This window comes from Thermobia domestica, chromosome 2 (genome assembly GCF_964235325.1).
Source record: "Thermobia domestica chromosome 2, izTheDome1.hap1.1, whole genome shotgun sequence".
NCBI lineage: Eukaryota > Metazoa > Arthropoda > Insecta > Zygentoma > Lepismatidae > Thermobia > Thermobia domestica.
The window spans coordinates 303,553,251-303,625,339 of NC_137455.1; positions in this window are offsets into that span (position 1 = coordinate 303,553,251).

The following is a 72,089-nucleotide window of genomic DNA, read 5'->3' on the forward strand; positions in this document are numbered from 1 at the left end:
TAACAATAACCCAGTAAAGTTAAATTTTGATTAAAAATAATTTACAAAAGGAAAACTTTTACTATGAACGTCAGTAAATGAAACAACAAACTACAAAATAGGCATATGTTCAAATGCAACAAATATGAAAATTTCATACTTACCAAGAAAGTTTAAGGAGCGCTAAAATACCATGTAAGATTTCAGTAACACATTAATGCTACTGCCGTCTACCTCAGTGTTCCCAACTCAGTAAAACATTTTGTCTCTGCCCTGGACACTTTAGCCGTATAAGACTATGTTAAGAAATTTCAGTTTTCTTGGTTAATTTATCGTCCAGATAAATCCAAAACTAATCTGGGAGTTTTGTTTCTATTCACCCCCATGTTTCTATTCACCCCATTTGACGGTACTCTAGCTTCTAGCACATAATTAATCTTACGTTTTTCAATATATCCATCAGAGCGTACTTCCACATTTCCGTTATACTGTAGCTGTGCAATGATTTAACAATAATCTTGTAGATACAACCTTCAATACCATTTGATAGAAACAATCAGTATCGGATTTAGAAAAATATTTGGGAGGGTTTTTTTTTCTGAATAATGTTTGGTTTTTCTAAAAATTTCTAACTTTTATTTAAGAGCAGCTTAAGTTTATGAGTAGAGGCATAACAAATATTACGTTTCGTTTGTATATTCAGCTATAATCTTCCAGATACAACCTTGAAGACCATTTTATACTGATAATCAGTGGCGGATTTAGAAGAGTATTTTCGGAGGGGCTTTTCTTATTAATGCTTAGTTTTTCTAAAAAATCCTAATTTTTTATTTGAAGACAGCTTGAAGTTTATGAGTAAAGGCAAAACAAATATTTAGTTTGTTTTAGAAATTCCGTAATTTCGGGGTAGAGGCTTCAATCCGGAAGACATCCCCACCCTAACCTTCTTCGCAAATCCGTCACTGCTGGTAATTAATAATAACAAAGATTTAAAAACGAAAAGAAAGGAAGTCGGCAGAATATAAGTTGTACGACCAGCACACTCCAACACCTAGCTCTGAAGATGTTGCCGCTGTATGGTAACGAAAGCTCAGCACAGCAACACTCACTCCGGCAGGAATCCCGAGAACATTGGATTAATGAAAAGAAAGGAAGTCGGCCAGGACTCACAGTACACGCACTATCTCTATATTCACAGAAGGATTTAAGAAAAACTTCTGTCAAATTGGTCGAACGCGTGATTAACTCCCGGACTTCACGATAGAAGCGCAAAAGCTAACCACTTACTCATGTCTGTTGTTCAGTTGGGCTTAACTTAAATGTATTCTCTGTCTCTCTTTCTCTATGGCCACAAAAGCTCTTTATTGACTTATGTCCTTATCCAATTCAATCCAGTTTCTACTCTGTATTCCTATTTCTGCTAGATCCATCTTAATATTGTCCTCCCATCTGGGCCTAGATTTTCCTAATGAACGTTTCCCGATTGGATTTCCAGTGAAAGCGTTCCTACTTTCTTCCATTCTGGTTACATGACCTGCTCACCTGAGCCTCCTAGACTTGATGACTCTTAACGATGTTTAGTAAACCGTATAAATTATGTAGTTCCTCCTTATGAAGTTTCCGACATTCCCCATTTCCCTTCCTCTTGGGTCCAGATATTCGTCTCAAAATTTTATTCTCAAATAATTTCAGTCTGCGTTCTTCCCTGAGCAAAAGCGACCATGTTTCATAACCATAAAGTATAACAGGCATGATTATCATTTTATATATTTTAAACTTTAAATTCCTTGACAGAATTCGCGACGACAAAATATTTTGAACTGAATAATAACAAGAATTCCCTTATTTTAGTCGACATTTAATTTCTTTGTGGGTATGATTTTGGTCTGGTAATATTGATCCAAGATATTTGAAAGTATCCACTGTGTCGAAAGTATTAATTGACATTTTAACGCATACATGATTTGCCGTAACTTCCTTGTGATCTTCCTTCTATTTAGATTTCTCTGCATTTACTCATGTCCCTACAAGCGTTTGATAAGACCTCTGCATTTCTTTCGATCGTTTTATCAGATTTACATCATAAGCATACACCATAACCTGGTGAATACCATTCAACTCTAGGCCCTGGTTCCTATCTTTGGTTTTTTGGGAAGCGTACTCCGGAACAAAGCCGAATAATAACGGCGATAACGCATATCCTTGTTTCAGGCCAATCTCGACGTGGAAGCTCGCATTTTTCTACTCGGACTTTACTCTGGAATTCATTTAAACACTTAATAAATCTAGCTTTTTCGGTATTCCAAATTCTGTAAGAATGTTGTACAATGTTTCCCTCCAGACCGAGTTGTAAGCCAGTCTAAAATCAATAAACAGTTGATGTACTGGGTAATATATGCCCATTTCTTTTCGAGTATTTGTCGAATGGTAAATATCTGGTCGATTTCGACTAAATTCACACTCATAATCTTCAATAATTTCATCTGCGTATGGGGTCAATCTTATTAATAGAATGTTAAGAGAAATGCCTCGATAATTATTACAATCAATTTTGTCGTCTTTCTTGTGAATTGGAACAGTGATTGATTCTTCCACTCTTTTTAAGCGACCATGTTTTTCTTTTTGTGTAAAAAAAATTTCGTAACTATATGTTGAATTTTCTTGTTAAAAATTTAGAAACCTTCAGCATTGGGTAAACTGTGATGGTGGTTATATATTCTACAGCCTAGGAAACCATACGCTCAGATGAACCGTCTATTACGTATATGATCCATGAACAGAAAATTCGATACTTTCCCGATTCTGAACAAGCTTAACTAGCAGTCAGTGCATTGCAGAATTTGGGAGCTTTACCGATTTTGCAGATCCGAAGCACCTGATAGGTGGTAACAGATTATTATGCATGTGATCAATCAGTGAAAAACTTGTTCGAAATATTCATTCAATGTATATGAAAATTAAAACTTAACTGAAAAATTTCAAGAATGTACAGAACCACCCGAAACGAAGCTCTTGATGTGCAGATTTCTCTCATGTTTTTCTTTACTTTGCTTCAAAACGAGGGTGTGTGATATTTTGAAGTAAAAATACTACATACAATTTTGCTAGTTATTTGTGTATCATTTTTAAAGTACTTGTTGTATATAAGAGGTTAAAATATTATTACATACATTAGTTAATCCTTTGGAATTCATAATGTAAATATGTTAAGAATTTTAAAAAATCTTTTTGAAATTCATGGTTTATTTTCGAGGTTTCATATTATTATCTGCATCAACCAGTATTTAAATGAGTTCTTTTTGTTGTAGAGAAGCGAAACAAAGTATGCTTTATCAGTTTAAAGCAAAATTTTCAAAAAAGCCGAAAATTTCCCAAGCAAAAAAGCGAAGCAGAAAAAAACGAGTTTTTTTTCAAAAAAGCCGTTTTTTTCCGAGCCCTTGCATCTCTAGTCCATTTACATTTTAGATATAAAGACTATTCTCCACTGTGACAATAGAACAGCTACCCATGTCTTTACTTTAAAAAAATAGAAGGGGGGCGCGGTGGCTCAGTGGTAGAGCGTTCACCTCTGGTGCTTGGGGTCCCGGGTTCGATCCCAGCCCCCGCCAAGTGAACTTTGTGGTGGACAATCACCGTGCTCGTGGGTTTTCTCGGGGTTCTCCCGTTTCCTCCCACTTTCTTCATTCCACCATTTCACTCATCTCTCATCACCACCGTCTCCTTTAGCCTAACCGGCATAACCGTGGGACGTAAAACTTAAAGATTTCATTTTTTAAAAAAAATTAGATTCATGGATCACAAAATTGACACTTAAGTTACAGCGCTATCCTCCATTCTTCAAACATATATCTCGGAAAAATTTCGTTTGCGTTAAGTCTGAAGTTTTGTCAGAAGATAATAACTTTGATGAATTCTGGAACTCGTTCAAATGAAGTAACTATGATGGAAGAACTGATTCTGGTCAAGAATAAATTTTTAAAAAGTGACGGCTGTTAGTAATTTCTAAGTCTCTGCCTGAATTTATACAAAAGATCTATAGAAAGGTAAAATTTGGCGTCACAAAGTGTACGTTATTCACTTGAACCTTGTTTTACTGGCGTGGACAGAAGAAGGGTTTCACGCAACATATATGGGAATATTTAAAATGCGCACATAAGGAATTTAGGAGAAAGCCATCGATTTAGAGAGTTGGGACTTCAAAGCTCGTTATCCGCAACCGAATATATATATCTCTGTTCATTGAGAATGTTGCTGCAGAGTAAAGTGTACAGATATATATTATCATTAATTGATATATTTTCAGGATCGTAAGAGTTTATTCTTTTTGGACGGCTCACACCAAAGAAATTATAATAATGCTTCACTCTCTACGTTCCTACAAATTTCCAATAACTAGCCAGATTTTTAGATACCAATAACTTGTATTCATGTGTAAAGGATGTAAGAAGTTTTCTGAACACAATGAAATCTGATAATTTGCTTTCTCTATATACTCCGCAAGGTAACGCAATAATCGAGCGTCAAAATCGAGTGTTTGACACGGTTCTATACCTGAAGCGTAATCATACCATGCCCATTGAATCAAATCCATAAAACAAATGCTGTATCGTTTGAATAATTCCACCATCAGTAACATGGGTAAATGTGATGCCGAAATGTTTTTATGTTTCTCTGAAACAAATATTTTTAAACGTCGTTATACTTGGCCTCTTAAGCTATGATTCATGGTACTCCAGGATCACCAATTACTACACTACTCGACTAACACCGAATAGTTCAAGGGTATGTAGGGTATTTTAGGAAACCAACCGCTATTTCAGGAAGACAACCTTTTGTAAAAACACATCCGATGTTCATAGCCGCTAAGTTTTAAATTCATAAATACATGGTAACACATACTGGTACCTATATTATTATTTCACCTTTAAAAAATTGTTTGATTTTAGTACCTTAAAGGGGACATTAAATGAAACAATAACTTTTGCTACTTAAAATAATTCAAATTTTCAGCACATTTTAGGTTAGTGTTGCATATTAAAGATTCAAAAATATAGATTTGTATTAATTATAAATTATTTAATGTATAACAACCTGGTTTCGTTACATGTTCATTTCATTAATTGTGATTATTAATTTTTATCAACTGCTGCTTGACTTAGTCACATGGAGATATATTTTACAATTTTGCATCATTTCATGATGCTCAGACTGTTTGTAGTGTAACAGTACTTTCTGTGTCTATGTCATAATAAAAATTGCACGCTTCAGAGTCTGAATTGTGTGCCAATTTTGTTCTTCATCTTTTAATTATGATTTTGTATGTAAGGCGTACACCACCTTTATCAAAAAGTAACATTCCCCAAAATGATTTAGGGTCGTTAACATGAACAATTCAAGCTGAATTTCATCTGTCTGTTTTCTGTTATAAACTATTATTGTTAACTCCTTTAACAGATCGGGTCTAGGTCAAAACCCCCACAGCCAAAAAGACGACACTCAAGAAGTGTCAAAACGCCCACACGATCGGTCATAGCTCCCACACAAATGGACAAATCCCCCAAACGCATGAACGGTCAAAACCCCCACAGCCAAAACCACCACACTCAAAAAATGTCAAAACGCCCACACGATCGGTCATAATAATTCAGGAAGACTCTATAGTCTGCAGAATACAAGCTTGAGAGATTATTGAAACTGTTTCGATATCATAAGAAAATGATATAATGACTTTTAATACTTTATGTAGGTATTCGGGGGCTAAACAAATGTCATAGATTACTGTTAGTTATTGTTTCAACATCTCTCTTTCATTTATGCAGTAATATAAAATAATTATCATCTTAACAGCTGTGTTCTTGATAGGAAAATCTTGTTTTACTGAATGTATCCACACACTAAGGAATATTTCCTCAACGAAAATAAAATATTTTCCTTGGTTTGCAAAAGGTTTTCCTTCTCTGGAAATTTCCATGCTGGTTTTCCCAATGTATTAAGAATAACTTCCGAAACTATTTTCAAAATATGTTTAGAAAATATTTTAGAAATTACTGACAGCACATTTTAAGAAAGCTCGCCGGAAACTAATCGAAAGACAATATTCACAAAATGTATTAGAAACATTCTATTAGATGTAAAGTAATATCTTTTCACTGTTGAGAAGGAAAATATTTTCGAAGTGATACTAATATATATGATATGGAAAACAATGAAACGAAATACATTCCATATATATTCAAAAAAATTCCAATACTATATTTGCAATATTTTCTATTTTTACGATAAGACATATTAAATATATATTTAGAAAACGTTTAGAATATTTTAAAAAATTCCTAGGTAAATTATTTCGTACTATAACAAATATTTTTCAGAAATGTTTGAAAAAAGTTTACTTAATTTTTACAAAAGTATCTTAGTAATCTTCTCTTATAACTTAAATGACATTTTTTAATATTATTTCCATAATATTTTATTGAATTTTGAATATCAAACTTTAAAACAAAAAAACTAACATATTAAAAATGAATAGAAAGTGTTTTCAGTTGTGTTTTGGAAAATAATTTGTGATTTTAGTGAATATCATTTACTGTTATATTATAGATTATTTTTACATTGTTTTCAGAGTATACTATTCCGTTACTGGAAAAGACACACTCCTTGTTCTATCTGAGAAGGATCCCAAATATTTACCGGAAATATTTTTTAAAAATATGTATGGAAACCTTTTTATTAAGTAGAGGGAGTTCATATTGAGAAGGTTAACAGGACAATACTGTAACGAAAATTTTCACAAATTGTACTAGAAAAATTGGGCGTTATGCAGAGTCGTTCTGCCACGTGATTAGTGCTATAGTAAAGAGTTCGCCTAACATATGATTCCTACCGTAGTCAGGCTTTTAGTATGACGCTAATCATACGACTAAGCGACTCTGCATAAGGACTATTGTGTTGAATGCAAGTTAATATGTTTTCAATCTTGAGAGAAGAAATGTTATGGAAGTGATACTAAAAATATTTTAAGTACATGATAAAGAAAACTCAATAGGAAATATATTCCATACTTTATACGACTTCCAACATGTTATTTGAAATGCTTTTTATTGTTACGGGAAATCATATGAAATTTATTTTTTAAAATGTTTCGAATATTTTACAAATAAATTCGTTCTTAATAAAATAAACATTTTTTCAAAAATATTTTTAAAATGTCTATTCATTATGTATGGAAATATTTTTGTTACTTTCTCCAATAACTTAAATGAAATATTTTCAACATTTTTTGGAATTATTTCTAGAATATTTTAATGAATGTTGAATAAAAAAATTAAAAAATATTAAAAATGAATAGAAAGTGTTTATCATTGTTTTTATGAAATATAGCTTTTAGCTAATAATATTTTCGGAAATAATAAAGACTACAGACTGCATTAAATCTAGCTGAATTGAACTATTGTGAAAAAACGATTAGCTCAAATTTCTCATTAGTTACTTGTAGACATTCTTTGGGATCACTGAAAAATGAATGTTTTTAGACCTTTGGTAATATTGAACTAACTGAAGTGTCCGTCGTTGTACGAGAATAATAATAATATGGAAAATATTTCAAAGGTATATTTGAGCACCGGTTCTCGCGTTATATGATATAATATATATTTACTTTGAAATTAAATTGTAAAAAATCAATTTCGGTCCAAAAGCTGACGTTTTCGGCGTTGCGCTTCTCAAATGATCTTATCTAACAACGATTCCGTTGAACTGTTTTCAGGAATCGGAACGATTACGGGATTCGAAACCAGAACTGTTTTCGGAATCAATACTGTTCGAAGATTCGGAACTATTTTTATTCCGAAATGAGTTAGAAATTATAAATGTTAATGGAATACGAACTGTGTTAGAAATACGAACTCTTTACGGGATCGGAAAGGTTTGCGGATTTGGGACAGGAACCGTTTTGGGAATCGGAACTGCTTAATTAATGGAGTAGTTGGAAACTGCTCCAGTTTCTCTACATCATGCCAATGAGGGTTGAACTTGGATTAAAATGCTAATTTATCTCAGCAACTCGGATGGACACGACGCAAATATTTGTCATATAAAGTGTCGCTGATTTCAGTATAACTTTGGAGGCCCTTGTTCAGGTACTTAAAAACCATTCAGATATGTGTTTAGCATTGAAATGGGAGAGCATTGTCAGATAACCAAGTAGATATCCAAGGAATTGTAATAAATTATAGCGCCGGTCATGCAAACTTTTCGGAGGACTCTGGCCCATCGAAACACCTAGAATCGAAGGCCATGGTCAACTTTGCTAAATTTATTTTTAGACCCTTAAACCTCATACCAATAGGTCTGAATGTAGAAATAAGCGCCATCGGGAGTGCAACCGTTTATTTTAGAGACTCGGAAAAGTATGGATTTGACCGAAATTGTGTTATTTTTGATTATTTTTATATGTCCCTGTGACACCCCAACGGGTTATACTGTGTCCGATGCCTGGTTCAGCTCGTGTCCCCATGAGCTACTGCCGCGGATGTTCGCCTCCGCAATTCAATTGCCGCTGGCGACTCTCCAACTCGCGGACAATATGCTACGAAAGTAGGCTTACAGAGCACCGCCAAAAGGAAGACGCAAAAATGTAAACCTGTTGACTAAAGAAAAGAAAGCGAAGTCGAATCTTGATTGTTGCTTTAAAATATGAATATTATAGAATCTCTATTGATCACGTAGATTTTCTGAAGTAGAGGTGAAGAAAGCGTAACGCAAGTCCAAATACCTCTCTCAACGGTAAAACGTCGGATACGATAAAAAGTAATGACTGTATAACCTTTGAAAATTATGTGAAATTTCAAACTATCAGGAAAAATCATCTGCTTTATAGTGGCAATTTTGTTAACAGTACATATAAAATTACAGTCGTAGAAAGGCATTTCATGGCAAGTGGGATGGTGGCGGAAACAAGGAGTAGATCCATACGGGGTTTATAATCTCCTCTGCTAGTAACCAGTCCAGAAATAAGTTACAATGTCTTCTCCAACAAACGAACTTTTGTTGAAACAAACGTACTGAAATAGAATTTATATGAAATAAAAAAGTGAGTAAACAGGCGGTCCATATGAGCGCATTTTTTAACTCGGGAGAATGGCGGCGGAATAAAGATAAAGCATTTAGCCAACCGCGACGCTCTTAGGATGTCCCACCATAGCCCATTTACATCTCAATGGAACACATCCTCGTGATATGTTACTTGTACATTACTGAGAAATCTTAATGTTGTATTTTCTTCAAAATAAGAAATGGTACATATTTAAGACGTCTTTACGATATCCTCAAGAGCGCATCATATATTTTCTCACGAGAGAATAGTAGTAGCATTATTAACAATCTCTGTACTAATTGTAGCAGCATCAAACAAATATATTTGTTAAAAAATCTAAAAATTGTCATCCTGACATGGCATAGACATCTATATGAGGTTGACAATTAGCATCGCTGCAACAGCCATCATTTGTTCATCAAAACTACCGCATTCCCTGCTGGCTACTTGTATTGGAGGTAACTAAAAGGAAGGATTCGATGCAAAATGGAGTCTTTATAGGACACCCCATTTCGAACTCCAAATTATATATCCTTATTTTTCTACTAAGATTATTTTTTTAGTTTTTTTTTTGGTGTGATACAAATTGTACAGAGTGTGGACATTCAGGTGCTATTAATCTTATTATTTATAACGTTTATACTGACTGACAATTAATTTTAACACCAACGAAAGCGGTCTACACAGACCGGAATTTTTCGCCAGGTCCAGGCAAGGCCCGTAAATTTACAATGTTAGGCCCCACCCGAATACCAAATATGTTTAACATTTATAACCGAGCACAGCCCGAGCTCGTGTCATAATCAAATGAGCCCGATATTAGCAAGAATTATGGAAACTTAGTAATTCACGCAAAATTGTATTTTTATTTACAGCAATTACAGCAATTTATTTACAAAGATTTAATTTTGCAGTAGAGCTATAAAACTTCTCTAGAAAAAACAGTGCTATATATATTGTTGGGGTTAAGTTCCAAAGTTGGGCGTCCGTTTTCAGCAAAATTTTTAAAATTTACAGGAAAGATATGAATAATTTGATCGTTCGAGTACTTGATGATATATAGGAGTCTCAAAAATCTGTTTATTTGTTATATATAAGCGGTTATAAACATGGGACTATATGGCGAGCGGAGGGAACTACTTGGCGCAAGGTAACCGTACAGTTGCATTGTGGGAAAGAAACGAGCAATTATGTTATCAACATGGCGACTGTACAAGGGCAATGAACTAACAATTTTAACATTTGAGAAGTAATACGTTGATAACGAGCAAAAGCTTTTAAAAGTTTGTGAAGAGCACGGATTAATGAACCTAATAACAAATTGTAGAAAGTGTGGAAAGGAGATTACAGAAATAAACGTGGCGAAAGCGGACGCCCAACTTCGGAATAAATGCCTATTGTTGTAATATATATTTACCCCATTAGGGCAAAAAGATACGAGAAATATGGTTGTATATATTAAAATCTACGGCCAAAGATCTACCCGGGTCAGAAGTTATATATGCTTTCTAACCCCCTTGAAGTTAGCGACAAAAAAGTTTAAAAAATCGATAAATTTTTAGAGTTCTGAGTAGCACTACAAATGTTCTAGAGTTCCTGATAGGTTAGAGAATTTAATCAGACTCATTGAGTTGTGATCTGGAAATGTTTGTACATCCTAACATAACACAATACACTAACGCACCACATTTTATGATTGAAAATACAATGAATCTAAACCTTACTCGTCTTGTGTTTACTTTTGGAATTAGTAATAGAATTTCCCTGACATTATAGAAAATCTTAGGAGGTAGACCTTCCTGTCATTTTGAGCTACCTTCATGCTTTTAAAGGCACGACAAGGGGAGTTGATATGGCAGAGGCAGCCGTTGGTTCGATTCCCGGAGGATTCCATTAGTTAAATATATTTAGCTTGGTTATATTATTAAAATTACCCACCAAATGACATGGTGGAGGCGACCTTAGGTTCGATTCCCGGGACGGTCAGTGTTGTCTAGTGTTAAAATAGACACATTTGATATGGTGAAAGCGACCCTTGGTTTGATTCCCGGAAGAATTAGAAGTGAGGGATATAGAACTATATTAGTGATATTTTGTTTTATTTTATTTTATTAGACGAGGTGAAGGTTAATTAGTATTATCTTGTGTTAGTTATATAGAGAAATAAGACATTAATAGTTATAGTTATTTACGGAAAACAGATATAATAAATGAATACAGGAATTATTAAGACTCGCGCACAAAAAGCTGATAAAGGAATATCGTTACAAATAGATAATATATTTGAGGTTAGAACTTCGGAAAGAAGGAATCACGAGAAACCTATAATACAAAGCATAGAAACTCCGAAAGGAGTATTTCAAGAAGGTCCAGTTAGCAATTTTCCTCCGAGTCCGGTGCCACAATCATTTACGGAAGACTTTCCGTCTATTTTACAACTAGATGCAGAGTTAGTTAACAGACAGAAAACTTGTTTTAATAAAAGAGTAGAATCTGTAGAAGTTAATAATACTAATGATAAAGAAAAAGAATCAGAAGTTGAAAATAAGACAGAAATGGCTTCGAACGTGACGGTGTACGCGGACATTAATAAAGTACCGAAGTTCGATTTACGATCAGACAATGACATCATCGGATTTTTTGACGAATTCGATGATGCATGTCATATGGCAAGCGTGAGTGAAGAGAAGAGAAAAGAGCTATTGCCTAGTGTATTTCGTGGAACGGGCAGACAATGGCTTAAGTTATTCCTTAAGCGGAAAAATTTAGCAGAGATGACCTATAAAGAGTTACAGGCTCAAATAATTACCGAATATACAAAGACAAATGTCACTTTGGACATTGAAGAGAACGTTTACACCAAGAGGACGAACCGATAATTAATTACGTGTATGACATGCTCGTAATATGCGAACGATTGGATTCTAAAATGTCAGATGCGAAAAAGATAGGTATTATAGTTGGTGGTCTAAAACCCCATTATATGGAGAAAGTCGGCACTAATGACTATTCTACAATAGATAAGTTTGTACAGGACTTACAGAGAATAGAGAAGAACAAATGTAAAACAGATAAGAGGTTAAAAAGAAAGACAGGTAAAATTACTATAAAAGATTTAGTAAAGAAAATCAAGGAAGAGGCGGATAGTGAGGATAGCGATTCAGATGAAAGTAAACTGACTCTTAGAAGAGAAATGCGAGGCAAGTTAGATACAAACGTAAAACAGGAACCACCGAGTTTGACTCAGTTATCACAATTAGAAAAGAAAATCTTGGAATTACAGTTAACTTTATCCACAAAAGTTAAGGATGAGGAAAAGCAAATGAGTAAAAATAATGGAGATAGGAGTCAACGATATGAAAATAGCAGAGGTTTTCGAAATCGTGGTAGGAATGAATATCGTGGAAATAACAACAGAAATTGGAATAATCAAAATAGAACTCAAAATGGAAATAGATGGAATAGCTATAGAGGAAATGGTAATTATCGGAGTACTTACCGCGGAAATAGAGGTAATAATTGGAGAAACAACCGGGGCAGACCGAATAACAGTTGGCATAACAGTCACTTTTCTCGACAGATGTGTTGTCATAATTCAGGACAGGGTGAACAACAACCACGATACGTACAGGTTATTCCAACCCAGGTAAATGGGACAACATTTTACCAACCTCTCGGCAATCAAAATTTAAACTAAATATATCTGTACATGAGAGAGGCACACTTACAGAGTATAAAAACGGGAAAATTAGAGAAGTAATAGCCTCAATCAGTCAAGAAAATAACATGGTGTATTTAGCAGTAGATATTGAAAATAGAGAAGTGAAAGCGTTAATAGATAGCGGTAAGCAAATATCGATTATAGACGAGTAATTGATTCCACCTACAGCAAGAGGAATACCACAAGACACTAAAATTAAGGAAGTCACTTAAAATGTATTGGTTATTAGTAAGATAGCAATAGTAAAATTTAGAGTGTCGAATCAGACTTTTCACTTACCATTTCGGGTAATTAAGAATTTCCCGTATCAAATTTTGATCGGAAATGATTTTTTGAGAGCGCAAAATTGCAAAATTGACTATGAGAATAGTAAATTATTGGTTCAAAGATTTGGTAAACCTCAAGTACGAAAGGAAAGTACTGCTTACATAGTTTCAGTTTCGGACATTGCAGCGTTTGGTGTGAAATTTTGCATGAAACCTCAATGGATGTTAGCTCATAAAGTAAAATTAAGCCCAAGGAGCCGAACCGTTGTTGAACTAAACTTAGTAAATTCGTGGAATGGAAACGAATATTTATTAGAGCCCGACCGAGATTTAGAGAAACAGTTTAATATTTTTATACCACGAGTTTTGGTGTCTAAAGAAAATTTCAAATTAGAAATTGTTAACCCAGCCAATAAACCAGTTATGTTGATACGCAATTTAAGACTAGGATATGCTGAGGTGTGCAAAAGTGATTAGGATTTGCGAGAAGAAGGGTTATCACAGGAAGATATTGACAAAATATTAGAAGCACGATAAAATTTTGATAAATCTCGAATAAACTGCGGTAGTCAAACTAAACCTGAAATGAAGAAAAGTCTTGAAAATTTATGTTATGATTTTGCCGATGTTTGTGCGTGGAGAGAAGATGATTTAGGGAGAGTTAAAAATGTAGAACATCATATTGAGCTGGAGACTAGAGTTCTCTTCAGACTTTAACAATATCCCATACCAATAGCGTTACGTGATAAAGTTAAGGAACAGGTTAATATATTGTTAGAACAGAACATCATAGAGAAGTCAAAGAGTTCATACAATTCTCCCATGTTATTTGTTAAAAAGCCATCTTGAGCTCAAAGGGCAGTTTTGGACTGTCGTTTGTTGAACCGGCATGTTAGGTACCACAGCGTCGGTTACCGCCCATACACCAGAAATTAACGTGTATGGGGGGCCATAAATTTTACTCAACCTTAGACATTAAGGCGGTATATCATACGGTGCCTATTACAAAGGAGTGACGTGACTGCACTACTTTCAATATTTTAGGCGTTGGGGCGTATAGATACAAAGTTCTTCCTATGGGATACTCGCAATCGCCCGCAGTTTATACGAAAATGATGGCAATGACGTTAGCGAACGTTAGTCCCGAGTCAGTATCATACTATATGGACGATATCCTGGTTTAGACTAACGAACAGGAGAAAATGGTCGCGGTGCTAAAGTCAATTTTCCAGAGACTAAGGCATTACGGACTAAAACTGTCAGTAGAAAAATGTAAGTTCGTAGCAGAAAAAGTGTTAGCACTAGGACATGTAGTAAGTGACACTGGATATGAAATTAGCCCGAAGATCATTCAAGCAATTAAAGTTTTCAAAGCACCGAAGTCACCCAAAGAATTAAAGTCATTTCTTGGGTTGACGAATTATGTCCGGAAGTTTTGTAAAAATTATGCAGAAATTACTGCAGTGTTTTTTCCACTTTTGGGGAAAGACCATAAATTTGTATGGAAAGATGAACACCAGTTGAGTTTTTCAAGATTAAAACAAGCATTGGTAGAGGCACCACTTTTAGCACCTTTCCGTAAAGAACTGGAGATACGGGTGTAGACAGATGCGTCAATGAGTTCAATTGGATCTGGATTATATGCAAACACAAAAAAGTTGTAAGTGGACCCCTGTTGCGTATTATAGCAGTGTTGAGGCAACAAGAAAAACAAAACCATGTAGTAGAGTTGGAAATCCTGGCGGTGGTGGACTCATTTAGAGCATTCAATTACTGCCTGTTTAATAAAAAATTTGAAACTTGGACTGATTGTTGATGTTTGAAATATTTGCAAACGACACTAAGTGCTTTTTTTACAGGATGAGGTATTAGCCTTACCCAAACCCCCAAGATGGATGACCACTCCTAGTCGTCTGTCCGCGACTGCTTATTCAGTATATTCGCAGTTAACCTGTATATCTAGATACCTTCTCCTCGATCCGCAACCTCAGGACGCGCCATGCCGTGGTGACAGGAACCCACGTTACATGGTGCGGATATCAAAAAACAATGTAAAAAAAGTAAGGATATTTTTAAACTACAGCAACAGTTTTGTTTCTGTAGTAGTGTACCGCCCAATAAAGAAGATACGGTATCATATGTCATGTTGGGCAACATGTATGAAAGAATGTGTGATCATAAATTAGCTATATCGGGAAGAATTTTACTGTTTGAGCTTTTCAGTGACTTGCATGAAAGTCGCACAAAAATCCCTCGAGTTCATCAAAATACGAGTAAGCAAGTATTCTGCTGCGGCAGTTACTCCTCATCAGCGATTTTTTCCTTACTTTCATAGGATGTTCTTCTGTTAAATATTAACCCTGGCAAGACACTTAATACAATCTCACTTTGAAGCGTTTTGAATTCTACGTATAAGATGTTCATTCATATTTTATCTACGTAAACGAGCAAAAGTATGTATGTAAACAAGCAAATTCCAATTACATATTCTGCAACATTAGACAGCCAACAATATTGTTGCGTTTCGTTGGTTTAGAACTACACAAGGTGTTCTACAGGTGCTACAGTTTGTTTGGAAAATGTCAGTGTAGCAAGCACCATAAATATATATATAAATATCCATGAATCTACCACGAACAGAAAATTAAATACAATATAAAGTTTAGTGTCTAGAGAGATTGATATAATGATAAAGTTACAAAGCAATCTTATTTAACCTTAGAAAAAGGAAAATAAATATTGATCAATCATTCATTTTATTTGGCACGTTACATCATTTTGTAAATTCTCTTAATGTTTTACGTTATTTGTTTCAAATTACCTTCTCTTTCGCTAGGTATCACTTTTAGCTACTCTATTAAGCTTTATGGAAAATATCAAGGCGAGGTGATTTGACTCAAATCTTTGTTTTTGGAGAATATTTTTATCAGAAAATCCATCGTATTTCACATTTTTAAAAAGTGTTATTATTATCATTCATTATTACATCATTAATACATTAATACACATAGGAAGAATATTTTATAGAGTTAAATTTCTCCTTTCCAGTTTGTTTGGAAAATAAAAGTTAAAGGAAAAAACGGAAAAGGAAAAGAAAGACAATCTAAGAAAGTAAAAACCAAATGTGCAGTGTGTATTAGTTCAATTTGCAAAAACCATTACATCAATACCAAACCTGTGATATGTTTGAAATATGACAAATAGTTTCATATAATCCCCAATTTATAATATAAGCAGGCTTTTGTTAGAACCATACGATGTCAAAAGTATACGAGTTCTCTGTTCTAATAGTCCGTAATATATCATTCAGCATCCTCTGCCAGATAATTAAGTAATTGAAAACTGTAATTTCGTAAAGAATAGTAAAGAAAATGAACTGAAACGTAATAAAACATTACTATAGATGAATGTTTCGGATAATATTTATGTTGAAAATATCTCCACTCTCACTTTGTTTCGGTTAATATGTGCATGGTTCCTTAGTTGCATGGTTGTGCAAAGATAAGTCATGACACACCTTGCAGTAACCAATTAAATTTGAAACTATTATAAAAGGATTATAGTGGATTTTTAACCGAAGACCATAGGATTTTTGTCGTAGTGCCTATAACGCCTCGACTATTCTTTCAGTACTGACCAAGGCTGCTAACTTGAGATTTGTGTCATAAAATATGGGCGGAGAGAGAAAAAAGCGTAAGCAAAATCTGAATTTAAGAAACAGAAATAAACATATAACTTATGTTTTGCCGAATGAACGCTTAAGTAGCCATGTCTCGGTTAGGGCCACTCTTTTGAAGATTTCCTTTCGTGTGAAACAATATTTCTTTTCGACGTTATTAAAACTGTGTGTATTGGTAATTGAAGTAATCACGCTGGTATCTAAAAGAAACGTCTTCTGTGCTAAAATAATACATTGCTAACTGTCACAGAGATTTTTGTCGCAGGTTGACATTTTTAACCCTTCCTAGAATGGAAATTATGAACAATCAGTCTCTACAATATGCATCCACTTCATAATTTAATTATGTTTAAGAAAACTGTACAATGAGTAAATACGATCGAAATTGTTATTTACATTTAATTTGCTTCTTGCAATTTACACACCAAGCTGTAGAAAGACAAATCAAATCAGAACAAATCTTCATAGCATAGCAGTTTTTGTTATTTCAACAAAAAGTATTACATCTAATCTCAGATATTAAGTTTGATAGAGAATGCTCTGTGTATTGTTGGGTGAGTAGATATCGCACTTGACTACGAAAATGTCCATTAGGTTTCTTGGGTTCGAATGTCCGCCGTACGTACTTTATGACTCTATATTTTGCTAATAAAAGAAACCATAATTAGAAGGCAACATTTCAATCACTTCCATTTGCAGCTGACCACGTGATCTCTGTGCCTCAATACTACTTCGAACAAACATTTTTTCATACATTTTCTTTGTATTTAGAAGGTAACTATATTTCTGTAGTCAGATCGCTCCCTTAGTATCGTACGTTCAGTTCTCGCCCTGAACATCGATGTTTTTGACGGTTTACGTATTCTTGTATTTTTGTTTGATGTTTTAATACTATTGATCTATGTAGAGATCATTTAGTTGTTCAAAGGGAGAACATTATTTGTTGGCGGTTATAATTTTGGTCATTTGTGAATGAATATTATAATTTACTACTAAATACCAATGTTGGATTCAAATCTCTTCTAAACTTGTCTTGAAGAAAGCGATAAGAAGTATCTGTCATATAAAAATTGCACGTTTTGGCTTGATAGTATCATTTTCCCCTTACTAAGAGAAAGAAATCGGTTCACCACCTCGCTATTTAATTAACTATATTAAAGGCGTTAAGAACTCAACCCCAACTAAATCGATAATTGCCTGCATGATCTCTCTATTTGCATTTCACACAAGACACAATAGAAATTTCATAAAACTTATTAAAAGAATAGAAAACATTTTTCCGTCACAGCGTAATGATTACGTTTATTGCCATATATTTATGGACTAGATGACTTGGATTATCACATTCAGTAGCTCGTTGGATATGTGTGGAATTCCCCTTTATTCTGCCTACGTTCCTAATTCTTCGTCCTAATTTGCTGTTAATTTAATCTTTTTATTGAACAGTTATGACTACAGTAAAAAGAAAAATATGTTTACTCTTTACTATTCGATATTCTGTGTGTGATTCGATATTCTGCAAGTATTTCTTTATTATGGAGCAGGCAAGAGGAAGTTGAATTTTTCAAAAAGATTAAAACTCTTCTATATTTGACTATAATAAAAACTATGAATAAATTTACAGATCAAAAATAAATTGAGTTCTTAGTATTGTACTTCATAATTATCTATTAAATGGATTTCAGAAGCTTTGTGTGCCGTCAGTACATTGACTTTCATCATATTTATTTCTGGAACTAAATTTAACTCTTTTTGCGTTTTGCATGTAAAATACTCACCTTTAGTTCACATTGTTCAAACTGTCACAACGGAATTATATTTCCTTATTAAAGAAAATAAAAAATAATAATGCATTTATATTTGAAAATATCGAAGGTAATGTCACAAATATAACGAACCATTATACCGTGTAATTACGCAAAGGTTTATAATCTAAGAAACTGCAATCAAATGCAGGATATTTGAAGCTAGCAAAAAAATATTTGCCCTTATATGCTGATTGAAATATACACCTTGAATTTGATTCTCGTTAGTACCTGAAATTGGTAGAAAACTTTAAATCTTCAAGAACGTAACACAACTTTGACGTCCCATGGTTATAATATTGTCGTTACAAACTGAATATACTAGCGACAAATGTAGAAAGTGACTCAAGGAACCAGCTTCTTTTTCGCGGATTATTTTTATATATATCAACGTATATAACCCCGAAATTTTTTTCAAGAAATATTTTCTCCTTTACGTATATTTCAGGGAGATAAGAATGTCACGAGCGAGTTTTCTGAGACTAGAATAAAAATAGACATCTTTGAGCTCGACTCAAAAGTTCCATGCGAAAACATTCCTCAAACTCGAATTTAATTCAGATCATGTGTGTAGTTTGAAGTACTCTCTTCAAGTATCCTTCATAGGCAATACAATTATTATCTATGATACTACTAGAATTAATTATTAACATAACAACACCGTTTATAAACATGAAAGATAGGCGGTTTCTATCTCAATAGTAAATCTGATTTATTGCCAACCTTGGTAGTCGAGAAGGCTTTAGAAGACAAAGACATCGTTCAAAGGTTGTGGATGTTATTTCTGGACAACCATGTATTCGGACAAAAGCCAATTTTAAAAGTTATAAAGCACCGGTCAAGTATGTCGAAAACAATTTGCCCGAGTTAAGGTTGTCAACCGGTGGACCAGCTGGACTCCAACGCACTCACGATTGAGCCGAATCGTGAAGTCAGCCGAGCCAATAGCTCACCCAATCAATCCACCTCGAGACATAGGCTCACCTTAGTCAAACCGAACCGAACTGATGGCACACCTTAAGCCGAGCCAGATCTAGCCATCACTTCAGCTGAGTCGAATCCAGCCGACGGACATGTATCACCATAGCCTACTCGAACCGATGGCTGACGTGAGCCGACTGGAACCGAGTCGGTGATTCATCCCGAAAAAGACGTCTGAAGCCAGTAATCAGTTCAGTTGAGAAGACCCGATTCCTTGTCCCAACCGAGCCAGATCAAGCTGTTTATTCAGTTTAACGGATTCGAGACTCAAGACATCACTACAATTTTGGGCCTCTATATTGGCTCAAAAATTGGACCATAATTGTACAAAAACTACAGTATATACTTATATTGCTGCTCACAACATTTGAGGCCGCCTCGTTATAAATATTTATTGTCGTCTCGTTATCAAGAAGAGATAACACTGATATGCAAGCAGTGTCCTCTTTCATAAGTAACACTGAAAGTATTCCGCATTGCAGCTTACATTTCTCGTGACTTACACTTTTCAGTCTAATCCGAGCATGATTTAAAAACAATTTAAAACGGGCTGAACGATCGAGCCATTCATCAAACTGGACTTTACTAGAGACTCGATCTCGAAAACAGTGACTCGGCTCGAAAAACGACTCGAGAAAATTACCTTCAACTCCGCTCGATTCGAGTCAAGTTTGAGCTCGACTCGAGCCCATTACTACAGGGAGAACAGTTATCGTAAGCACTTCATTAGCAAATGTACCAACTAATCAAATACAATAATGCGAAAAAATTGTCTAATTTGCTTGCTAAAACCATTTTTTGTAGAATTTCCTATTTCAAATAGTTTTTTGTTTATTTGTTATATTTTTGAATTTTTCGTAAGATTTTACATAATGCTTGTTATTATATATTTATGTTTGTCCTGTTTGAAAATTTATTATGAAGAAAACGGTCTGCACAGCTGTTTCTAGGATGTCTGTTATTAGTTGTGATAATTGATTTGGTTTTCGTGTCCCGTTCAGCAGTGAGGATATCTGAGACATGGACCTACATCTTAAAGTGGGATGCGAACAATATTGAGTTTCAGCCGGGAATAAAAATTTACCTTTAGAAAAAAGTATCTTACCACAATCAGTTCTTACCCCTTCAACTTCGTGATGTTGGAAATGAAAATTTGTATGATACCGTTAAAGTAGTCCTAGCTGTTCCTGCTGGACTAGTCGTCATCGTGTGAGTTTCTTGCTAGTGATATCTTGGGTTCGATTTCTGTTTGGAAATCGTTAAAGCTTTGCATTAACTAGCATTTGTTTTCGTTGATGGTACGTCTCCTTTAGCTTAAAAGACTTAATCGTGAACCTTTAAGCTAATTTTTAATTCATGTTCAGTTCATTTTTAAGTGTAATTCTAACAACACGATTCTGCCTTCTCTTCTCCCTAAATTTATAAATCACTTTATATCTCAATGTCTGCTTTTGTATGTGTGAAAACATTGCACTGAAAGATAACTACAAAGTCTAAAGGATTATAAACGCTTGAAAATTATAGAAAGGATAAATTATATGATTTTAAGGGATTGTTAAAAATCAATCAAGCAAGCCAGTAAAATTTGTTCTGTAGAATGTATTAACTGGCACTGATTAAGTTTGATGGCTTTCATTATTCACTATTTTTTGGTGAGAAGGGGCTTAAATATGTCGCAAATAACATTATCATACACATATTATTCTGGTGCAAAGAATCGGAATTTTAATTAGTTGGTTGGTAATTTTTAAAGGAGGTGAACATTGAAAACTTGCTTTGAAAATCCAGTCAAATGCAACTAAGGGTTCAATTATTTTAACACATTTCTTTTTAAACACTTGGATTAAAGTTTTACACAATCAATATTTTTAAGGAATTGTTCGTTCTATTTCACGACTTTAAGGATATATGTAACTACTTTTCCAAGCTTATATTAGGAAGCTATAGGCACAATTTTTGGAAGCTATTAATATGAAATTGAATTATAAGTGGTGATGCTTCAGGGACAGATTAACTTTTATAACCAGTGTTGCGATTCTTCTTTTGGTTCTTTAGATTAATTGCAACCCATCACGGATAACAAGTCAATATCCTAATCAAAATCTTATGAGCTCTAAGACTGATGGGTTAGTAGTTAACTTACAACACCAAGACTATATGAGACATTCGCTTACATTCTCTAACATGAGATCCCGAATTAAATAATCTCACATTAGGAATAAAACTCCAGGGCATATATTGTCTTTCTGCCCGATAATAACGCTAGCTTATTAACAATATTTGATTAAATACTGGACATGATTTATTTTTCCAACATGCTTAAAGATATTACAGAATGACGCGGATTGCTCATATTTTTCTTTCCTCTCTTCTTTATTTCACAGACAGACCAAGATTCCGTTGAAACAACGTTTATCAGGATTTCGTTTTAGAAGCAAAGTGCCTTCAATTCACAGATAAAACAGACACAAGACAAGCATTTCAAACAACACCTCAGGCGATATTGCTTTGCTTTCTTGCCTGTCCCATTTAGTGATGATTCACTGAACAAGCAGTTGCTTACTACTGAACGAAATTTCATTGGGTCATAAGTATCATATCCAAAAAGAAATAAAAGGATCAAAACTCGTCCTATTATTTTTCTCAAAAAATAGACATAGAATATAGTTAAAATTCTATTTTTATTTAGGGGTATTAACTTGCTTCTATACAAAAATAAAATTAACCCTAGATTACAAAGCCCCATTTTTCGTCATGTCGTTACACAGCCTTCGTAATTTACGACGCGATTGTTTCTTATATATATCTAGTTGATTTTTCTATCTTTTTAAAATTTAAAAATTATATAAGATTCAGTTGTATGTCTATATCACAGTTATATATAACTTGTTTACTTGCTTCCAGTGCGGGGAAAATAAAAGAAATATTTTCGCGACATGTGTATTTGGAAAGTAAAAAAATATGATGCGTGGGGATGGGGGAGGAAAAATTAAATATGAACGTTTTTTTTACTTTATAACTATATTTTGTAAACTAGAATATATAAGGTAAAATAAAATATATATATATATCACTTGAGTGTGGAGCAAGAAAACACGTTTAGGTAGAGCCGTAAATATTGTGAGATTTTAACACTGAAAAAGAGAAAATTTTAAATATTTCACCGTTAAATTTAAGAAAGTTTTCTTTTAGTTTGATTACAATGTTAACATAATATTGTTCAAATAACACTGTTCCGACCATGAGCACTTGCATATCTTTAGTCTGCATCGCAGTTTACACAGCACATTGCTCTATGTTCCCCACAAATTGCATTGTGACAATGGTTGCAGTAATTGGTAGTCATTCTTCTCTTGGCAGAAGGACAAAAGGAACAAATTTTCCTTACACCTACAGGGCAGCGACCAGTCGCATTTACAGGTATTCTCAGATTCTCGGAAATCATAGTACGTAAGTTTCTCTGCAGTAACAGTGTTTACAAGCGAGTTTTCATGTGTGAAGTTGTTAGTTCCATGCACAGTTATTTCATGAAGATCTGGCGTTGTTTGGATGTTTCTCCCTGTGCAAAACTGTTCAAGCAATAAATCACGTATGAATTTACAAAACAAATGTTCATAATGCCAAAGAAGACACACAATGGCCAGCGCTTAGTTTTCCTACTGCAAGACCTGTTTTGACACATCTGGTTCATTTTGTCTACTGCACCTTTGTGTCGTTATAGATGTGTATGATATCAGGTTTATAAGTAGTTGGTTTCGTCTGTGCACTGTCATGCATACTAGAGAGAAATGTTACAGTCTTATCCTTTGTTGGCTTGAAAGACACTAAGGTTTTATTAGTGTCAAATAGGAATATTGAACTATTTAACTTCCTTTCTTTTTTATTAGAAAGCACATCACTTGGAACTCCTTTCCTGTTCAAACGGATTGTACCAATCATTGTCAACTTGTACGGGGGCTTCAAGAGGTCATCAGCCAGTTGCACATTAGTGAACCAGTTATCGGTTGTGACATTTCTATTAGTTCCGTGGATAGAAGTTGTCACTTCCTTGACAAATAAATCAGATAGGGGTAATCCTCCAGGTTGGGGTTCCTTCCCAATATATGGTAAACCATCTATCATATAATATGTGTTTGTGTCACATGCCGTTAAAATTTTCACACCATATTTTGAAGGTTTGTTTGGAATGTACATGGTAAACCAACATTTTCCGCAAAATCCTAACAGTTGTTCATCCACTGTAACATATGATACTGGATTGTAATTTTGAACGGCAATTTTTGGTAAACATATCCCATAGTTCTCTTATTGGTGCAAAAGGATCAGTTCTCTTCCGTTCCGACCGAGTAGCATTATCATCAAATCGAAGACAGCACAAAATAAAATCATACCGCTCAGAAGTCATCACACATTTATATTGATTACCAGTCCACATATGGTCAAATAATTCTCTGGAGGACAAATGGTCGTCCTTCGTAAAAGCAATATTCACCAATATCCCAAAGAAAGACTACATTTCTTCTTTAGTTATAGGTGATGTCGTATTAGTGTGAACAGCATATTTCGCCCTAACTCGATGCATTTGGTCACTTGCGTAAAGAGTAACTTTATCCAACATTTGTTCATCAAACATTTTAATAAAACATTTCCGTTCTGTAGTAGCATCTTCTGCCTGTCCTAGAACTTTGCTCCTATTAACTACATGTTTTAGCTGGAGTGCGAGTATTTCGTGGTCTTCGACGTGTTGACCAGATGTGATTATTTTTAGCTCGTACCACATGTTGTGGAAGAATCATAATGTACGGGTCATCAGCAGAGGATGCGTCAGTGGCAGGGGATGCGCCAGAGGCGGATGGTACAGAGTCAAGAGTGGCGGATGTGGATGTTGAGGAAGAGGGCGTAACATTAGATAATGGGACCGAAAAGGGGTAATACACAGTTTCTTTCCGTTTTCTTTTCGTTCCTGAAACTGATCCTTCACTAGATGACTCTAGAATCCAATGCACTTTCACTACGACCTAATGTATAATCAGGGTCGGCGACTGTGTCGTCCATGTCTTCTACTTCGTCATCTTTTACTTTATCTTGCTCTACTTCATCTTCCTCCCCTTCATCACTTTCAACAAATAGTGTTTCATGTCGCTCTTCATCTTCGTTGTCATCATAATCTGACAAATCTTCATTCAATAGCTGTCTTATGCGGTCTATTTCCCGCTCTTCTGCATCTGCCATGACACGGACAATATATATCAACCCAAAGAGCCACCACTATGTACACACTACAATTAGAAGAACTTGTAGAGTAAAATTCTAACGTAAAAAAAGTAACGTGATCATAAAGCCTTCGTAAATTTTACGACGTACTGTTCAAATGAGACACATACATCCGATCTACGCGACTACCAAACTAGTAATAACATATATCGGCTATGATAGGAAGGTACTGGGGAAACGGCAGTGCTCGGAAATGTGATTTTCAAGTATATCGTTTTTGCAAATGGCGCGTCGTAAAATTTACGAAGGCTTTGTAATCTAGGGTTAATAATACCACAATGAACATGATTCAATAAATAAATCAACTCACAATATTACTGTGATTGTTAACACACGGTTTCAGATTCAATCATTGTGTGGAGTATTTTGTTTGTGATTCATTTAGAACGAGAAAGCAGACTTCTGCAAATGAACTTCGAGAACATCGTTTGCAATGTATTAGTGCACATTCAAAGTGTTTATAAAAGAAACTGGGCGTGCACAATAGCCAAAAGTAGCGGATTAAAAAGTCTTAAATTTTCCGACTCGTGCATATATGATACAACGGTAAGGTTATCAAATGGCGGCATGGAAGACTGATGAGCGTCTACGACTCACCACCACATAAACTATCACCAGCGGCGTCATTTCAAACTTCGTCTAAAGGGGGGCGAGAGCACAACTGACGTAAGACTTTCACGTTTTGTATTAATATATTAGGAGACAAATGATTAAATTGTTTGCATTTCTCAAATACTTGGGAGGTAATTGCCCCTCTTGCTTCCCGTAAATGGCGCCTTTGTCTACAACTGTCATAGCTTCCCATGCTATTGTTGTCTGAATTACAATCCATCCCTCCTTCTTAAAGGCCGGTTAATTAGGATACTCTTACAGATGTATACACGAAGCGTCAGGAATATTTTTTACACAACGACCGCAGTAACCATAATATAACTTGTGTTATTAGTACATTTACGGAATAAGTTACATTTTGTTGCTATTTAACAATAAACATTGAAAGGTTTTACAACTAATTAGAACATTTCTATTGTTTTATGCATTATAAACATTTAGTGTATCAATATTTTACTTGTTGTTACAAATGGATATTTTATTCTTTAAAGCAAAAACCAGAAAAGTTGACCCGAGTAGCAATCGAACTCGGGACCCCTTGCACCTGATGCGTAGATGCTGCTCAGTCTGCCAAGCCGTCGCTTGATACCTTTACACGTCGCATCATATATGTGCGAGTTGGAATCTTAAAGATGCCTTTTCTGCGCTATTTCTGGCTATCTTGTTGTAATACAGGATGTTCAATATAATACGCAACTCGGAGTTTGGGATAGTACAACTGTTGAATCTGAAGGGATACACAAATAAGAATTATACCAAACTGAAGCCTTGCTCATGCTTATATTGCAAACTAGAAACCAACGATTTAAGTACACTACCAACTACACAGTGTTGCCAGATGTAACCGAAGGTGTAAATCTTTTTTTTTTTTTTTTTTTTTGCTAAACATGTAAATTGACTCATAACTCATATGTATGGATGCTTTGCTAAACATGTAAATTGACTCATAACTCATATGTATGGATGCTCTGTCGTTAATTCGTAGCTTATTTAATTGTAGTAGCTTGAAAACAATGGAACAGAGAAAAGAATTTTTCGTTTCCACCCATAACTAATCGGATGAGGCCTCTGTAAGGGGGAACTAGGGAAATAGTAGTTTTCATAAACTAACACTCTGATTTGGCAACTAAGCTGACTTTTCAGTGCATCAAAATGTGTGTTAAGGATCTATCTACATTATGCAATTCCTGAAAACAATGAAAAACAAACTTAGAAATTATCATGATAAATGTTTACCTACATCCACCCGGCAACACTGTTACTATCAGAAATGAGTTACCAGCTCTACAGCGGATGCTGGGAGTGTCCCCTGTTTTGATCCAAACACTGATTCACACGTTTCACCAGATTAGCAGCAACTTTACGATGATTTGACGTGTTAATCTTCTGAATGGCACTGCGAATGTCCGCTTCCAGGTCTTGAAAAGTTCGATAATTGTTCTTGTATACCTCGTGCTTTAATTAGCCCCACAGAAATGAAGATCAGTATTGCCGGATGCATGCAAGTAAAATTTTATCATGATAGTTCTATAATTTGTTTTCATTGTTTTAAAAAATTGCCTAACTTGTACAGGTCTTTAACACACAATTTGATGCAGTGAAAAATCAGCAAAGTTGCCAATTCAGTGTAAATTTTTGGATACTACGATTTCCCTAGTACCCCCTTACAAAGGTTTCATCCGATTAGTTATGGGGAAATGAAAAAAAAACTCTTCTTTCTAATCCATACTTTTCAAGCTAATACAACTAAACAAGCTAGAAGCTAACGACATAACATCCATACGTATGAGTTATGAATTAATTTACGTTTTCCAAAAAAAAATGATTTACACCTTCGGTTACATCTGGCAACACACTGTGATTTCTAGTGTACTTCAATCGTTGTTTCCTAGTTTGAAAATATATGCACGAACAAGTTGTCATTTTGGTAGAACCCTCATTAGTGTATCTCTTCAGATTCAAAAGTTCTATTATCCTAAAATCCCGGTTTCATTGTATATTGGACACCCTGTATTAACACTTTAAGTGTGCACTACTACCTCGCGAAGAATGCCAACGAGGTTCATTTACTAAAGTCTGCTTTGTCCTTGTAAGAAATGGTCAGGTGGCGATCTCTGGGGAACTTGGACTCTATTTAGAGAATAATCAAGAATGTCTGAATGAAAAAAAAATCAGATAGAAATACTCAAGCGATGTTATGGGGATTGGAGTGAAATTTAGTAATGACACTTAATAAGAGACAAACTGAGCTCCTTCGTGGCTAAGCGATAAGTGTACGCTCCTTTGGCATGAAGACCCGTCTTCGTTTCACTACGGGTGCAAAAGTAGCTCGGATTCCATGTTAATCCGTGGTCCCGTCTTATATAGCGTCGCTGCTGAAACGGGCGTTAAACTCTCAATTAACTCAGCTCAATATATTTTAAAGTAGCCGCAATCAGTCAGTACCAATTGAGAGCGCAACTAAACACTTCAGACTCGCGTAAGAAGTTGTCGAGTGGTTGGTGTAAACAATCTGTTAATCATGACTTCAGACCTTATAAGAAGTTAGTATTTTTACATTTGCGCGTATATCATTCTGTTTTTCAATGACTTCCAATGCAAAACTTTACTCCGATATTACTTCTTTCTTCTTGTTCACTTACACTTGAAACGTTACGTTTACTCATTTTCTAAATTCTCTAAATTATAACTAAGATATATCAAGTTTCCAGCGGATGTCAGCTAATCATTTTCTTTCAAGTACTAAATGTATTTAAATATTCATTTAAAAACAGTTCATTTGATTTCCCGTGATAATAGGACTCGCAATCAAGATGTTACTTTTACATATTGACTCAGTATTTGGAACTTGCCTACCTTTTCTCCTCAAAAGCGGATTTTAAACACAACGTATGACGGGCTCACATATCCTAAAATAAAGCGTTTATGTTCATTTCTTCCACGTATGATATGTGTTTATGAATGACAAAAACTTGACTGGACGAAATTCTAAACACAATATATTAAAAAGATAATTTCAAATACTTCGTCTCTTTTATTGTGATGGCAATACATAACCTCGATGTCATAACTCTTACATATTGAGCAAAAATTATACAAGTTGCCAATATTCTGCACTTAATACCGATATTCCGGACATGGTCAGGCAAGGGTACACTCACGGTCACGGTAATGTTGTAGTTTTGTATAGGGTATCGAGCCGAGCCCCTGACTCCATGAGTAGGACTGGATAAAAATATATAAAGATGCGTTGATAGTTAGTTGGAAATTACTATTGTTTTATAATGGATGAAAGTCTACATCTGCAACTGTTGCAGAGTAGCTGATTATGGTTATATTACGAGCTCTGGGAAGGTATTAAAGACGTGGCATGCGATGGACGTTCCGGAGAGTGCATTCAGTACTATGGCTGGATTAATATGTCTGGGTAAAGTACGCCAGAACTTACTGTGCAAATGCCGTAGAATTTCTCTAACAGTGGGTAGCTCTAAATCTTCCAGAATCTGACTGTTTCGTGTGTATCTGTCGTGACCAGTGATTATACGACCAGCTCGAGTTGGTACACTATCGAGTGTTTGTATATGACTGGGTGAAGCATGTTTCCAGGCAGGGCATGCATAAGAGATTGATTGTAGACAGGACTATCATCTTTAACATGTGAACTCGAACCTCATGGGAAAGGGAACTGCAGTGAAAGATGGGGTATAACGCTGAAATTTTTCGTAAGGCCCTTTGTTTATGTCCTTGATGTGAGAGGTGAACGTTAAACCACGGTCTAAGGTTACACCCAAATATTTGGCGTGCATAGCGTGAGGAATACGAGCGTTCTCATAGGTTGAATTTCGTGGAGAATGGATGCGTCTATTACTGTGAATGACAGCACAGCTTTTGTCTGCATTTATTTTAATCCTCAAACGTCTTGCCCATTCCTGAAAACCGTTTAGTTTTCGTTGGCTGGTCGTGAAAAAGGCAGAATCATCAGGATATGTTGCGAAAAAGGTAAGATCGGGAGATCTGCCGTGTATAGATTATATAAGAGCGGTGAAGGTACAGCGCCATGTAGAACACCTGCTTTGATAGATCTAGACGTGGATTTGACACCGTGAACAGACACATGGAATTTTCTGCCAATGAGATATGAATGAAGTAAGAGTAGAAGACGATCCGGATAACCTTGAGTGTATATCTTATATAATAATCCTGATAACCAGACTTTATCAAAGGCTTTTGAGGTACACTCTAGGTAGACTCCAAGAGTGTGTTGTTTCCAGCTAAAAGCCGCTGTTAAGTGGTCCACCACTCGTACGAGTTGTGTAGTAGTGCTATGTTCGGAACAAAAACCAAACTCATATTAACACATACAAACTCGCACGTGAGATATTGTATTTTTGTCCTGAATTTATAGCCGTTTCTCCACTGCTACAATACGAGGTAGAGAATTTTGTGTGTAATATGTATATTACATTGAATTTAATATGTTGCGCTAATAGGAAATTGTGCGTCAATGCTAAAACTTTGTTCAGTTTCACTTCTCAAGAGATTTTCTTTCTCGTCTTTCTATTAATTTGTCAATAGTTTCCAAAACAGTAGCACTTGACTTTTGTACGTATAGTATTTAACATTTTTTCATATCCGCTTCTCAAGGTTAAATTCCTCTACGCTAATGGAGACAGATGATTAATGAAAATACATTCTAATTAAAGTAAAATTTTAAGTGGCCCTCCAGGGGAATCTAACACTAGACACGAAGAATCAGAAACGCACGTGCTAGCCAATACACCACAAGAAATCATATGAGTTTCATGAACAATATCATACAAATTCTCTGTGTATGCCAACGTTTCGTCCTGTCCAGGTCTGTTCCGGTTATACCAGTACACGAGTGTCATCGCTTCCAGGTCACGAAGTTCTTAACCAGATTCATCACTGCTTCCTATTATCAGTTTCGGATCTCACGTTAAGATCGGTACGTCCATGTTTCATATAGCCTCGCTGCTGAACGGGACGTTAAGATCAAATCAATTACTACAACTAATAACAGGCATTCTAGAAAGAACTCTGCAGACAATTTTCTTCATAGTAAACTGTTTCATTCTAAACAATGACAAACATATGTGAATAATAACATGCATTCTGTAAAACCTTCCGAAGTATTCAACTAACTAAACTAACAAACAAAAATGATGTAATTTCCACACCAAAAATAGGTTCTAGCAAGCACAATAGGATATTTTTATTATTATTCAATTTGATCTTTTGCTAATGAACTGTTGACATTGCATGTTATCCCTGAAATATATACAAATGATCAAATATCTTTTGAACCAATATCCAGCATTAAATTCGTTAAATTATCTCAAAAGTTGGGAAATAGTAGTTCGGTAAGCTGCTCCCTGAATTTATTACTAGTTTAGTCACCCTGAACGACTATATTATAACCTTATGATGTCAAACTTATGTTTGGCTCTTCAAGGTTTTAAAGCCTTTAACATATTTCCGAATCTATAGAGAATTGAATTCAAGGTGTATATTTGAAGGTGAAGTATTCCTGTCTATTGAAGAAACTTGTGCTTCTCAATATAAGGGCAAATAGTTTTGCTAACACCACATAATCTCCATTTAATTACAACTTATTTTATTATAAATCATTGCTTAATTCTATTATAGCATTCTTCATAAAATTTGTCATATTATCTTCAACATTTTAAAGTATTATTTTTTCATCTCCTTACATAACAAATTGTGATGCTATCGTTACATTTTGAACAATGATCTCTGTTTTGTTAAGAACTAAATATGAGCATGTTTTATGCTAAACGAAAACAAAATTTAGTTTTATTTATTTCAAGAAAAAAAGAAGATGGAAGCAAATGTGCTGACAACACACAAAACAAATGAAATCCACCTCCTTACCAATAGCTCATTATGAACTACGATTAAAAGAATTCCATTTATTTTTGAGCTGTAAACTTAATCATAATTTTTGTTAATAATAAAAATCTAGAACAGTTTTACCCTTATAAAATTCTACTTAATCATTTTCGCTTGGCAATAAATAAATAAATGAAACCAGAATATCTTATGGCAATTTCAACTATAAGGATATTTTTGTTTTGACTGGAATATGTTAGTATTAATCGTCCTAAGTTTAGTTCAGCCAATTCTCTTAGGTTAACTTCTATTTCCTAAATCTGTTATATTAGGTTTAATCACTTCTGACTTTTTAGGTAGTACCAAATTGCAGTTCATAACCTGCTAACAACAAACAATCCAATATACTTATAAATTTCTGCTACTTTTTAATTGTTTCCACAATAGGTGCATTTTAATGCACTCATAACATCATACTTCAATTATTAACATTTCACAAATATATTAAACTCTAAGATCCCTTCTTCAAACCAACTCCACCTTCCTCCATTTACAAGTAAACAACTTAAACTCTAATAACATAAAAATATATTTTCTTCTTACCCTTATTTAGCTACTGATTTATTATTTCCCAAACGATTCTAACCTTTTTTTATACACTAATTTCCTACTCCTGAAAGAATCCTACTCATCAAAGGAAGAATAAAAATAAGTACGAAGTAGGTCAAAGATTCGAACGCGTGTCGTGGAAATGGGGACTCCGCACGGACCCGTTGAGCTGCGGAATAAGATAACGTAAGTCATCCACTCAATAAATATATGACAACAACCGTAAATTTCACGCTGCGAAAGAAATTCTGCTTTCTTCCTTTTATTACGTGTTACCATATTTCTATAATTTCTTGTGTGAATTGTAAAAAGAGGGGTCATAAATGTATTGTTTTGGTTACTGATTTATAGTTTAAGACCTTTGAACCCTTAAATTAAATCGCAAAGTAGTAGCAAGGAACGTGTACCGATTTCATTTTCATAGAAAGGGACAAAAGGTACTACCCTTCGAAAACATGCTGTTTTTTATGTGACAGATAATATTTATGGACTTTTTCAAGGCAAGTTTAGCAGAGATTTGAATCCAAGCTGACTATTTGGTAGCGAATTACAATATTTACTCATACAGGGTGCTTGAGGACAACAGTGACAACGCTCGAGAGGTGGTTCTGACACTATGATAAGAAAAAAATATAAACAAACTTGCGTGCACAATTACTTCCCCTCGGAGATAAAGGCTGCCGAAAACATGAAAAAATGATCTTGAAAAAATCATAATTCAAAAATAAAGGAAATACCGTAGTCGGGTGAAGATTTCACTTGAGAATTACTATGTGCACTATCCAACAATGCATGTTTCAGGATCCTAAGCTGCTCAAGAAGCAATATTTAAGAAGGAATTTGGATACGTTCATATAATTTGATATACTCTACTATTATGTCTATAAGAATTGTTGCAGAAGTAGCTCATGATTCTGAAATATCTATCATTGGATACGGCACATACTAATATGTACACGTTTCTTGCATCTCGTCACTAGGTATAAAACTTTGAGAAAAGAGAAATCATCACACTTCATGCAATAACAAATGACATTTAAACGTATTAGACTGAATTACAGTGTATTTGAACCCAAGACCACAGGATTTCTGACCTAGTGCTTGTAACACAGCGACTATTATTTCACTACGGAAGAAGTCTCCAATCTTGTCAGTTGTGTCATGAAGTCATGAAGTGAGGAAAACAACATAGACAAAGAAAGTGTGGAGGGTCTCCAAATAAAATATTATCTTAAACATTCAATGATATTCATATTTAATTACGTTCTGGTTTTTTTTATTTTTCTTTACGAAGTTACAGTTCTTGATTACTTAGAATATAGCAAGGGGTAGTGAATGATATATTACAGCTTATTACAAGAGAACTTGTATTCTTTTGATAACGTATATGCTTCTAACAAAAGAATACTTGAATTATTAATAGTGATTAATTTCCAGATACTAATGTCATACGCACAATAAAATATGACTATTTGTTCCATTTGAAACATATTACATGCTTTCTATTAATATAACGTTACTTTAAAATTAAACTGACCCACTGCACATCCCGTTTTTACTTTTTAAATTGTTTTTCATTTTCTTTTTAAATTTCTTTTTGGTTTTCACTTTCTTTTTGTTTTATTTCCCGAACACACTGGAAACCAGTAATTTTTCTCCAGAAGATATTCCTCTTGGCGTTAGTGGGTAAATAAATAAAAATAATAATATTACATTTAAAAAAAAACGTCGATGTTTTTTCTGATAAAAAGTAGTCTCATAAAGAAAGGAGTCATATAACCTCGACCTAATATTTTTTCATAAAGTTTTAGTAGAGATATTAAAACTGATAAACAGCCAACGTAGAGGTAGCGTTGAAACGAATAATATAAAACATTCAAATAATTTTACCAAATATTATAACCTGTGAAATAAAATGAATGTTTGAACAACATTATTTTTTCCTTGGCATGTCTAAAGTTAAATAATATTTCATTGTGAATTTCTCATTGTATCAATCACTCTGTAGATATTGAACGGTTCCCTGTATCATATTTTTTTATTCGCTGCAGAGCGTGAATGTTTTTCTACTTTTTGAAGTTTGCTACACCGATATATTTCGAAAAAACTAATATTCTTGGAGAATGCCTTATGTAGTTCTCATCCAACCAAGCTTAACAGAAATGTTGCTTTTGTAACGTTAATGGATATGAAAATCTTAAGTGTCAATGCACTTTCGCTCTTGTATATACTTGTGATTGAATAATTCTTAAAGTACTTTTAACCATCTGAATTAGGTGAATGGTATAGGCTTATGTCGCTATTAGGCAATATGATAATGATAAGTTATTTGTTGTTGAATTGTAGTCCAATAATTTGAATTACTATATTTACCCTCTTTCCTTTGTTTTTACAATTTATTTCAGTAAAATTTCTTGCTTTTTTAAATAACGCGGTATTCCAGATATCTTCCGAGAAAAAAGTGACTACCCTTTTTTTGCTAACGATACCATTCTCGTTTGCTTGAAGTTTCATTTTGTGACAGTGTCAGATTTCTTGATTTAAGCCTTTGTCATTACTCAAAGTGAAAACTTCATATTTGTGAACTTCCAATATGTAGGGTAACATTCCAGCTCGATCATAAAAATGAAATCTTTCAGTTTTTGTATTCCAATATTATAAAATTTAAACTAAGAAAGACGGATGATTATACCTAGCAAATGAAGATATGAGAATTGGTGGAATAAGATGTGGGGCGAAATGGAAATTATACAAGAAAATCCACCGACACGACGTTGTCACCACAAACGTACTTGCACAGAGATCAAACCATAGATCTAATTCACCGTAGATAAGCGATCTACTACTTAGTCTCCACGCCCTCGTAGGTAGGTGGGGTTAAGTATGTACGGATAGCAGTATACCTGTTTCTGATTTGTAAAGGAACATAATTCTTTTAGGTCAGGAAACTGCTATAGGTTGTATTTAGATGGTGAAAATAGTAGGGTTATGATGCTTAGGTCAACATATAAAAAATCGAGAAATCTTAAGTTCGAGAGCTTCAAATTTGCAACGTGCTAGGAAGTACTTTAATATCTTTCATAAATACGTGGTTTAGTCTAATTATTTTCCTTTTAAGACAAATATCTGGTTTCTGTTTTACATTTAGAAATAAATTGTGAAATGATTCGCGTCCGAAATCTATCTACCGCTAAATGACTTTGGAACTCATGTAAAAGCCAGATCGGAAAATATCCCAACACATTGTTACCTCGTACACGGCTTTGTTTTCTATTGAAATATAAAATCTTTATGTACAGACATATGTCTTAGTAGCTCCTTAATGTTTAGGAGCGAAGTCTGTTCACTGTCGATTGTAGCTTGGGAAGGGAGAGTTAATACTGTAGTTATTGAGATATCCTGTGCCCTTTTTTGGTGCAGTTAAATATTAATTATTTTAATATGGTGTACTTGATATTTACCAAACGTTGTGTCGAAGTAGGGAATGGATTCGAATTCGTGAGTGAGGGAGTGAAAATGTTCAAATTAAGACGTTATGTGAACAAATATATTGGGCAAAATCAACAGCGCTGAAACTCCAGATACCCATGAAAATATCTACGGACTTTCCAACCACAAATTATGATGTTTTTGAAGTCGAGAAGTTTTCTTTATTTCTGCTATTACATTGCCTGTAGATTTAATCGATTTTCTGAGGATCCTACAATTAAATTAGCATTTACGCTTGGAATTCTAATTGTTCTATGCGCTTATCTCCACAGACTTCCAAAGCTGTTTTGAAGGTATGCAGAATGCTTTTACTCAGCACGCATCATTTCAAGACATTATGGCATTCAGAACATGGATGTTTCGTCACTATTGTTTGGATGCCGCGACATGTAAGGAGACATCCTGGAGAATAGAGTGCTGACACAGCAGGTACAGACTATATTTTATGATGTTGCACTTGACTCTGATCTGTAGACAAATATCTTAAAATATTTCGTCGAAAGCATACGTTTTCACTTTATAAGGACTGAATCAATGTCAGTGAAAATCCTGTCCATTCTGTGAACATCTCGTAAATTTCTGTCATTAAGATCAAATTCACTTGAATTAAAATTGTGAGTGTTTATGGTCTATTCTACTACCGCATTTTGCTATTAGTGTTTACCTGAAAACCTTTTAGTCGTAGGCATACTTCCCAAGTTTAAAATGAGATCTTTCAGTATATAGCCCCACAATTATGCCATTACAGCTAAGAGAGATTATAACTCAAGCAAGTGAAGTGTGATGGAATAATAGGTGGAGTAAAAAGTGGGTCGAAGTTGAAAGACCCTGAGAAAACACACGGACACGATCTTTTCAATCCTAAGAGTACTTCGCGGTGATCGAACTAGTGACGACGCGCAGCAGAAGAAAACGTCTTGCCCTACGCTTCCCTAAACAGCTGTGCTGCTTTATGATCTTTTGCATTGTAAAATATGTACGTCAAACTGTGCTTTTATAAGTGCTATATAATGTGAATAAATAATACTATTAACGGAAAATGTTCTTATTTACATTATGTGGACTGCAATTCCAAGACAATGTGTTGTATTATCTAAACCTACGTACTACAACCTTTGATAATTCAACTTTGTATATTTATAAAAATATTGGTTCTATTTTTAGCTTTTAAAATTAGTTTTTTGTAACTATGAAAGAAGAATTAATTCTAGCAAAGGAAAATCGAAACTGGATTCCGTTGTCTCAACGTTCGTAAGATTTAACTCAGTCTATCCCTAGCAATATATGTTGATAGGCCTTTGCAGACTAAATAATCACCGAAATGAAGTGGCACTGTTCATTTCGTTAAAGATATTCTTATTCCACATAATTAGATTACTGGGTGTCTACGACATGTGATATGGGATTTTGTCTCGTGCATCGTGAAGAACATGTAGATCTCACATTAAGTATTGGTTCCGCCAGAGCAGGTGTTATGTTTTCAACAAATCGTATTCAAGCTCTCGTTCATAAAATAAATATAGTTAACATTCACATATATTCTCTCAAGTCATGGTTTTGCTTATTAAATGCTTAATACTGTTGAATTATTTAAATGGAATTTCCACTGTGATATTTACTATTTTCGCTTTTTCAAAATGTATATTATTCGTTATTGATAGCTTTATGTGTATTGTAATATCCTATGTTATGTTGTAAACAAACAATTCCACGCATCAGTGTTTACAAACACCACCAAGTGGTTTGGCAAAAGGATCTCCCATCTAATGGATCTACAGTCACATGAAGACGTCGTCTTCAAGACCCTCCCACGGAGCAGAAGAAGACATCGCAGCAGCAGCGCCACCACCACCCAAAGGACTCTATAAATTGGGTGGACAAAAGTAATTCAGTACCAGTTTCGTGGTGACCCTCCTCTAGTCTGCTACGGAACTTTTGGAGTATCCTAACCACAGGCCTCTCGTCTGCTACGGGACTACGCCTATTCTATCTTCTGGCTTAGCCTGCTACGGGGTCAGTCTGGGAATCCTAACCTCAGCCGCTTAGCCTATTACGGGGCCACTTAACCCACCTCTGCTTGCTACGGAGCATTGGTTCCTTAATTCCACTTCTCTTAGCGTGCTACGGGGCTCTGTTGGAGATCCTGTCTGCGACCTTAAGGCCAAAGACCACCTATAACTAACCTTTGATTCTAGAGAGATTAATTTGCACAGTGTTTTGTAAAATACTTTTATAGTTGAAGCTTTTATAATAAAACTGGTAGTGGGAGTCGATTCTCGACGCTCTTTTTATTAAATGCTCTTCCTACAAATCCTATATGAGACAAAGGTTTACAGTATTATGTTAACGAACTTGTCATAGACAGGCTCCTTACTGATTTTTAAAATGATCAATACTCATATTTTTATAATATATATTTAATACAAAAAGGCGCTTATATTTAAAGCTTCACATAGGTCAATCCCTCATAGTGTGAGGTTCTTGGGATCATCGTGTGTGATGTATTGGCAATGGCCCTGTACTACCTCCAGATTCATATTGAATCATTTAAAAAATAGTCATCCACTTTTAGCGATAATCTCTCTTTTTCATCCTGAAGGACATAAGAAAGAAAATTAATTTCATTTCATTTTATAAATATGATCTTTCCCATAATCGAATAATATTAAGGTGAAAATATAGATTTCTTCTTTAGAAAGGAAAATGATTGAAGCTAAGAATTAGAGAAGTTTTACGAATAAAAAATAGGATATCACCTTTTGTAAATGTAAAACACCTTTAAATTTAACCTAAATAATCTAACGCCTTTACATTTCTTAAATTCAAATCAGAGTTTTATCAATCCATTTGTAACAGTACTTACTTAGCATTCCATTATATTCGTGAGGAGCACCATGCCATAGTTATAAAATTCATGTTAGAACGATCAAAATCGTATTCGACTTCGTACGTCACTGAACTATGCATATGTTTGACCCATATATGTTTTGCTGCGAACACAGCAAACACTGCCATAGTAATCCATAAACAAAACCAGAGGCATCTTGAAGAAAATACATACATCATTGAAAGTAACAATATGAGCTAATTCCAAATAACCTATTAATCATTATTATACTATCTATTGCGGAGAATGTTAAATATAACAAAATGTATTAATAATATTACAACCGTATATTTATATATTAGTATTGATGTCGAGATGTATCGATGAATTAGGTCTACGAAGAATATCCGATACAGAAACGAAGACAAGATGATTGGAAGGAATGAAAACAAAACTATATCAAAAACTAAAATTACCTATATTTCGTAAATATCATCTTATTATTATCAAATTCGTGTTGGAAGCCTCACTCTTTAGTGATTTAACACGCATTGAATTGAGGATTTATATTTTCCGTTTTACGATATTGTAAAACTCACCTGCTTTGTAATTTGCAGAAATACAGAAAGAAAGCAAAAATAAACCAGAACAAGCAAAAAAAAAAAATATTCGGAAAATCGCGATCAATAATTTCAAATTAGTTGTCATTACCTTTCATTGCTTAGGAAAGATTACTTTTCTTTCTTCATACAAGGGCCGTTAACATTAGCCAGGAAGGATACATGCAGGCAAAGCAGAAAAATTTAACGAAACTGCAAACCTAAGGTAGAATCGCACCGAGAAGAGGTTATCCATCTCTATGAAATCGATTTGTCATTATGCTGAGATGTGGACTCTACACCTTTTGAAGAACGTCATACGAAGTTACAAATAGGACTGACAACGTGTAACATTAAGCTTTTTGCCCCCAAAACCCATCACTGCAGCAGCTCTATGTTAGCGCTCATTCTGCCTGTTTTTATAGATCACCGAAAATGAGAAAAAAATCTTAACATGTAAAAGGACTAAGTAGGACTATTTTAGATATCATTGGTTCCTGCAAAATATTCAGAAGATGACCTCGTGGCCGTTCAAAAAGTGGAAAGATATGCCAAAACAAGTAACCATCGAAGAAGAAAAGAGAAGCTGTACTCATTAGCAGACTACAATGCCGGAGTCCCGGCCTCTCATTCTTCAATCAATTTTGATGCCGAATAAGTTAGAGGACTTTCCGTGCTACTTTGTTGACTAACCAAGTCCCTTCCAAACAACTTCTTCCAATTGTGTTGTTAGTGAAGTGTTTGCGTAAGTGATTGTGCAAATTCCTACGTACTGAAGTGGAAAAGCTACTATCCGTAACTAATTATCGTTTATTGGCACATTTGAGTCCATTGTAGTTTCTTTTACAAATGCCGTCCAATTCTACTTTCCCGCCTGAATGTTTGCTTTTACGCTAAGTACTGTCTTCAGTCCGACACTTATCAAAATTTTCCCAAATACTAAATTTCGAACTAGACATATTTAAAAAAGGTTCGCTCATTGAGATTCGCACAATACTTTTGCTATTAATAGATGTTTCCTTTTACTTGCATTTGCTCTACGGAATTTGTGTAACTTTTATTTACCTGAATACGCTCTCTAATAGCATAAGTATGGAAATACGATCTAGATTTGTATGTACTGAAACCTCATATGGAAAAGAGCGTTAAGTGTATGTTTTGCCTTTGAGCCCAGGTAAGCCTCTGTAGCACAGGAGCACCACAATATTGTATTTATGCATGTTATCATAAGTGATTCCGAGGAAATTAGTACTTTATTTGAATATGAGAACATTAGCGCAGTAAACAAATTTAAACTGTAACTTTCTTTAACGTATATATTAGTGCTATTCAAATACCATAATTTTCATCGCTATCATTGTTTAACGGTATTAATATTTAAATATATGATGGAATTCAAATATAAGCATCATTAAGTTTTAATCAGCACTATTACTAAGTAGTCATATAATATTGTATAAAAATGACAAAAATTATATCCTTTTGGATTATTTATGTTATTGATATATAGTGCTATACATAAAAACTCCACTATTAAATTATTATAGATTGAGATATTCTAACGATATTGTGTATGGTCCTTGAATTTAATATATCGTCTCATTTTCTTCACAAATGATACTAGATTCTATTGGCAGTGATCACCATCCAGTTAAATTATCATTCACTCGGGGACAACCCCACGCCCTGTACATGCACCTCGTCTCATTCCTAGATATGATAAAGCAAATTGGCCTCATTTCCGGGAAGATCTAGAGCACTCTATTTCTAGTATAAAGTCTCCAACTACTGAACCTGAACATGCTTCCTGTCTTTCTACTCTTACTACAGCAATTCAAACCAGTGCCCATCAGCACATTCCGACGCAGAAAGTACAGCCTCATAAACCGGCCCTACCACCGTCATATCTTACGCTCATACAAAAAGCCCGACAACATCTTCAGGAATATTATCGAACCGGGAATGAGGCATGTCTTCGGCAGCATCGCCATGGCAACGAGCTGTTCATAGCTACCTTGTTGCGTATAAACGCCGTAATTGGATCAAAACATGTAACACCTTATCCGAGGAAGCGCATCCATTTCGCTACTGGAAGCGATTTAATCAACTGACTGGCAAGAGCACCACAATAACCTATCTGTTTGTTCCAGACGGCATTCCTCTGTTCTCTGACGAAGAAAAAGCAAATGCCCTTGCTTCACAGCTCTAGACTGTTTTTACACCAACAGCGGCCTCTAAACGCTCTGAACGAAAAAATCTCTCTTGCATTCCCGCTTTACAACCTTCAACAAATCATGTCATTGATCCTGAGCATCCACTCACTGCATCCATTACTATAGATGAGCTCCATACAGCATTAAAGAGGAAGAAGAACACAGCGCCTGGGATTGACAATATCTCTTATCGGCACATAAAAGAAGCTCCATACTCATTTCTACTCATGCGTGCAACAATATATACTTTCATTCTCTCAAACTGGTTTCTATCACCCTGACTGGAAAGTATCAAAAGTTTGCATGTTTCATAAACCAAGTAAGCCTGTACATTCTGTTTCTTCAAACAGACCAATTCAACTCACCTCTGTATTCAACAAGCTCTTGGAAAAAATTCTCGTCTGCCGACTTCATAAATACCTTGAAACTACTAGTCTCCTACCTATTCATCAAGCAGGATTTTGGCCTAGATTCTCCATCCATGATCAACTCCTACGTCTCAGTACCTTAATTACTAATCAGTTTAACAAAGGTTTTCCTTCCTGCTTCATACTAATGGACTTGGAGAAGGCTTTGGATAAAGTTTGACACTATGGTCTAATTAAAAAACTGCAGTCATTTAAACTTCCTATCTGCTATTTAAGGTTAATCTACTCTTTCATTACAAATCGGATTGCGTATGTCGCAGTTGGTAATACACTCTCTTGGCCTATATTTCAACTTACTGGATTTCCACAAGGATCTACACTCAGCCCATTATTATATATTCTTTACGCTTCTGACATTCCTTCAGTACCACGTAATGTTTTCACTTTCCAATATGCAGACGATACAGCTTTTCTTGCACTTGGCAGCACTGTCCAAAATATTAGCCGTGCTCTACAAACAACTCTCGATAACTTCATCAAGTGGTGCCAGAGATGGCATTTAACTATCAACAATGACAAAACGCACGCACTGGTCTTCCTACCACCTAACAGACGTTCCAGAGTCTACCGAAATCCGACACTCTTGCGAGTGACTGTCCAAGGGTATCTTGTACGCCCTACCAACACTGCTACGTACTTGGATGTCGTCTTCGATTCAAAACTGACTTGGAATGCACACTTGCAAAAACTGATAGCTGAGGTTACTATTAGATTAAATCTTTTACGTCGTCTTACAGGCACATCTTGGGGCCTCAAACCCGATGTCCTACTTCATACTTATAAGATGTTTCTCAGACCTATTCTCACTTTCGGACATACGGCCTGGTGCAATGCTTCTACTTCCTTCTACGAAAAACTTCGCATATTGGAGCGTCATGCTATTCGACTAGCTCATCGAATTAAACTTCCGTATCCTACGTGGCTCACGTAAGAATATATGGACTTTCCGAAGATCACATACCATATTGCACAACTTCGTGATCTGTACATTAGATCTCGAATCGAAACGGGCCATCCACTATTCCTGGATATTCTTCGAAATGATGCTCTCACTGATGCCGCATTTCGTTACAAGTATACCCCATTGAATATACTCATTTCCTTATATGTCCGCCATACAAACCTCAGAGTAGCAGAACGCGACACTTATGCCATTTATGTCATTCATGCTCATATTCCTCATGTTTTTCCATCTGAACACAGAGATCCTCACAACTAACAAGGGCTTCCCCCTGTGATCACTAGTCCCGAGTCGCCCCGGAACAAAAGATTTAACCCGCATCTGTCGGACTAATTTCTATCTGTTTGTGATGTGACAGCACTTCATCTCATCTTTCATTTTCATTATCGTACATTTTCCCACCAGCACTACCTCACATTATATTGGTATTCTTGCACATTTACACCTATCTTTTCCTCAATTATATTTCGCTATTCACGTGATAACCTGTATTTATAATTTTCTTACCTTTTTAATTTCTTTATCCTTCATTGTATATTCACATGTGGTGTTTTCATTGTACTAACTTCTTTTGTGTACCTTATCATAAAAATATGAATGAAAATAAATAAAGTGTTAAATATATATATATAACGATGCTATAACCCTTTTCAAAACTGATGCCCAAATAGCGATGTTAATAACAAACTTCACTTATCCCATCCTGTTCTTTTCATAACTACATTTGTATAGAAAATCACATGCCACAGAGAGGGCGTAACCCTCTGAGACGCAGGAGAAGTCTATAATTTTCCAGTGACATATTGCATTGATAAAAGTCAATATTCCTATTCTCCTTTCAAAAAAAATAACCTTTGAACAAATAAACTTGTGTTAGGCTTAGAGAATAACAAGACAATTCCATTGTATTATAGAGTCAACGAGAATTATAAGCCTAAGGCGGAGATTGATAAGAATTTGACTTGACAATAACTAATAGACTTTATAATAGATTATTTATTCCATCGGGTGATACAAATTACGGTAGTCAAAATAAGAGTTATCAAAAGAAATTGACAAATTGGTTCAGAAAATAAAAACTATATAAACTTGTGTTAGGCTTAGAGAATAACAAGACAATCCCATTGTATAATAGAGTCAACGAGAATTACAAGCCTAAGGCGGAGATTGATAAGTCGGGTGACTTGACAATAAATGATAGACTTTATAATATATTACTTATTCCATCGGGTGATAGTCAAAAAAAGGGTTATCAAAAGAAATTGACAAATGAATTCAGAAAAGAAAAACAATAAAAATGGGTTTTTCAGTAGCAGCCAGCTTGTAGAAAGGAGCAGGCATGTGAGCAGTCTTCCAATGTTGCCACATCATCCTTGTTATTAGGTAGTAGTGATGTTAACCTTAGTGGTGTTATTCGATAATTTGCAAAAGTATGCTATATGCGTTTTTCTTAATAACTAATAATGGAGGCATGTGACATTTACAAACAACCACTCCTGTAATATCGATTCGCTATTATGTTAATCCAGCTGTAATATCCTAACGCTATAATGTTAATAGAGTGGTAATCATAACTGTTTTGGTTAGAGTTTGGAAAAATCTAATATGGAACTACTACTAATTATTATTATATATAATTAAACACTATAAATGAACTAGATAGAAAATATAATGGTTAAGACTTTTCTAACTTATAATGAACCGACTGTATGTTTGTTTTGTGGGGGATTTTTTTCTTTCAGTTATGTTAAATTTTTAGTTTGTGTGAAAGTGCTGAGTGGTTTGTGTTAAAGCCAGATCTTGTGGTATAGTTAAGTGATGTATAATTAGTCTATAAATTATCATACTAACAGTGACATATCTCTGAAATCATTAAATGAAAACATTTTTTAATCCATAGGGCAATGTTGTAATAAGTTATGGGGAAAGTCTGATTACCTTGCAAAAAAGCAAGTTACTGCTCGCGGCCCAGAAATTAAGCGGAGACTTAGATAACTATGAAAGCTGCGTTGGTGGAGACAGGTGGCTGGGAAACCATTAGTATTCTGAAGGAGACTAAGGTAACATGTACCTGAATAGAAGTCAAAATAGGTGCATTTATAAAATACTTGTTTAAGTGGCCTCCGATAAGAAAGTTATATTCTTTAGAGATGGTTTCTGAATATTATTAAGAACTTCTATGTGTTTAGAATGGTTGGCAAGCTGTAAATTGTGTAGTGGTGATTTATATTGGAAAAGTTTATAACCATATAAGAAGTTACGTGTGGATATAAGGATTTGTGTAATTAACACGTCTGTATCGTATTTTCTGAAAGATTGCGAAATCAAATGTGGTGCCTTCTATTCTATATTTTGTGTTCTAGTTATGGTATGCTAAAATGAACTAATTGTAAGCTGTACATAAACATTATATTTTGTTCTACTTAGTTCCGAGTAAAGAAAATGAACGTTTAGAAGTTAAATAGGAATGGTATAAGCGAATGTTGTCTAATAGACATAAAATGAATAGAATTTTCGAGAACTGTCAATGCTATTTTTGAAGACTAAGTAATGTTTTGACTTTCTGCTCTAAAGTGATCATTAAAATATTATATCTTAATTAACAAATATGTAATTTTATTTATATGAGGGGCAGAACTCTACAATTTTTTTTGTCAATTATCGTATTTGTTCGTATCTTTAGTGTACAACGCTCTTAAGTATAAAACCTTTAAATTATTTTTGTGAGTTATTGACCCGGTACCTTCGGCGTGTTCCATTATATATCTAGCGCGTCATCACCCAGCAAAAGCATACTCGGATTGATTTGTCAACAAAATTTAGGTCATTCACATTTGGGATATGAAAGTGCCCAAGGTATAAACAAGTTTATTTTATTTGTGATACTTAAGTACAATATTGATCAATATATGTAGCAGAGCCTTTTAGCTAACACATAGTAGCATATGATAGAATGTGTATAACTTTAAAAATATAAAAAAACAAACAATTTAATAGATTATAAACATTTTCTGATTAAACAATCCCCGTTTCCGCATTTAGGTTTATAGTGTCAAAATATTATTGCGTAGCATTTTTTATCATATTTGTTGAAATATATTCGTATTTGCCGTCTTTAATACTATGTTCTGATGTTTATAATACTATCAAGATGTTCATAGTGTTTAATGAACATCTTTGCTATTATTGTTACTATAATGCTCGTTAATATTACTACTTTAATGCTACTATAATGAACGTATTTTTTAAGATGTTCACAATGTTTTGTATATCAAGGTGGTAGTTTTAATATTGGCTGTGGTTTTTATGATGATAAAATAACATAAATATCTTCTTAAACTAATTACATAATCAAAAACATATGTAGTCCTTGCGAGCTTTATGTTATTGTATATTAAAAAGTTGATTTACTATTTCTACATTCTATACACATTTTAGTATTGTTTCGGTCCTATTTTGGATAGCTTTTGACATACGGAGAACGTTGACAATGATGTTTTATGAACACCCACTACAAACAGAATCTTTTTTCTATATTCTTAAAGAAATTTTTATTTTTCTATCTTGCAGTTCTTTCAAACTTTAATCTTGATTTTTCCTTGTGGATGTGAGTATTACTATGGATTTTCGTATGTAGTATACATTTGTTCCATGGTTTACAAAATGTGTTACTCATATTTATTTAACCATATAACGGTCAACATGTAAGTGCAGCGTTCACACTTGTTTATGTCTGTTTGATAGCCGCCCTCGTGAGATTACAGACCTGAGGCGCCGTCTAGGTGTCTTTTGATAGTCTAGTATGTGGAAGTCAAGAGACCATTTTTTTAAAAATTTTCCTAAGCTCCAGTAGCATTGGCATTATGTATGTGCCTATGTGTAATGTGTGAGCTGCACCTGTCGACCGACGAAGTGAGTGATTTTTCCGAGATCATGGGTAACAAGAAAGAACATACTTAGCTGTAACTTGCGAAACGACAGAAAAAATAATATATAGGATGTGCTATCTATGACGTACCAATCTCTGGGAAACTAACTGTCACCTTTTGCTAGAAGTATAATAAGTGACATCAAGACAGTGATAAAACATGGAGCAGAACGGTGTTTCATTAGAAATACCTTGTAATATGTCATTTATAGTCAAGGTTTTGAATTTTCTAAAATAATAATTGTAAATTGTAATTATCCTCGATTTTTCTGTTATTAAAACGAGATAACAAGTTTTGCACCGAATTGTAATAATAATAGTATCCTAATTTGAGATTTAAATCATTTCAAGAAAAGCTATGGTTCTCAATGTCCTCTGGTGGTAATTTTTGGAATGATAAGTTTGTTCATGTGCAGCGCTACCTGGGATCGTCAGATCACAGACAGCTATCAAATTGGAAGGAAAACGTTTACCTTTGGTGTCAAAATTCAATATATTTCAACCTAATTGGCTTCTAAATTAAATTAAATGTTGGTAGTGTATTTGATAAATTGTGAATATGTGAGTTTATTGCTGTGAAAGCTTTGGTTTATAACTGGAATACCTACTGTAAGTAAATTATTTTCTAGAATTTCTCTTGGCAAGTTAGTACGCCATTTAACATTGTGGTTGTTTCTATGCTGCTATCGCTGGTCGATATTTGAATGATAATGAGTTTTATAGTTGAGTTCTCAATTTTGTGATCTAAATTAAATTCATTTTGTGTTATTTTTGTATTCTCAAAATTTGGCAACTAATTATATTGTTCGAGTTTACAGATATAAAGTTGATAATATCCGATTTAACTCTATTATTTGACTAATGTAGAGCTTAGTTTACCTGGCGTGCTATGAGAGTATTTTTACTAGTAGCTATTGGATTTAATAAGTTCCCACTTTTGTTCAGTTACTTGAACTATACCAACATAACCATAATTTATTTTTTAGTGGGGGAATTAAATTCTTCTTCCTTCCAGCGTGCACGTTTAAGTTGTCTTTGCGGAGGCATGTGCGCGTGTAACGTGTTAATATCCTTCCAAAATAATTGTAGTACTAATATAAATATATATTTAGAAACAGGATATACGTTACAACCTATGTATCGAGAGACGTAAGCAGAGTGTTTACACTAAGATATTTATAAATTTCATTTCATTAGAAATTTCAATCTTAAATATGAAAAATATAAACATGTGAAGAGAATATGTAATAACCCGCTCCAATTATGTAAATATTAAAAAAAATAAATCCTTGTCTGATAATAATAATAATAAAAATAATTTTACGTAATAATGATAATCAACTAAGTGAATTGTTAAGAGATAACATACATTGATTTGATAAAGGAATTAATAATTAAAATAGATACGACTTATAATCAGAAGTGATTTTATATAAACGTGTTGAAATTTTATTTGCGAAAATAATAATAATAATAATAACAAATAACAAAACGCCAAGTTTTAGAAATGTGTTCAAAATAAATCCCATATTGAGTCACAAACACCTATGAAAACGATTGTATTGTTAAGTAAGCGCCGCGCTTACCTGTCGAACGCTAGCGTTACTAATCAATACCGTTCAAGGGTTCATAAGTCTATTTATTTTCTCTATTAAAATTTCATTCTTAATCTTATAATCAAACCAGGGAATGTGTTTAGTCCCTCATTCAAAATATATATGTTTTCATCAGCACAGCTTATGCTTACTTTTTCATTTCTATTTTACTACTACTCGTCTTTACTTCTACTTTACTAAATGTATTATTCCTATAAAAAAAAATAATTGGGTTAATATTCTTATGATGCTGTTTTTGATTAACTAAACATTTTCTATATTTGCTAATTCTGAGTTTATATACAATATGTTTTAAATATTTTACCTTCTTTTGCATTTATTATTGATCTTTAGTTTCAGTCTTTATCTCATATCGATTTGTGCTGCTTTAATTGAGTACATTTTCGATCTTACACCATGAATTTTTCTATAATCCTACCCTTCGCTTTATCTTTTATCATAAGCATTTTATTCTTTATTTGATATTTTGTATGTACGTATTTTTAGTAGGTATTAACTTGCATCGATGTAATCATTATAATTCTTTATGTTTTTGTGCATATCTTTGGTTTGAATATGAGAAATATAGCTATATCTACGTGTATAACAGATTTCTAACATAATGCATCACATTAAAATGGAAGTCAAACATTAAATATTTTGACAGATCTAACATAAAAATTTTAATATATATCGGTTCTTTAAAAGTTAATTTGGTTTTGTTCATTATTATTGCAAATATATTCTCTGTATAAGGAATTCATTTTTTTAAAAAAAACGAAGTTTCTTAGTCATGCTACATCACATTCTACTTCTATAGGTTTACACCTTTTTCTAACATTTTTTCATCTTCTTCCCAAATACCTGTACATTCTTATCATGATTTTATAGAAGTATTTCTCAAAATCGTTTGCCTTTTTGATTGTTGTTGTGTTTAAATGAATAAAATTATAAACTAATCTGATTCTTCAAATTTTGTTACGCGTTGATTTTTCTTTAATTTTTATAATAGCAAAGTGTTCTACACTGTTTTATGTTTCAACAGTCTATCGTATAGATTTGTTAATAACTTTAATATTTTGAGCCACGTGAACAAAAAGTTTGAAGAACTAATGTATAATATTTCTCAAAATCTTATAATAATTTGACGATATTCAAAATTTAATTTATAACAAGTATTAAAATTATCGAATATGTTTGTTAAATGTGTTATTATTTACTTATTTAACAATCGGGAGATAGGGCTCAGAGGCCGTTTTATTCAGGATAACCAACAACAAAAATAACAATGGAAATAATTTGGGAAGATACCAGCCACAGTCTGTCTAGTTGCAACCATTCTGGCATTTTAGTGGGAGGACAGAAGAAAAGCCTGCAAAATTTCAGTCAGGATGGTCGACAGCGGGAATCGAACCCACGACCTCTCGAAGCTAATGCTCTACCAATTGCGCTACTTAGTATTTGTTCCTCTCTTAACTATATAAATGATTTATATGGTAGATACTGATTCATGGCCTAGCATATAGATTCCTTGTATCTAGGTTCATTATTAAGAAGCTTCGTTATTCTTATAAACTTCTATATATTTGACTTTCCGTTTACATATCGTTTCGAGCATTAAGTAACTCTACCTTTTATGCATTTCTTTATCATAAAGACTAGACAATAATCTGTTAATAACTGTAATTTCATATTTGTCTTCTCTAACATTGCAACCAAGTTAAAGGTGGCGATGGCATTTAGCAAACTGGATAAAGGCCATAAACCTTAAAATATGCTTTTCTAAATGCTCATATATTTGCTAATGATAACTTCTCAGTTTTTAGGTGTAAATCCTGATATTGTTCTGGATTTCACTGAGCTACAAATTTTAAACTCTTTGTTTTACATAAATGGAAACAGCCACTCATAGAGAATTGGAGATGCTGAATACGAAAATGGAATTGATCAATTTCGATTGGTTTTGGTTCTTGCGTAACAGAGGGAATTATATCGAAGCGCCTCCACACATTTTTATTCTCCTGACAGCACTGTCGAAGGTCGTGCAATATATTACATCACATTCCAATATATAACGTCTGCATTACTTACGCAACAGAGCCCCATAACAGAACGGTCAAGAGACGCTGAGTCGCGTTAAGTTATTGATGTACCTAAAATTACTGTTATTATGCGAAAACTCTTAGTGATCTGTTTGGGTTGGGCATCCGAAATATGCAAATTCAGGTTCTTCGAACACTAGGAATTTGGGGAAAATAAGGCTTTGTGCTTCTCCCTTCACAAACGAAATGTCCACGTAGGTCCCATAATGAAAACTTTAGTGTACATTCATTTGTGCACTAAGCATTCAATGCCTTAGGGAATATATCATATATGGTAACTGTGCAGCAACTTGGCAACATTTTGGTTCTTTGACAACCATGCTTATCAATCATACTGATTTGACACATAGCACGTGTTCTAGGATGTATTTCGCTGCAAACTGCACGCAGTCAGGCACGTAGCCAAGGGGTGGGTCCAGCGGTCTGGACCTTCCCTTAGAGACCAGAAATGAAAACAATAAGGAAGGATGAAACAAAATGAAATGAGAAAACGAAGGATTAGCGTTAAAAATTACAACTACAGGAAGCTTTTGGTTACTCTTTATTATGAGATGATTTGTATTACTTGCAACACATGGTAGCGGTGAGCGAGATATCCTGGAAGAGTCAGATAATTTGAAATTTCTAGAAAATTTACTGAATTCATAGAATTTCTGCTACTAATCAGAGAGATTTCAAGCTTCCGAAAGCATTGTAAAGTTGTGTAACAGCGTGGACATTTTTTAACATTTTTTTGTCATCGCAACATTGCAGTGTTGAACATGTTATTTCAAAAACAATTTTCTACTACTACTTTAACTTGTCATTTGGAACAGACAGTAGTTGACGGAATGATAAAAAACAAAAATTTATGTGGAAAGAAAGTTCTGTGAACATCTGATTAACTGAGAAAGAAACACAGATATTGTAAAATAATTTACAAGACATTATTAAATATGTATTTGTAATAGTGAATATGTATTTTTGTAATAGTTGTCATAATGAAACGAAACTTGTTACATTTGAATGAACAGAGGAAGGCCTTAAATATTGCAAAATCTTTTTCAATATATTTTTTTTTATTTTACTCAAGATTTTTCCATAGTTTGTTATTAAAATACTTTATATATACATATCCAAATTTGCTTTATATATACAAATACTTTATATATGCAGGATACTAACATACCCTCATTTTATTGTAATAACAAAACAATTCATGTTGATAGTAAGCTAGTATAGATTGATCGAGCTCCTGGGCCTTCAGAACTTCATGTGACGCCCCCCGTTACCAAATCCTGGCTAAGCGAACTAATATATGTTGCCAGTAAAATTGTTTAGAATGATCGAGCCCCTGGTGTGATGACCACAGTATTTCATATGACGGACCCCCCCTTCACGAAATCCTGGCTACGTGCCTGACGCAGTTGTTTTCTGTCTTTGTGTAGCAGTTTCGAAAATGTGTAAAACTGCTAATTATGCCTCGTACGTGCGTGAACAAACCAGACAATTTTTGTTACATTTGTGCGAGAAAACAGAATACGTACATTATCACCTGAAACAAAGAACACTTATTTCTTTTATATTGGATGCAAAGCGGAAGACCAGGACCGAAAATAGGCTTCTCACTTTTGTTGTACTAGGTGTTCTTCTACTCTTATGGTATGAACACATAGAAAACGTTGCCGTGGCGTGCTTATTATGTTGGGAGAACATATTGACCATACCAATGGTATTTCTATGTGGTCCCATATATTCGGAAACGATATACCAAAATGAAAAAGGAGACTATAGTGTACCCAGATCAACTTTCAGATAGGCGTTTTATTCCACACTGTCCTCATGCCAATACCCGATACAACAAAAAACTTCAACATAGATATAAATGTTGAACAACACATGCAGGATAGAGAACAGTCGTCAACATATCAAGACTCAAAATTTTTCTCAACTTACCCTGCCCGGGAGTCGCATTACCTACCATACACATTCTGAATTAAATGAACTAATAAGAGAATTAGAATTTTTTAAAAACAAAACCGAGGATTTGGCTCACCGCTGCAACAATGTAACCATCTCGCGCATGATGTGAAAGTAACAACTTATAGCTACATGTATAAAGAATTTGTTTCGTTTTTCAAAAGACAAGGGTATGTCGGCAACGTGCATGGAGAAAGCCTTCGTCAGCAAATTGCAAAAATAGAAAGAACGTAAGAAAAGTAAGTGCAACGTTTGCTGATTTGTGTTGGAATATTAGGAATGAAGGAACGTAAATTACTTGAAAACGACAATTAAGAAATCTAGGCGTTATATAATGTACGTCTAGTAAATCAATATTTGTAGTCGCAGTGCTTTAAAGTTTTTAAGGGTTGTATTTCAGTTCGAAAAAAGTTAATTTATCCTGTACAGCAAAAAAGTACGGAGTCGGTAATTGTACTATATTTATGCCAGCTGTAAAGTATAATTGGAAGGACCTTAAAAAGGAACGGACCCAACCAAATTACTAAGATCTTCCACAAATAAAAAAAAAATTATTTGCGGTCTTGCAAAATTTGAGGAAGAATGAAGTTGATTGTTCTGGTTATGGGCCTATGTTGCTGGTATATTTTGCTACCAATGTTGACGTAATGTTTTGTAATGCGTCGTTGTTATAATTTCTACAGTGTTGCCACATCAACAAGAACGTGTAGGGCGTTTGGATATCTACTACTCCGTTGCTCCAAAACGAGAGCCAATTCAACATGTTTTTAACTGTCAGTTTCGAATTGAGCACCTGCAATTTAGGCAATTTATGCAATTTATGTAACAAAATGCCTGTAGATGAGTGTTGTTAATTTTAAATGTTATCCGCATGTTCTTTTCATGCTCATAGTTCTTATCACTAATATTTTTGTTATAAAATTGTTGAAGAATGCTTCTCTTGCTGCTAATTTTCTATTTCTTAACTTATTGATTCCATTAATATAAGTGATAAACTATGTATGTATTCTTATTACAAGTTTAATTTTGTTCTTCATCACGATAGAAGGATAAATGCATTTTCCTGTTGTGTTTGATGCTACTTTTTTAAGCTTAACCCATTTTTCGCAGTAGTTTTATCCACTTTAAAACACGACTAAACTTTGCATATGCTGTTGCTATAGACTCATATATTAGAGAAATGGAAAGAAATCATTAATATACAAGGATGAACTTGTAGGAGCAATACGTTTTTAAAAGATGGATTAAAATTGAGTAAAAAAGACAAACCATCTTAAGTGTTGCTTATAAGCAATGTCAGGGAAAAATGGATTAATGTCATAAACCTAATTAATCAATATCTTTGATTTGATATTTCCAACTTCTTTGGTAAATGATAAACATAATTTATCCTTATTTAGCATTAAATATGTTTTTCATTAATACGTCCGACCTTCTTACTACATTCTTCATGCTTAAATTCAAAATCTTTAATAGATTAATTCCTAAGACATAATTTCAATTAAAATTTGAAAGAAAAATGTCAATTACAGTGCCTATTAGAATTATATATCCTTATTATAACGTTCATTTTGCTCATTTTGTTATTAGTATATCAGTTTACTTTCTCCATTCTACTAATGTTGTTTCTGGACATAACATACATTATTCATCTTTATATTCATACCAAGGAAAATATCGACTAATTAACGTATCATTTGTGTCTATTTTTACCACTTAGATCTATATAATTAACAGATGTATAATACATATAACGCTAAACTTTAAAAGTTTTATTTTTCTCACAATATTCTTTGATCAGGTTATCTATAACTTCGATGCTTACAAAATACTTTTGTGATAATTATGCATGAAAGTTCATTAGACACATATTCACTACATCGCTCTAATATATTATTCATTGAATAATTTCGATGCTTTAACACATAAAGTAAACTAATAGAATAATTAAAACTTTGTGTACTATTATAAACATAATACAAGTTTCCAGTTGTAACATACCATCCTTTCGAGTTCACGGAAAACGAAGAATGGATGTGTACAAGGAGAAAATTGTATATATTATGTATTAATATTCCTAGTTATATTATTATTGTTAGAGTTATCATTTGTTAACATAATAAGTTTACTGTTTGAAAAAACGTCTTTTTTTAAAAAAAAAGAAAAAAAAGTGCAAGAAAATTTAAAATAAAATGTATGGAGGAATAGACTGTAAATACTTATATTCTTGACAACTGGAGAAAAAAAGAGCTTTGCGCGCGTTTGTCTGGGGGGCGTGGATTAACTCGCCGATATCTTCCTGACAGCGTAACACTTGGTTACGTTGTCTAGTATCTTGGTGTCTTCCGGAGATGTGGAGTTGTTTGCTGTTACACGTTCTCTGCTTAGATTGTGTGTGGCAGTAGGACATGTGGTTTAATACTTCTACTTGGGCAACTCGGTGTTCCGTGCCAGAGAAGTTAATACTCTTCTTCATTCTTTTTGAGTTAAGTGATATATTCTATTACACGAGTTGGAATAAGTTTTCAGTGATTCAGGAAGAATTTGAAAAGGAAAAAGGAGATTTTTGTGGAGCGAGTAAGTTACAGAGTCGGAGAGGGAAAGTGGGCAGTGAATATATAGCGATTATAAATTCCTCATATTACTTTAGTTTCCGAGCTCTGAGAGTGAATTCAACGTATATTTTACGTCTATTTTCTCACACCGTTCTTTCTGAAATATTTCTTTTTTTTTTTTAAAAAAAAAAAAAGAAAATTATAAAGAGAGAAAAGTAATAATGTTGGGCAAATCTGATATTAGTCTAGAGCGATTGCTGGATTTGACCTCGTTTCAGCCAGTAATTCGAAAGAATTGTCCAATAGTAAAACTCTGTAAAGACGTAATTTAGTACTTGAATTAATTTGAATCACGAAAAATTTAAGAGAAAGCTATCTGGCACTGAGCAAAAAATTGCTATCGTTGTTAGTCCTTAATCCAGTCAAAGAGGCCAAGGTTTCCACTGAAGGAAAGAAGTCTATAGGTAAAGATTTAAGCAATCTGAAAATAGGTGAGTGGCAACTTTGATTTATATTTAAAAAGTAGTTGTGTCACGTTAACAGTGTGGATTTGGTGCGATTGTGTGTAGGTTTGATTCCAAAGGGGATAAAACTCGCGGACCTTTGCATTTTACTTGTAAGAAGATTCCTCCCTATTTAAATGGCGATATTCTTTTTCTTTAGTTTGACGGAAATCACGGATTGAGACTACAACAATTTCCGGATCCAGTATTTCAAATATTTAATTTATATAATTTTTTGCAGCTATTTTGATAGATTTTTATACTGATACGAAATTAATAACTTTTCTCAGAATACAAATATTTCTCGATTTTTCTCTAAAGTTGTCAATAGGGTTTAAGATTTGCTAATTTGAACAAGAACATAATTAATGATCAATTTTTGAATTAAAAATTAATCAGAGATTGTTTTTTTTAAATATTGTTAGAAGACTGGTTCAGTAAAATTTTCTTTGATTAAGATTTAATGAATGCGATTGGATTTGCATAGTAGAGTTGATAGAAAGGAACAAGAGATTTGTTACTTGCTAAAATTCAAGATTTAATTGGATTATTAACTGTTAACTATTGCTTCTTTCAACAATATATTTACAAATTCGATTTTGAAAAACATTTGCTATTGAAATTAAAGATAAAGTTAATTGATTGGAAATTAGTCAGATTATTAACTGACAGTCAATATATTTGTTTGATAGTTATTTATTTCATGTTTGAATGCAGTGTATATATTCTATCCTAACGTTTTAGCACATATACATCTCCCTCGTTTTGTCAATAAAATTGTTAAATTTTCTTAAAATTGAAACATTGTGTTGGTTTGTTTATTTTGTTTATGTTTGATGTGTTTACCTTTTTGCATTTGAAAGAGAAATATTGGATCTGTGATTTTTGCCTGTGCATCGAACTGGTTTTCGCGATACGGCTCAGCCCCGCTCTCTCAAGCCCTCTCTGCCAGGCTTTGTCATCTGAGCCCGGGTTGACAGTTTGCTTTATTTTTCACATTTTTATTTTTTTCCAAACTCTCAATTTGGTTTTGATTGGACGATACTAGGCGGAAGGGGGCGTTACACAGTTTCAATACATTAACGGTTTAGGCAGTACTCCTCTGCAAGAAGCAAACACATATTTAACTTTAATATCTTTCTAAAACATATCCCATTGTTGCATTATTTTAGATTTATCTAAATTTAGAACACCATATTCACCTTAAGAAAGTGTTAGGGCAATTCGTCAGTTATAAGAACTGCTCCAAAATATTTAATCATTATTTCTTTCACCAAGCTCTGTATGTCCAAGTTGGTTAATTGTTTTAGTGTTTTTGAAATTCTACCTCCACGCTGTTTTTCTTCTTTTGCTAAGTTATGATTTTCTGTTCTTATAATTCTTGTTTTTAGTTTTTCCCATCACTTCGAACATTAGGAATAGCTGCTTCTTCTACTGCTAAAGAACTAAGTGCTCATAATTTTGAGAGATTACAAAACACCAAATTTATTTATTGGTGAACTCTTAATCTTTTCATTTGTGTAGTAGTTTAATTTAAATCATACATTTACCTTCCCTAATCTTTGATTTATACGTTAGTAATTCCTTTATTAGTATATGATTAATCTTTCAATCCATAAGCTCATTTTGAGTAGGGTACTAAATATATAACCGTTAACAGTGCACATCTGTTCTACTTTTTTTAAGAGGAAACTTTTCATTGAAAAAGTTTAGTTAAATTTTTGCTCCAAAATCAATTAAGCTAACATTCTTGTATGATATTTTTACTTCAAATTCAACAATCTTATGAGATTGTAGTCGATGACATGTCCTATGATAGTTATAAAGAGATAAGCTCTAGATGTAGGCAGGAAGAATATGGTTTTACAATACAATAACTAAGAATGTAAACTTTGGTTATTACAGGTCTAAAATAAAACATTTCATAAATGTATCCTTTACATATATTTACTGATCAATTTTGCATTCCAGGATATTTTCTCAATTTTTATATTTCTTTAAATGAATGAAAAGAATTTGAGTGTAGTTTTCAGTTGAAATAGTTTCCTATCAAAGCTTTTAGAAATAAGAGAAAATAAAAAGTAGGAATATATACCATATATAAATATCAAGAAAAAGAAGTAATAAATATTATTTTTGCACAATAGAGAGCGTAACATAAAATAAAAATGCAACAGTTGAACTTCTGAATTTGTCGAAAACATTGAATACAATAGCACACAGAAAACCTAATGATAAATCTGAATGTGAGAGTTGCTGACCTATATCAGGAGAAATGAAAGATATGAGAGTTCACATTTAAAATAGTATAGAATGCGTTGACCCTTTTGTAATTTATTCATACATATTTCCAACGAAATATTATGATAAAAAATGATAATGTACTTAAAGAGAGAAGTATCAAGGAAGATAATAAGATAATAAAGCAGTTTATAATAAAATAATGGTTATAATTTGGATTGAACAGAAAAAACAATAAAGTAAGAAAAGATTATGGGGATATTTAATGATTAATACGACTGATGATATTAGGGATTATGGTGATGTTGACTTGGAAAATTACGAGCAAATAATAATAGAATCTGGTATTCAATTTCAAAGTTATGATGACCAGAGTACTATAGTTGTGTTTACCTGAAATGCAAATACAATGATATAAAACCTATTTGAGAAACGAACAACAAAACAGTTGCCTCAAGTACTATGTAAGAAAGAAACGCTGAAAAAATAATTAAACAATATACAGAACTTCGTAGAAATATAATGGATAGATAAGTTGTTAAAAATTAATACATGTGCTAATTGATCTACATACAGATTAGAAATCCGGCAATAACTTATAATAAGCAAGTAGGTATAATGGATATGCATAAAAATAAGCTTTTACAATTTGCTTCTAATGAAGCAAATTGCATAGATTATTTAATTAAGATTATTATACACGTAACCATTAAGATTTAGGAATAACGAGTAAGTTGGTAAATGTGGCAAATGATTTGATTATTAAGCATCCATTTAAAAGAACAAAATGAAATCTTTCAATTTTACATCCCATGCTTATGCCGGTTAGGATAAAGAGACATTGATTATGAGAAATGAATGAAATAGCTGAATAAAGAAAGTGGAAGAAACAGAAGAATCCCGAGAAAACCCTCGCACATGGTATTTGTCCGCCACAAAGTCCACACGGGGCGAGCTGGGATCAAACCAGGGATCCCAAGCACTAGAGTTTAATGCTCTACCATTGAGCCACCGCGTCACCAGCACCCATTTAAATTACATATTCCATGGTTTGGTTATTGCCCTCAGATTTGGGCTCCTGTCATGTTTTAAAATAACATTAAATAGGCACCTTGTTGAAAGTCTTTAGCCCCTTATCTAATGCCCCAATTTGGAAACTTTTTTGGGGAACTCGGGTAATTATCAAGGATAATAATACAAACAGTCAGTATCATATATCCCGGAAGCCAGATCGTAAGTTACTAAAAATAAATATAATGTCAGTCTAATGTGTATATGTTTTAAAGACGGAAAGGACGTATTGCTGTGGAGTCTAACCAAAATTCATAAACCATTGACGTACTCTGCCGCATTCATGGAAACCTTAAGGGTTTAATATCAAGCATCAGAGAATGGATAAAGCTGTATACTGTGGATAAGACTGTATATACAGAGTGGTCCAAAAGTAGGTATACATATGTGCATCGATTGATTTGTTGAAATAATGGAATATTTTTTGGTTTGGTGTGTACCGAGTTTAAGGTATAAATGAAAAGAAATTAAGAATGTATAAAGGAAAGATCTAAGCCAATACCTGTATGAATAACAATAAATAAATAAATATTAAAACATACAATCAGTTGACGAGCACGTGACTGCTACCCTGAAAATTATAGGTACTGTATGATAAAAAATACAATAAATATATATATATTGGAGATAACGAACAAGAAAATCACGGTTGGAAAAGTGTTCTTAGTAAAGTCTCATCAACTTGAGATACACTAACATCTGCTGATGTTTTGTATTGTTTTGATTAAGTTTGGATGGTGATTATCCTTATTTAGAAGACTATCCTTATGTATATAGTTTTGTAATATTATTGTGTTCGCATATTTTTATGGATTTCAAGCATAAAGATAATTTTTCAAGTTTTCCACAATAAAAATAATATGGGGAACATTGAGAATTATGAATTTCATAGTTTTACGGCAAACAGAAGAACATTTGATTCTTTGAATATATCAAATAAAGATATTGAATTTGATTTTGATGTTGGTGAGGGATTTATTCATTCTTACAGGGAAGATTTTAAAGCAAGATTTCATGATGTCGTTTTTTAGAAAGATGGAATTTTTCGCTCAAATGATACGATAAAACAAGTACGGAATATCTTTCTATTCTCTTTTCTTGCATATAAATAATAAAGCATATAATTGTTTCAGATAAAAATTGACCTACCAGGAATAACATCTAGAGGTATTAGAACTTTATATATTGTTAAACCAGAAGCGCAACTTTCAAAAAGATGGGATTGGGATATATAAGAAGTTTCGATTGAAAATAGATTTACTCTCCTATATCCACTGAGGTTAATAATTGGATTTTAATTGATTACGTGGAAAGGAGGATAGATAATAATGCCCATTAAAGCCTGTAGTGATAATAATGTTTTATAGGAGTGACTAAATGGGAAAGGAGCAGTTAAACAAACACCTTACGATGGTAAAGTAATAATAAAGGTTATTGCAGAGAGTAAATAAAATTTTGAAAGTAAGTTAAAATTAATCGTTGTTAAAGATCTTGGATAAGGTTTTCAGTTCACACTTATTAGTGTGTACTCTGTCAGAAAAGTATACATTCATCTCTTTTCTAAGACTAGCATTCCTGTACTCTAACTATGAAAATTAAATCAACCAAATGTGTACTCGAGGGTAAGGAAAACATGCTAAACATAAAAAGACTTAATATCGAGACAAAGTGTGAATACTAATAGTGTATGATGTAAGTAATTGACAACAGCAAAATACAAATTCTGAAATAGCTGGTAAACGGAGAACAAAGAGTAAAAATTTTCGAATTGGGAACATGAAATAGATATGCGAACAAATATGCCAACAACTAAACACATATCAAGCAAAGATGGTGTAGCTTAATATGTCAAATTATAGGAAGTCATCCAAAATATTTCAACAATTTATGTTTATGCTAAGTTTCATATGAATCCGCCTGGAGTTACTGCACTGGTGGTGTTCCGCGAAATATATATACAAAAAGACAGACACATAGTGAGACACGTTCGAACAGAGGGTGTTTTATCTCTAAGTGATGAACAGCAAAAGTGCAAAAAAATTCCTGCATTTCTGACGTGATGCTCTCTGCAATAGCCACATTTCTCAAGAAACATACCTATGGAAAGTTCATATGTGCAAAAGTAGGAAACATTTGTTTTTTCGATCACCGCCCTGTGATACATACACTGGCAGATTATAACGGCTTCCTCGTTTTCATAGTTTCAGGGTTTTCATAGTGTTATTAATCCAAAGTACGGCAGTTTGAATCAACTCCAAGTAGATTTTTAAAATAAAGAACACAAAACATGAAATGTCGTAAAAGAAAGAGTATTTCCCATTAAATTTTAAGTGAAAACAAGGTAAAATTCTAGTGACATTTATCACAGAAGTGAAACAATGATGTACGTATTAGACATTCTTATTATGTAAGCGTCTATTGCTCATCTCTGTTATTTTCAAAGGACACATGCCACTCATAGTTTCGGGAACATTTATCTCTCTCTCTCTCTCTCTCTCTCTCGCTACTGTATAGGCAGATATAAACAGAGATCGGAAGAAGAGAAACTTTTGAACTGAAGGTAGTTTTGTCTCAGAGATTGATGAATGGCAAAGTTGCATAGAAATTTAGCGACATTTCCGACATAATGCTCTATGACATATTGTTGTGTTTCTGAGGAAATGTGCCTATTTTTGAAACACACATGTGCAAAATTCAGAAATATTTCGTTACTCCGATTACAGCCCTCTGAAACATAGCCCTGATTAAATATACCTGCTTCCTTGTTTTCATTGTTTCACTTCCCTAATAACAGTCACTGAAAGTTTTACCTCTTTTTCACTAAACATATTAAGCGGGTAATGCACTCTGTTTTAGCACCTCTTACGTGCTGCACGCATTATTAACAAAATCTATATAAAGTTGATACGAACTGACGTACTTTGAACTTAGCGTCTTGATCACTACTTGGAAACATTTAGTTGTTTGTATATTTCTTTGCTTTGGTATTTTACGTTGCCACTTCGATAATGTTTACTCTTTTCCTCTCCGTTAATCAACTGTATTTGGAATTCTGATTTCTTCATTTATTTACATCACGCTCCATTCGTACTCTCAATTTGTGCCCCTCCTCAACGTCTAACTCAGATTACTACTTTATAATTAATCTCTACTACACATTTAATTGATTTAATTGTCATATTCTCCATAGTTAGAGCGTGTCAATGCCAAAGACAAACTACATATGCGCTTTTATTTTTTGGCAGGATGGACAAAAGAATGTAGAATGCACTTTCGTGGAATTTGGTGTAACAACTCAATTTAATTCTAGACCTAGGTTAAAAGCAAGAACATTTTGCAAGTAGAGAATTCAGAATTGTGTTGATGTTTGCTATAGCTTTTATACAGATAGGAAAACTGAGTCTAGGAGTAAAGATATAAAAACACCGGCAAACCTTATAAAATGGAAGCAACGTTAAGTAAAGGGCACCGATAAACTGGAATTATGTGCAAGGATGGAGAAACTAATGACAGCAAAATGTTTTAATGAAAATGAAAGCAAACAAAAGATACCTCTTTCTACTTGGAATGTAAATATAACATCTACTAATCTAGCGCTAGTCATCCCAAGTAGAGGTATTCATTTCTCCTCAGATTGGAGTTTTGTTAAATTAACCTTGATTTTTCAACATGTTTATTTTACATATTTCATAAAATTGTATATTCAAGTCCATATCTTTTTATTTACCATCCGTGTTTTGAAATTCAATAATAAAAACTTAGCTCCATACTATTTTAAATATTATAAACTTAAAATTAAGTAATTATTAAATTCCTCCTCTCAATCCTTTTGCTATTTGTCATTATGTGCTTTCTGTGTTAGTTGAAGTTATGTGCTAAATAATATTGCTCATAGTAAAACAAGGTAACTGACTTAAAATGTACCTATTAACTTGTAAGAACACCAAAGAGGGTTGGGAAGCAAACAATTATTTCTTACAATTATAGAATTTCGAATTGGATAAAAGTTAGAATTAAAATAAGACTGTGAGGCAGAACCCATTGTCAAAAGCGTTTTTGTTTACTCGTTAATGTTTTGTTTTTCTACTTATTATTAAACAAACATTTCTGGATCTCAGATACCCCCTGCTTGGAAGTATTAAGGATATATGCATCCGATACGCTAATTGTTACATTTCAGTGTTTTGGATATTTACTATCGTTTGAAATTACACCATATAAATTCACTGTATACTTAAACTATTATTATAATCAGTTTTTACTCCTTGGTGCCTAGTTTATTTATAGGAACATATAACTTTTAAATGTATTACTCTATATAATAACCACATGCACACACAAAAACACAATAATTCAGAGTCAGACATCCACTTTACAGACCAGCCTACACATACATAGAGTTCCCAGTTTGTTATTCTGTGACTGTACGTTTGAATCTGAAGCTGCATTGGAACAATGGCAAGTCATGTTCTTCGCAAAATTTTAATTGAGAAGGAACTACAAGAATTTTAAATTTATGTGACAAAATTTAGTGATCTCGATCACGAAATAAAAATAAAACTAAGATTTTTATGCAGAAGAAAGTGATTTGAACATTTATTTTGATATTGCAAATGGAACAAGTGGGGGCAGTTCTGCATTTGTTGCAGTGAATACGTTGCAATATACGTGAAATCGTAGTAATGCTAGTGTGCATCACTGAACGACAAGTTATATCTTGATTGTTTAGGTTTAATTTGCGGATTCTACAGGTGCAAATAATTGGTTTGTGCTCATAGAAAAAATCTAACTTTATTTTGAGCTGGCAACACTTTTCCTTTGGTGAATTCCTATACAGAAAGAAATGAATGTCCCTCACTATGTCGGAATGGAATTTATAAAAGGGTAACACTGAATTTATTGGTAAACTAAAGTATACCTCACTCTTACAATTTCCATGCTACAATAGAAATGCGATTATAAGCTGGATTGCTCACATACTACTCTGTGGCAATTTGCAATTGATTTGTATGATAGTTTTCCCTTAGAAACAAGGAACATAATTGGAACATATCTACTGGCATAACATATTGTAAATTAAATTAACAAATGTAGTACTTACAAACCAAGTAATAACAGAACATAAACGTAATGATATTTTAGACATCTCAATTTCATATAATTCATGAATCATATATCAATCAGTTTACATGAAAAATAATAACCATCAAGTCATTGGCCTCAGAGGTCCCACGTTGGTATTTCATGTAACCCAAAAATCCCTTTATGTTCCTAGGATTAATACTTTCGTAGAGTTGGCTGCCTCAGATGTAAATGAAGTGTATTTTAATCTTATCTATTCTTATACATAAAAAGAAGGATAATAACTAAAAGTTCTTGAAGTAATGTTTTCTCTACTGATCTAGTAATTTGAATTATGGAACCTCAAGATGTTCTAGATATTGCAAGCAAAGGTGGTCAATTCGGAAATGGTTCCGCCTCATCATTGAGAACAACAAATGGAAATATAATCCATGAAGCTAAACACTTTTAATGAACTACAAATAGCAAATTTATATTCCGAAGATAAATATATTATACAAATTTCTCCAATTTATATACCTTTGGACAATTTTATATAGGAAATTCCAATATTTATACTGAAAATGTTAAGTTTTTTTATGAGTAGAAGAAAATACTGATTCATATTCTATTATTGAAGACATTTAAAGTTAATATTATATCTTACGTTTCATCGGACGTGTAGAAAACACTTTATGTAATATTACTACCATTAACTATCCATCTTATGTATACATACCAAGCTATCTTACTCACAGTAATATGAAACTAGGTGCTTGGTAAATGTGAACAAGACCATGTACAGATGATGTCATGAAATATTCCTTGGCAGCATTAATAAATGGTGAAAGCAGTTTACTAATTTTGCACATCTTCGTATAATAATATCTGCAAAGATACCCACATCTTTCATTATAATGCTCCTTATCCCAGCAATCAATTAATGAGACTAAATTTTAGTATAACCAAATTGACTCTAAGTCAGGATATTAAAGTACCAAAGTGAACAGAGAATGCCTCAGAGTTATTAATTAGTATTCCATAAAAATTTATTACAATATTCAACTCTTATAATATTCAACTCTTAATTTTTTAATAGTACATTCAAATAGAAATACTGTAAAGTTATGTTTATGGAATCAAATATTTTCATTATTTTTTTATTTGAAAGACCATAGATTTTCTTTGAAAAACAAATATTACAATTACTTATAGTATATTAAGTAACTGAATTCTTATATCTTGTAATATTGCCGGAAGCATACTGTAAAACACTTTCTTTTCAGCAATTAAATTTGCATTTGTGATTATTAACATCCATGAGCCGGCACGTGTAAACAATATGAAAATCAAACCAGTCAAAATTCGTAGGTAGTATGGAGAGACACTGCAAATTTCAAATACACTCTAGAGATGGACTGTAGTTATACGGTTTTAAGCACTTTTGTATTCTACGGCATCGGAAAGTAGCCATGCTATTGTTGTTGTTGATGGAATCCTGACGACGAAAATTTATCTTATATAATCACGAATATTGTAAATTTTCCTGTTAAACTCTCGAATCAATAGTCCATACCTTTGCGTTATTATAATACTTTATTTTACGTTTCTTGGCATTTACGTCATATAAAGAAAAAACTATAGCTTAACACTGTACAACCACAAACGACCTTTTTTGTTTTATACATTATTTATCTAAGGCGTATGATATACGTTGTTTATATAAATATTGAAATGTAGTCTGGTAACTGAAATATCTTTCATAGTTAAACACGTACACATGTACAACGACATAGTTCGTTTTCGCTAGTTCCACACTGAACCGTCTTTCATATTCTAATACACCCACAGGTCCTCAAACACTCTCCTGCTTATATCCACAAGTTCCTCGAACAGGGAGGCTAATAATATTAATTCATATACAGACTAAAGAAAATTATAACAATAACAATAATATACATAATTAAATAAATGTTGTCTAATTCAATATTCAACATTAAAGGTCTCAATATCCCGCTCACAAAAAAATAAACAAAATATTTGAATCTATACTAGAATGTATTTTTTACTCCTGCCGTTTCCATACTTGAAGAGCCATATTTGCATATTTAATAAGTACAAATTTATTTAATTTGAATTTTTCATTTCACTTGTAATACTCGTTTATTCTTGCAGAAATCAAAGGTATTCTTCAGAGCAATGTTTTCAAAAATGGTGTGCTAGAAATTGTACTAATTGGTACCTTCCTTAATAGATATTTTAAACTGTGTATAGTCTTCCCAAGGTAGCGACAGTAAAGAATTACCAATCAAGAATTGTATTGAAGTGAGCATATTCAAATCAGGGAGATCATTAGACACTGGGTTAAATGAACCAATATTTAAACCAGCTTTAATCTTTATAGGAGTAGTATACATCACTTCATAAGTTTACAGCATTGCCAAGGACACGATATATGGCATCAGATTCATACAATTCGCCAAAATGGGAACTACTGAAGGGTTGAAGTGTCATTGAAAACCATAGTCAGTAAGAAATCGTGAAGTGGTATTATTGGAATTTTGATGTGCATCACGTTTGGAGGTGCTCTCTATCCTCCCGGTTAGCAGCAAGATAATTTCTTTCGCTGAACATGTTTGTAGAATAACCTCTACGAGCAATAAATCTTTCTGTCGCTGACGGAAATGAATTAGTACTTGCATTGTATACTAGCTCTATATTGAGAGTTATGCTAAGAGAGGTTGCATAACAACTTCTAAACACGTTATAACCAACCCATAAATATTAAATACCAGAGTAATTTGTTATTAATTTATGTAACGTGTCGATCTACATTTGTACTATCACAAACAAATAACAAGTCCTTTACGAGACTTTTGTTGTTGAATCCACAAAGTAATTTGTGGTAAATCTCTATTTGTGTGTTGTCATGTCTGTCATCTACATGATATGTAGATTTTCCTGTGCACTGATGTACTCTACAGTGGAAATGACGTACGTTGTTCAGATGTTTGCACTAGGGAAAACTGCATGGTATTATACGTGAAAGAAAGTTAAGATGTCTGAAGCTTGATTCACCGTGTGTTCGTGAGTCCTACAACAGTATGCTGAAAATACGTCCTTACAAAACAGCATGTTACAGAACAGGATACATTTCAGTGGAAAGATAACAGAAGTGGGAAACGAACACATGAACTACTGGTTATAACGCAGTGAGCTGTACCACTCAATCAAAGGCGACACATGAGACAGTGAGTGGTATGCTAAAAGCGTCGTTCCAAAATTGTAAGAATCTGCCTTCTGCCTCATGTTTCTTACTTCGTTCTTTGAACGTTGGTTTTAACAATAACGTTCAGTCATATCCTGGGACACTCTCTGACCTAGCCTTTTCGGGATCTTATGGTACCATTTGTACCATACGGGTGTTTCATGGTACATTGCGTTATAACTCTTCTATTTAAGCTTTTTCGTCCGGTTTTTTGTTTTGCAAGCCCAGAGGGATTGTAGAAGACGTTACGTATAGTTTTACACCTTCCTGAGTCGAAACATAGGTGGTGATGACGTCATATCTTTAAAATATATATGTTTTGTATTAAGCGTAAGTTCATTATTTTTTGCGGGCTTATGTTTACAAGTAGAAGTTTGAAATTTTGCACAAACATTCAGTCCACCGAGTAGTACTCACCAGATGCTTTTCACATTTTTGCGTTAGCAATGGGGGTCCAGGAGTGTAAAAAAGGAAGATCTATACTAAAAAAATTCTTTCTCACTGTTTTTGCGCTTCAGATACATGATGGAGACACATAGATGGTACCGTCTCAAATGCAGTTCTCTTCTGAAGAGAATGATGTGCAAGCAATGATTCTAGGTGTAAGAGGGATGTCTATGAGAATGTTTACAAAATATCCTTCTGTACATCCTATATATATATCAGTTAATGATTGTGACACCAAACACAATTCGAAGCTTTCTTGCACTCACTGCAAAACGCGAAGTATATTAATATTTATTTGCATGTATTGCTAAAGTAAACTGTTCCCATAATGCCCACCGACTTCGATTTTACAAAATTTGAGAAATTAATTTCACTTTTTATTTTGTGGTCAATTTGAAGGCATTTTGTTATACTACCATTAAGAAACCTATATACATGAAGTAGTAGAAAATGAATCGATCTGGGACAACCTAGGACAACTCACGAGCCCCTGGGAAATTGAGCACCGTACACCGTGAGCCCACGGTCTTTTACGACCTCCATTTTAGGGGTGAATTTATTCCCTTTTATGAGCACTTTCTAGGGGGTGTACTCGTTCTCTTTTATGACCACATTTTAGGGGGTGAACTCGTTCCCTTTTATGAGCATATATTCCAACCCCTATTTTAACATAGCATAAGACTACGAACACATAGCAGAGGTGTATTCGTTTTCAACCCCTTAGCATAAGACTATATAACAAAGCAGTTACGAACACATATAAGAGCAGAATACTACATAACATAACAGATCCAACCCTATTTGAACATAGCGCATCAGACAGAGACTACGAAACATAGCAGATAGGGTGAACTCGTTTTCCAACCCCTATTTGAACATAGCAGAAATTACACTGAGACTATGAACACACAGCAGAGCATAAGACTACGTAACATACAACCACCTCCATTTTAGGTTTGTATTCATTCTCTTTTATGAGCATACTTTCCAACCCTCTACATAGCAGATCTAATACGGCTTATTTTTCAACCCTTATTTTACCATAACAGAGACTACGAAACATAGCGGACATAGCACAGGGGGTGTATTCATTTTCTCCACCCTAATTGAACATAGCAGAAATTACACTGAGACTACGAACACACAGCAGACCAGAGAATACATAAGATTCATTCAATTTTATGAGTACATTTTAAGGTGTGTACTCGTTCTCTTTTATGATTACTTTTCCAACCCCTATTTTATCATAGCAGAAATTACATAAGATTTTTTTTCAACCCCTATTTTAAGACAATGAATATCTATGTAACATAGCGATTCGATACGCTCTTTGAACCGATTTGGATGAAACTCGGCATATGGGGGTTTTCGACCATGCTGAGTACGAATATCATACTTATTTTTACCCGGGTCCTATAGTTTATGTGGCATATGCTATTTTTATGACACTTAAAACCTAATCACTCGTAAACGAAGCAACATATTGAGGTTGTGTTTCCACATTTAGCAATAGTTCATCAGATACTACATCTCTCAAAATTAGTGGTCATCGAGGTCAAAGGTCAAAATACTTAAAACACAATAACTCAAAAACGAAGCAACGTATTGAGATGGTGTATCCACATTTAGTAATTGGCCATCAACTACTACAAGTTCCAAAAATAATGACCATCGAGGTCAAAAGTCATAATACTTAAAACCTAATAACTCGAAAACGAAGCAACGTATTGAGATCGTGTTTCAACATTTAGTAATTGGTCATCAACTACTACAAATTCCAAAAATAATGACCATCGAGGTCAAAGGTCAAAATACTTAAAACCCAATAACTCGAAAATGGATCCACATAAAGAGGTGGTGTTTCCACAATTAGTAATTGGACATCAAATACTACAAGTTCCATAATAATGACTAGCGAGGTCAAAGGTCAAAATACTTAAAACCTAATAACTCGAAAATGGAGACACATATTGAGATGGTGTTTTCACATTTAGTAATTGGTCATCAGGTACCACATGTCCCAAAATAATGACCATCGAGGTCAAAGGTCAACCTACTTAAAAGCTAATAACTCGAAAATGGATCCACATACCCAGATGCTGTTACCACATTTAGTAATTGGTCATCAGGTATCACATGTCCCAAAATAATGACCATCGAGGTCAAAGGTCAAAATACTTAAAACCCAATAACTCGAAAATGGATCCACATTAAGAGGTGGTGTTCCGACATTTAGTAATTTGTCTTAAAATACTACAAGTTCCATAATAATGACTAGCGAGGTCAAAGGTCAAAATACTTAAAACCGAATAACTCGAAAATGGAGCCACATATTGAGATGTTGTTTTCGCATTTCGTAATTGGTCATCAGCTACTACAAGTTCCAAAAATAATGACCATCGAGGTCAAAGGGCAAAATACTTAAAACCTAATATTTCGAAAACGGAGCTAAATATTGAGGTGGTGTTTTCACATTTAGTAATTGTTCATCAACTACTACAAGTTCCAAAAATAATGACTATCGAGGTCAAAGGTCAAAATACTTAAAACCTAATAACTCAAAAACGGAGCTAAATATTGAGGTGGTGTTTCCACATTTAGTAATTGGTCATCAACTACTACATGCTAAAAAAAGTACTGACTTTCGAGGTCAAAGGTCGAATATTTAAGTCTTAATAACTCGTAAACGGAGCCAGCAAGAGATTTCTGTGACCTATTCAATTTTTTGTTCCAAGCAGAAAAAGTGATTAATGAATAAATTTTAGTGACTTATTTGCTATTGTACTAACGAGAAAAAATCAAAACAACCCCATTTTTAACTAGCTCAGAATTTCTGTACATTTTTGGGTTATTCAAAATAAACGAAAAAATAATTTGTATGGTCTAACGAAACAGAAAGCAAAGATATTCCATTTTAGCTAGCTGAGAATTTAAAGAAACAGAGAGAACCTACGCAATTTTCTATCAACGAGAAATGCCATTTCAACTACCTCAGAATTTATGTGCCTTTTTGTGCTAAGGTCTGTTTTAACTCTTCTTTACTAATTAAATAAACGAAGGATTATTGTACCAATGAGAAATGCCATTTTTTCTAGACCATGTTCTAATATTTAAACAAACGAAGGGGTGAATTCGAGTGACCTATTCAATTTTGCACCAATGAGAAATAACGGCGTATTTTAAATCATTTTGTACTATTTAAATAAACAAACAATCGGATAAATTTAACCGGCTCAGAAGTGTACTATTTAAACAAACGAAGGTCTCTTGAGTAAGATATCCAATTTTGTAGCAAGAAGGACTATTTTCTAACTCAGAATTTCATTTCATTTTGTAATACTCAAATTTGGATGGAGTGTTTAGTTTTGTTCGAACCAGAAAAAAAATGATTGGATTATTTCCTTATGTACGAACTGGAAAAAGTGAAGGGCCATTAATCAAATAAACGAAGGAATAAATTTGGGTAGAATATTTAGTTTTGTACCTAGCAAAATAAGAAAAAGAAATGAAGAACGAATAAAATTTGAATGGACTATTTCCTTATGTACCAACAAAAAATGGAGCACCAGCGACAAAAAAGAAACCGAAGGAGGAATAAATTTGGGTGACCTATTCAGTTTGTAATAAGCAGAAAAAAATGAAGAAGGATCAGCATTGTATACTTTTTTCTGCCATTTATTGGGGGTGTCCTATTTCTTTTTGTTGCAACGAGACCATTTTTAACCGACTTAGAATTTGTACCAAACAGAAAAGAGCTACACAAATAAGCAAAACAATCAATTTTTAACTAGCTCAGAATTTCTAGACCATGTTGTACTGTTTAAACAAATGAAGAGATAAATGCGTGTGACCTATTCACTTTTGTACCAAGGAAAATAAGAAAAAGAAGTGAAGAATGAATAACATTTGGATGGACTATTTTTTCATGTACCAACAAAAAAAATGGAGCACCAACGACAAAAAAGAAACCGAAGGAGGAATAAATTTGGGTGACCTAATCAGTTTTGTACTAAGCAGAAAAAAAGCGAAGAAGGTAAAATTAAAATAGCTCAGTATTTATGTACATTTTCGTACTACTAAAATAAACGAAGGAATAAATTTGTGAGTTCTACAGAAGAAAACGGGAGGGGCCTTTTTATTTAATTTTGTAGTACTCAAAATATACAAAGATATAAATTTGTGTCACCCATTCGGTTTTGTACTAAGCAGAAAATTTGTTGGCTTTTTTAGAAAGACCATTTTATCTTTTGTATTCAGATTTTCCGGCTACTTTTTGTGCTCTACAAATAAACGGAGGAAAAGCAAAGAGAGACCATTTTTAACTAGCTTAGAATTTATGTGCCTTTTGTAACGAAGAAACAAATTTGAAGGAGGTTCATTTTAACTAATCCAAATAATTAGTACATAGTAAAAAAATAATAAAACAATATGGCATTCTTGCGACTTTCATTTTCGAATACATACGGATTAAGCCACTATGGCAAAAAAATACTACTCTCTCCTTATGCTTATTTGGAGCAGACTTAAGAGGACCAAGCATTAGAAACCCGCTAGTAGGGCGTCGATTCAGTAAACTCGTTATGCTTTAGAAAACAAAATCCATATTGGAGTATACCTTTATTACAACAAACAAGCTTCTTAGCCCCACTCCTTAGATTTTTTTCTGCTTATTACAAACTGAATAGGTCACCCAAATTTATTCCTCTTTCGGTTTCTTTTTTGTCGCTGGTGCTCCTTTTTTTGTTGGTACATAAGGAAATAGTCCATTCAATTTTTATTCGTTCTTCACTTCTTTTTCTTATTTTGCTAGGTACAAAACTAAATATTCTACCCAAATTTATTCCTTCATTTATTTGATTAATGGCCCTTCACTTTTTCCAGTTCGTACATAAGGAAATAATCCAATCAATTTTTTCTGGTTCGAACAAAACTAAACACTCCATCCAAATTT